The sequence below is a fragment of the Akebia trifoliata genome, unplaced genomic scaffold (assembly GCF_017979445.1).
Source record: "Akebia trifoliata isolate Shusen 1 unplaced genomic scaffold, ASM1797944v1 Contig00476_ERROPOS174545, whole genome shotgun sequence".
In the NCBI taxonomy this organism is placed as follows: Eukaryota; Viridiplantae; Streptophyta; class Magnoliopsida; order Ranunculales; family Lardizabalaceae; genus Akebia; species Akebia trifoliata.
In genome coordinates, this window is record NW_028237024.1 from 25,514 (window position 1) to 97,602 (window position 72,089).

At 38.0% G+C, this 72,089-nt stretch overlaps 1 long non-coding RNA gene and 1 pseudogene across 2 annotated transcripts; both read left to right on the forward strand.

Annotated features, from left to right (window-relative positions):
* The first annotated feature begins 16,505 nt into the window (after nucleotides 1-16,505).
* On the forward strand, nucleotides 16,506-17,453 carry LOC147381455 (uncharacterized). Its single transcript, XR_015174562.1, has 2 exons — nucleotides 16,506-16,894; nucleotides 17,001-17,453. It is a non-coding gene; the product is annotated as an uncharacterized LOC147381455 (long non-coding RNA).
* A 22,563-nt stretch (nucleotides 17,454-40,016) lies between these two features.
* On the forward strand, nucleotides 40,017-55,718 carry LOC147381456 (MAP3K epsilon protein kinase 1-like; annotated as a pseudogene). Its single transcript, XR_015174561.1, has 10 exons — nucleotides 40,017-40,183; nucleotides 44,956-45,023; nucleotides 45,122-45,243; nucleotides 45,344-45,526; nucleotides 48,012-48,115; nucleotides 48,210-48,265; nucleotides 52,094-52,474; nucleotides 52,566-52,699; nucleotides 53,106-53,503; nucleotides 55,296-55,718. The product of XR_015174561.1 is annotated as an MAP3K epsilon protein kinase 1-like (transcript).
* Nucleotides 55,719-72,089: the final 16,371 nt, after the last annotated feature.

The window sequence follows — 72,089 nt, forward strand, 5'->3', positions numbered from 1 at the left end:
TCTCACTCTCCATTAGACTCGAAAAATCCATAGTATATACCCACTCGTCCGTACGGATATTAGCTACGTCACCATGTTTCCGGATTTCATCCCGCAGGCCGGGATCCTTTCCGAAGAAGGTGATTTCCGTGGGGGTACACCTTTTTTTATAAAAAGATACGTGCGCTTTCAAATGGTCGTATCTCATGGCCCGTATTTCAGTTTTTAACGTAATCTAAGCCCAATCGTCCATATCAAAAATTTTAACATTTTCTATGTAGAAAGATTCCTTTTTCGGATTGACGTTCCTTACCGAAAATGGCAAACAACGGGAAGCTCCGTACGGACGATCGTTCCCATCGAAAACTCAAAATTTCTAATATTTTTTCAAACGCCCGTATCTCACTCTCCGCTCGACTCGAAAAATCCGTAGCGCATACCCACTCATCCGTACGTATGTTAGCTACATCACCATATTCCCAGATTTCATACCGCAGGCCGGGATCCTTTTCGAAGAAGGTGATTTCCGTGAGGGTACACCTTTTTAAGAAAAAGACATGTGCGCGTTCAAATGGTCATATCTCATGGCCCATATTTTGGTTTTTAACGTAATCTACACCCAATCGTCAGTATCGAAAATTTTAACATTTTCTGAGTATAAAGATTCCTGTTTCGGATTGGCGTTCCTTACCGAAAATGGCAAACAATGGGAAGCTTCGTACGGGCGACCGTTACCTTCGAAATCTCAAAATTTCTGACGTTTTTTCAAACGCCTGTATCCTACTCTCCGCTAGACTCAAAAAATCCGTAGCGCATACCCACTCGTCCGTACGGATGTTAGCTACATCACCATGATCCCGAATTTCATCCCGCAGGCCGGGATCCTTTTCGAAAAAGGTGATTTCCGTGGGCGTACACCTTTTTCAGAAAAAGACACGTGTGCATTCGAATGGTCGTATCTCATGGCCCATATTTCAATTTTTAATGTAATCTACGCCCAGTCGTGCGTATCGAAAATTTTAACATTTTCTAAGTAGAAAGATTCCTATTTCGGATTGGCGTTCCCTACCAAAAATGGCAACAATGGGAAGTTTCGTACGGGTGACTGTTCCCGTCGAAAACTTGAAATTTCTGAAGTTTTTTCAAATGCCAGTATCTCACTCTCCGCTCGACTCGAAAAATCCGTAGCGAATACCCACTCATCCGTACGAATGTTAGCTACATCACCACCTTTTCGGATTTCATCCCGCAGGCCTGGATCCTTTCCGAAGAAGGTGATTTCCGTTGGGTTCACCTTTTTCAGAAAAAGACATGTGCGTGTTCAAATTTTCGTATCTCATGGCCCGAATTTTGATTTTTAATGTAATCCATGCCCAATGGTCCGTATCAAAAATTTTAACATTTTTCGAGTAGAAAGATTCCTTTTTTGGACTAGCGTTCTTTGCCGAAAATGGCAAACAACGGTAAGCTCCGTACGGGCGACAATTCCCGCCGAAAACTCAAAATTTCTGACATTTTTTAAAATGCCCGTATCTCACTCTCCGCTTGACTCGAAAAATATGTAGTGCATACCCACTTGTTCGTACGAATGTTAGCTACGTCACCATGTTCCCAAATTTCATACCGTAGGCCGGGATCCTTTCCGAAGAAGGTGATTTCCGTGGGGGTACACCTTTTTCAGAAAAAGACACGTGCGCGTTCAAATGGTCGTATCTCATGGCCCGTATTTCGGTTTTTAACGTAATTTATTCCCAATCGCCCGTATCAAAAATTTTAACATTTTTCGAGTAGAAAGATTCATGTTTTGAATTGGCGTTCCTAGCCAAAAATAGCAAACTATAGGAAGCTCCGTTTGGGCGACCGTTCCCGTCGAAAACTCGAAATTTCTGACATTTTTTTAAAAGCCCGTATCTCACTCTCCGCTCGACTCAAAAAATTCGTAGTGCATACCCACTCATCCGTACGGATGTTAGCTACGTTACCATGTTTTCGGATTTCATCCCGTTGGCCGGGATCCTTTCCGAAGAAGGTGATTTCCGTGGGGGTACACCTTTTTCAGAAAAAGACACGTGCGCGTTCAAATTTTCGTATCTCATGGCCCGTATTTTTATTTTTAATGTAATCCATTCCAAATCGTCCGTATCGAAAATTTTAACATTTTTCGAGTAGAAAGCTTCATTTTTCGAATTGGCGTTTTCATAGCCGAAAATGGCAAACTACAGGAAGCTCCGTACGGACAATCGTTCCCGTCGAAAACTTGAAATTTCTGACATTTTTTCAGACGCCCGTATCTCACTCTCCGCTCGACTCGAAAAATCCGTAGTGCATACCCACTCGTCCGTACGGATGTTAGCTACATCACCATGTTCCCGAATTTCATCTCGCAGGCCAGGATCCTTTCCAAAGAAGGTGATTTCCGTGGGGGTACACCTTTTTCAGAAAAAGACACGTGTGATTTCAAATGGTCGTATCTCATGGCCCGTATTTCGGTTTTTAACGAAATCCACGCCCAATCGTCCGTATCGAAAATTTCGACGTTGTTCGCGGAGAAAGATTCCAGTTTCAGATTGGCGTTCCTTGCCAAAACTGACAAACAACGAGACGCTCCGTCGGGACGACCGTTCCCGTCGAAAACTTGAAATTTCAGACGTTTTTTCAGACGCCCGTATCTCACTCTCCGCTCGACTCGAAAAATCCGTAGTGCATACCCACTCGTCCGTACGGATGTTAGCTACGTCACCATGTTCCCGGATTTCGTCCCGCAGGCCAGGATCCTTTCCAAAGAAGGTGATTTCCGTGGGGGTACACCTTTTTCAGAAAAAGACACGTGTGATTTCAAATGGTCGTATCTCATGGCCCGTATTTCGGTTTTTAACGAAATCCACGCCCAATCGTCCGTATCGAAAATTTCGACGTTGTCCGAGGAGAAAGATTCCAGTTTCGGATTGGCGCTCATTGCCGAAAATGACAAACAACGAGATACTCCGTTTAAGAGACCGTTCCCGTCGAAAACTTGAAATTTCTGACATTTTTTCAGACGCCCGTATCTCACTCTCCGCTCGACTCGAAAAATCCGTAGTGCATACCCACTCGTCCGTACGGATGTTAGCTACGTCACCATGTTCCCGGATTTCGTCCCGCAGGCCAGGATCCTTTCCAAAGAAGGTGATTTCCGTGGGGGTACACCTTTTTCAGAAAAAGACACGTGTGATTTCAAATGGTCGTATCTCATGGCCCGTATTTCGGTTTTTAACGAAATCCACGCCCAATCGTCCGTATCGAAAATTTCGACGTTGTTCGCGGAGAAAGATTCCAGTTTCAGATTGGCGTTCCTTGCCAAAACTGACAAACAACGAGACGCTCCGTCGGGGCGACCGTTCCCGTCGAAAACTTGAAATTTCAGACGTTTTTTCAGACTCCCGTATCTCACTCTCCGCTCGACTCGAAAAATCCATAGTGCATACCCACTCGTCTGTACGGATGTTAGCTACGTCACCATGTTCCCGGATTTCGTCCCGCAGGCCAGGATCCTTTCCAAAGAAGGTGATTTCCGTGGGGGTACACCTTTTTCAGAAAAAGACACGTGTGATTTCAAATGGTCGTATCTCATGGCCCGTATTTCGGTTTTTTTCGAAATCCATGCCCAATCGTCCGAATCAAAAATTTCGACGTTGTCCGCGGAGAAAGATTCCAGTTTCAGATTGACGTTCTTTGCCAAAACTGACAAACAACGAGACGCTCCGTCGGGGCAACCGTTCCCGTCGAAAACTTGAAATTTCAGACGTTTTTTCAGACGCCCGTATCTCACTCTCCGCTCGACTCAAAAAATCCGTAGTACATACCCACTCGTCCGTACGGATGTTAGCTACGTCATCATGTTCCCGGATTTCGTCCCGCAGGCCAGGATCCTTTCCAGAGAAGGTGATTTCCGTGGGGGTACACCTTTTTCAGAAAAAGACACGTGTGATTTCAAATGGTCGTATCTCATGGCCCGTATTTCGGTTTTTAACGAAATCCACGCCCAATCGTCCGTATCGAAAATTTCGACGTTGTTCGCGGAGAAAGATTCCAGTTTCAGATTGGCGTTCCTTGCCAAAACTGACAAACAACGAGACGCTCCGTCGGGGCGACCGTTCCCGTCGAAAACTTGAAATTTCAGACGTTTTTTCAGACGCCCGTATCTCACTCTCCGCTCGACTCGAAAAATCCGTAGTGCATACCCACTCGTCCGTACGGATGTTAGCTACATCACCATGTTCCCGGATTTTGTCCCGCAGGCCAGGATCCTTTCCAAAGAAGGTGATTTCCGTGGGGGTACACCTTTTTCAGAAAAAGACACGTGTGATTTCAAATGGTCGTATCTCATGGCCCGTATTTCGGTTTTTAACGAAATCCACGCCCAATCGTCCGTATCAAAAATTTTGACGTTGTCCGCGGAGAAAGATTCCAGTTTCAGATTGGCGTTCCTTGCAAAAACTGACAAACAACTAGACGCTCCGTCGGGGCGACCGTTCCCGTCGAAAACTTGAAATTTCAGACGTTTTTTCAGACGCCCGTATCTCACTCTCCGCTCGACTCGAAAAATCCGTAGTGCATACCCACTCGTCCGTACGGATGTTAGCTACATCACCATGTTCCCGGATTTTGTCCCGCAGGCCAGGATCCTTTCCAAAGAAGGTGATTTCCGTGGGGGTACACCTTTTTCAGAAAAAGACACGTGTGATTTCAAATGGTCGTATCTCATGGCCCGTATTTCGGTTTTTAATGAAATCCACGCCCAATCGTCCGTATCGAAAATTTCGACGTTGTTCGCGGAGAAAGATTCTCGTTTCAGATTGGCGTTCCTTGCCAAAACTGACAAACAACGAGACGCTCCGTCGGGGAGACCGTTCCCGTCGAAAACTTAAATTTCAGACGTTTTTTCAGACTCCCGTATCTCACTCTCCGCTCGACTCGAAAAATCCATAGTGCATACCCACTCGTCCGTACGGATGTTAGCTACGTCACCATGTTCCCGGATTTCGTCCCGCAGGCCAGGATCCTTTCCAAAGAAGGTGATTTCCGTGGGGGTACACCTTTTTCAAAAAAAGACATGTGTGATTTCAAATGGTCGTATATCATGGCCCGTATTTCGGTTTTTTACGAAATCCACGCCCAATCGTCCGTATCGAAAATTCCGACGTTGTCCGAGGAGAAAGATTCCAATTTTGGATTTGCGCTCATTGCCGAAAATGACAAACAACGAGATACTCCGTTTAAGAGACCGTTCCCGTCGAAAACTTGAAATTTCTGACATTTTTTCAGACGCCCGTATCTCACTCTCCGCTCGACTCGAAAAATCCATAGTGCATACCCACTCGTCCGTACGGATGTTAGCTACGTCACCATGTTCCCGGATTTCGTCCCGCAGGCCAGGATCCTTTCCAAAGAAGGTGATTTCCGTGGGGGTACACCTTTTTCAGAAAAAGACACGTGTGATTTCAAATGGTCGTATCTCATGGCCCGTATTTCGATTTTTAACGAAATCTACGCCCAATCGTCCGTATCAAAAATTTTGACGTTGTTCGCGGAGAAAGATTCCAGTTTCAGATTGGCGTTCCTTGCCAAAACTGACAAACAACGAGACGCTCCGTCGGGGCGACCGTTCCCGTCGAAAACTTGAAATTTCAGACGTTTTTTCAGACTCCCGTATCTCACTCTCCGCTCGACTCGAAAAATCCATAGTGCATACCCACTCGTCTGTACGGATGTTAGCTACGTCACCATGTTCCCGGATTTCGTCCCGCAGGCCAGGATCCTTTCCAAAGAAGGTGATTTCCGTAGGGGTACACCTTTTTCAGAAAAAGACACGTGTGATTTCAAATGGTCGTATCTCATGGCCCGTATTTTGGTTTTTTACGAAATCCACGCCCAATCGTCCGTATCGAAAATTCCGACGTTATCCGAGGAGAAAGATTCCAATTTTGGATTTGCGCTCATTGCCGAAAATGACAAACAACGAGATAATCCGTTTAAGAGACCGTTCCCGTCGAAAACTTGAAATTTCTGAAATTTTTTCAGACGCCCGTATCTCACTCTCCGCTCGACTCGAAAAATCCATAGTGCATACCCACTCGTCCGTACGGATGTTAGCTACGTCACCATGTTCCCGGATTTCTTCCCGCAGGCCGGGATCCTTTTCGAAAAAGGTGATTTCCATGGGGGTACACCTTTTTCAGAAAAAAACACGTGAGCGTTCGAATTGCCGTATCTCATGGCCCATATTTCAGTTTTTAATGTAATCAACGCCCAGTCGTCCGTATCAAAAATTTTAACATTTTCTGAGTAGAAAGATTCCTATTTCGGATTGGCGTTCCTTACCGAAAATGGCAAACAATGGGAAGCTTTGTACGGGCGACCGTTCCCGCCAAAAACTAGAAATTTCTGACGTTTTTTCAAATGCCTGTATCTTACTCTCCGCCCGACTCAAAAAATCCGTAGCATACCCACTCGTCTGTACGGATGTTAGCTACGTCACCATGTTCTCGGATTTCATCCCGCTGGCCGGGATCCTTTCCGAAGAAAGTGATTTCCGTGAGGGTACACCTTTTTCATAAAAAGACACGTGCGCGTTCAAATGGTCTTATCTCATGGCCCGTATTTCAGTTTTTAACGTAATCCATGCCCAATGGTCCATATTGAAAATTTTAACATTTTTCGAGTAGAAAGATTCCTTTTTCGGATTGGCGTGCTTTGTCGAAAACGGCAAACAACGGTAAGCTTCGTACGGGTGACCGTTCCCGTCGAAAACTTAAAATTTCTGACATTTTTTAAAACGCCCGTATCTCACTCTCCGCTAGACTCGAAAAACATGTAGTGCATACCCACTCGTTCGTACGGATGTTAGCTACGTCACCATGTTCCCAGATTTCATCCCACGGGCCGGGATCCTTTCCGAATAAGGTGATTTCCGTGGGGGTACACTTTTTTCAGAAAAAGACACGTGCGCGTTCAAATGGTCGTATCTCATGGCCCGTATTTCGGTTTTTAACGTAATCTATTCCAAATCGTCCGTATTGAAAATTTTAACATTTTTCGAGTAGAAAGATTCCTGTTTCGGATTGGCGTTCCTTACCGAAAATTACAAACAACGGGAAGCTCCGTATGGGCGATCGTTCCCGTCGAAAATTCAAAATTTCTGACGTTTTTTCAAACGCCCGTATCTCACTCTCCGCTAGACTTAAAAAATTCGTAGTGCATACCCACTAATCCGTACAGATGTTAGCTACGTCGCCATGTTCCCGGATTTCATCCCGCAGGCCGGGACCCTTTCCGAAGAAGGTGATTTCCGTGGGGGTACCCCTTTTCCAAAAAAAGACACGTGCGGGTTCAAATGGTCGTATCTCGTGGCCCATATTTCGGTTTTTAACGTAATCTACGCCCAATTGTCCGTATCGAAAATTTTAACATTTTTGAGTGGAAATATGCCTGTTTCGGATTGGCGTTCCATGCAAAAAATGGCAAACAATGGGAAGCTTCGTACGGGCAACCGTTCCCATCGAAAACTCAAAATTTCTGACATTTTTTCAAACGCCTGTATCTCACTCTCCGCTCGACTCAAAAAATCCGTAGCGCATACCCACTCGTCCGTACGGATGTTAGCTACATCACCATGATTTCAGATTTCATCCCGCAGGCCTGGATCCTTTCTGAAGAAAGTAATTTCCGTTGGGTTCACCTTTTTCAGAAAAAGACACGTGCGCATTCAAATGGTCGTATCTCATGCCCGTATTTCGATTTTTAATGTAATCCATGCCCAATCGTCCGTATCGAAAATTTTCTATTTTTCGAGTAGAAAGATTCCTTTTTCAGATTGGCGTTCTTTGCCGAAAATGACAAACAACGGGAATCTCCGTACGGGCGACCGTTCCCATCGAAAACTTAAAATTTCTGACATTTTTCCAAATGCCCGTATCTTACTCTCTGCTAGACTTGAAAAATCTGTAGCATATACCCACTCGTCTGTACGGATGTTAGCTACGTCACCATGTTCCCGGATTTAATCCCATAGGCCGGGATCCTTTTCGAAAAAGGTGATTTCCGTAGGGGTACACCTTTTTCAAAAAAAGACACGTGCGCGTTCAAATGGTCATATCTCATGGCCCGTATTTCAATTTTTAACGTAATCCATACCTAATCGTCCGTATCGAAAATTTTAACATTTTTCGTATAGAAAGATTCCTGTTTCGGATTGGCATTCCTTACCCAAAATGGCAAATAAGTGGAAGCTCCGTACGGGTGGCCGTTCCCGTCGAAAACTAAAAATTTTTGATGTTTTTTCAAACGCCCATATCTCACTCTCTGCTAAACTCGAAAAATCCGTAGCACATACCCACTCGTCTGTACGGATGTTAGCTACGTCACCATCTTCCCGGATTTCATCCCGCAGGCCGGGATCCTTTCTAAAGAAGGTGATTTCCGTGGGGGTACACCATTTTCAAAAAAAGACACGTGCGCGTTCAAACGGTCGTATCTCATGGCCCGTATTTCAGTTATTAACGTAATCTATGCCCAATCGTCCGTATCAAAAATTTTAACATTTTCCAAGTAGAAAGATTCCTGTTTCGGATTGGCGTTCCTTACCGAAAGTGGCAAACAACGGGAATCTCCGTACGGGCGACCGTTTCCATCGAAAACTCAAAATTTTTGACGTTTTTTCAAACGCCCGTACCTCACTCTCCGCTCTACTCGAAAAATCTGTAGTGCATACCCACTCGTTCGTACGGATGTTAGCTACGTCACCATATTCCTGGATTTCATCCCGCAGGCCAGGATCCTTTCCGAAGAAGGTGATTTCCATGGGGGTACACCTTTTTTAGAAAAAGACACGTGCGCGTTCAAATGGTCATATCTCATGGCTTGTATATCAGTTTTTAATGTAATCAAAGCCCAATCGTCCGTATCAAAAATTTTAACATTTTTCGAGTAGAAAGATTCCTATTTCGGATTGGTGTTCCTTGTCGAAAATGGTAAACAACGGGAAGCTCCGTACAGGCGACCGTTCCTGTCGAAAACTTGAAATTTCTGACATTTTCTCAAACGCCCGTATCTCACTCTCCACTAGACTTGAAAAATCCGTAGGGCATACCCACTCGTCCGTACGGATGTTAGCTATGTCACCATGTTCCCCGATTTCATCCCGCAGGCCGGGATCCTTTCCGAAGAAGGTGATTTCCGTAGGGGTACACCTTTTTCAGAAAAATACATATGCGCGTTCAAATGGTCGTATCTCATGGCCCGCATTTCAGTTTTTAACGTAATCTATGCCCAATCATCCGTATTGAAAATTTTAACATTTTTCGAGTAGACAGATTCCTATTTCGGATTGGCGTTCCTTGCTGAAAATGGTAAACAATGGGAAGCTCCGTACAGGCGACCGTTCCCGTCGAAAGCTCAAAATTTCTGACATTTTTTCAAATGCCCGTATCTGACTCTCCGCTCGACTCGAAAAATCTGTAGCGCATACCCACTCGTTCGTACGGATGTTAGCTACATCACCACATTCCCGGATTTCATCCCGCAGGCTGGGATCCTTTCCGAAGAAGGTGATTTCCGTGGGGGTACACCTTTTTTAGAAAAAGACACGTGCGCGTTTAAATGGTCGTATCGCGTGGCCCATATTTTGGTTTCTAACGTAATCAACGCCCAATCGTCCGTTTCAAAAATTTTAACATTTTTTGAATAGAAAAATTCCTGTTTCGGATTGGCGATCCTTGACAAAAATGGTAAACAACGGGAAGCTCCGTACAGGCGACCGTTCCTGTCGAAAACTTGAAATTTTGACATTTTTTCAAACGCCCGTATCTCACTCTCCGCTAGACTTGAAAAATCCGTAGGGCATACCCACTCGTCTGTACGGATGTTAGCTATGTCACCATTTTCCCAGATTTCATCCCGCAGGCTGGGATCCTTTCCGAAGAAGGTGATTTCCGTGGGGGTACACCTTTTTCAGAAAAATACATATGCGCGTTCAAATGGTCGTATCTCATGGCCCGCATTTCAGTTTTTAACGTAATCTACGCCCAATCATCCGTATTGAAAATTTTAACATTTTCCGAGTAGACAGATTCCTGTTTCGGATTGGCGTTCCTTGCCGAAAATGGTAAACAATGGGAAACTCCGTACAGGCGACCGCTCCCGTCGAAAGCTCAAAATTTCTGACGTTTTTTCAAACGCCCGTATCTGACTCTCCGCTCGACTAAAAAATCCGTAGCGCATATCCACTCGTTCGTATGGATGTTAGCTATATCACCACATTCCCGGATTTCATCCCGCAGGCTGGGATCCTTTCCGAAGAAGGTGATTTCCGTGGGGGTACACCTTTTTTAAAAAAAGACACGTGCGCGTTTAAATGGTCGTATCGCGTGGCCCATATTTTGGTTTTTAACATAATCCATGCCCAATCGTCCGTTTCGAAAATTTTAACATTTTCCGAATAGAAAAATTCATGTTTCGGATTGGCGTTCCATGCCAAAAATGGTAAACAATGGGAAGGTTCGTACAAGTGACCGTTCCCGTCGAAAACTTGAAATTTCTGACATTTATTTAAACGCCAGTATCTCACTCTCCGCTAGACTCGAAAAATCCGTAGGGCATACCCACTCGTCCGTACGGATGTTAGCTATGTCACCATGTTCCCAGATTTCATCCCGCAGGCCGAGATCCTTTCCGAAGAAGGTGATTTCCGTGGGGGTACACCTTTTTCAGAAAAATACATATGCGCGTTCAAATGGTCGTATCTCATGGCCCGCATTTCAGTTTTTAACGTAATCCATGCCCAATCGTCCGTATTGAAAATTTTAACATTTTCCGAGTAGATAGATTCCTATTTCGGATTGGCATTCCTTGTCGAAAATGGTAAACAATGGGAAGCTCCGTACAGGCGATCGTTCCCATCGAAAACTCAAAATTTTGACATTTTTTCAAATGCCAGTATCTGACTCTCCGCTCGACTCGAAAAATCCGTAGCGCATACCCACTCGTTCTTACGGATGTTAGCTACGTCACCACATTCTCAAATTTCATCCCGCAGGCCGGGATCCTTTCCGAAGAAGGTGATTTTCGTGGGGGTACACCTTTTTTAGAAAAAAACACGTGCGCGTTTAAAAGGTCGTATCACGTAGCCCATATTTTGGTTTTTAACGTAATCCATGCCCAATCATCCGTATCAAAAATTTTAACATTTTTCGAATAGAGAAATTCCTGTTTCGGATTGGCATTCCTTGCCGAAAATGGTAAACAATGGGAAGGTCCGTACAAGAGACCGTTCCCGTCGAAAACTTGAAATTTCTGACATTTTTTCAAATGCCAGTATCTCACTCTCCGCTAGACTCAAAAAATCCATAGCGCATACCCACTCGTTCGTACGGATGTTAGCTACGTCACCATATTCCCGGATTTCATCCCGCAGCCCGAGATCCTTTCCGAAGAAGGTGATTTCTGTGGGGGTACACCTTTTTCAGAAAAAATACATATGCGCGTTCAAATGGTCGTATCTCATGGCCCGCATTTCAGTTTTTAACGTAATCCATGCCCAATCGTCCGTATTGAAAATTTTAACATTTTCCGAGTAGAAAGATTCCTGTTTCGGATTGGCGTTCCATACCGAAAATGGCAAACAACGGGAAGCTCCATACGGACGATCGTTCCCGTCAAAAACTCGAAATTTCTAACGTTTTTTCAAACGCCCGTATCTCACTCTCTGCTCAACGTGAAAAATCCGTAGTGCATACCCACTCGTCCATACGAATGTTAGCTACGTCACCATATTCCTGGATTTCATCCCACAGGTCGGGATCCTTTCCGAAGAAGGTGATTTCCGTTGGGGTACACCTTTTTCAAAAAAAGATACGTGCGTGTTCAAATGGTTGTATCTCATGACCCGTATTTCGGTTTTTAACGTAATCCACGCCCAATCGTTTGTATCAAAAATTTTAACATTTTCTGAGTAGAAAGATTCTTGTTTCGGATTGGCGTTCCTTGCCGAAAATGGCAAACAACGGGAAGCTCCATACGGGCGACCGTTCCCGTTGAAAACTTGATATTTCTGACGTTTTTTCAAACTCCCGTATCTCACTCTCCGCTAGACTCGAAAAATCGTAGCGCATACCCACTCGTCTGTACGGATGTTAGCTACGTCACCATTTTTCTGGGTTTCATCCCGCAGGCCGGGATCCTTTTCGAAGAAGGTGATTTCTGTGGGGGTACACCTTTTTCAGAAAAAAACACATGCACGTTCAAATGGTCGTATCTCTTCGCCCGTATTTCGATTTTTAACATAATCCATGCCCAATCATCTGTATCAAAAATTTTAACATTTTCCAAGCAGAAAGATTCCTGTCTCGGATTGGTGTTCCTTACCGAAAATGGCAAACAACGGGAAGCTCCGTACGGGAGACCGTTCCCGTCGAAAACTCGAAATTTCTGACGTTTTTTCAAATGCCTGTATCTCACTCTCTGCTCGACTCGAAAAATTCGTCGCACATACCCACTCGTCCGTACAGATGTTAGCTACGTCACCATGTTCCTGGATTTCATCCCGTAGACCAGGATCCTTTCGGAGAAGGTGATTTCCGTGGGGGTACACCTTTTTCAGAAAAAGACACGTGCACGTTCAAATGGTCGTATCTCATGGCCCGTATTTTGGTTTTTAACATAATCCACGTTCAATCGTCCATATCGAAAATTTTAACATTTTCGAGTAGAAAGATTCCTGTTTCGGATTGGCGTTCCTTGCCGAAAATGGCAAACTACGGGAAGCTCCGTACGGGCCACCGTTCCCGTCGAAAACTCGAAATTTCTGACATTTTTTCAAATGCCCGTATCTCACTCTTCGCTAAACTCGAAAAATCCGTAGTACAAATCCACTCGCCCATACGGATGTTAGCTACATCACCATGTTTCCGGATTTCATTCCGTAGGCCAGGATCCTTTCCGAAGAAGGTGATTTCCGTGGGTGTACACCTTTTTCAGAAAAAGATACGTGCGCGTTCAAATGGTCGTATCTCATGGTCCGTATTTCGGTTTTTAACGTAATCCACGTTCAATCGTCCGTATCGGAAAATTTTACATTTTCTGAGTAAAAAGATTCCTGTTTTGGATTGGCGTTCCTTGCCGAAAATGGCAAACTACGGGAAGCTCCGTAAGGGCCACCGTTCCCATCGAAAACTTAAAATTTCTGACGTTTTTTCAAACACCCGTATCTCACTCTCCGCTAAACTTGAAAAATCCGTAGCGCATATCCACTCATCCATATGGATGTTAGCTAAATCACCATGTTTCCGGATTTAATCCCGCAGGCCGGGATCCTTTCCGAAGAAGGTGATTTCCGTGGGGGTACACCTTTTTCAAAAAAGACACGTGCGCGTTCAAATGGTCTTATCTCATGGCCCGTATTTTGGTTTTTAACGTAATCCACGTTCAATCGTCCGTATCAAAAATTTTAACATTTTCTGATTAGAAAGATTCCTATTTCGGATTGGCGTTCCTTGCCAAAAATGGCAATCTACGGGAAGCTCCGTACGGGCGACCGTTCCCGTCGAAAACTTGAAATTTCTGACATTTTTTCAAACGCCCGTATCTCACTCTCCGCTAGACTCGAAAAATTCGTAGCGCATACCCACTCGTCCATACGGAGGTTCGCTACGTCACCATATTCCCAGATTTCATCCCACAGGTCGGGATCCTTTCCGAAGAAGGTGATTTCCGTGGGGGTACACCTTTTTCAGAAAAAGACACGTGCTCGTTCAAATGATCATATCTCATGGCCCGTATTTCGGTTTTTAACGTAATCCACGCCCAATCTTTCGTATCAAAAATTTTAACATTTTCTGAGTAGAAAGATTCCTATTTCGGATTGGCGTTCCTTGCCGAAAATGGCAAATAACGGGAAGCTCCGTACGGCGACCGTTCCCGTTGAAAACTTGATATTTCTGACGTTTTTTCAAACGCCCGTATCTCACTCTCCGCTAGACTCGAAAAATCCGTAGCGCATACCCACTCGTCTGTACGGATGTTAGCTACGTCACCATTTTTCTAGGTTTCATCCCGCAGGCCGGGATCCTTTTCGAAGAAGGTGATTTCCGTGGGGGTACACCTTTTTTAGAAAAAGACACTTGCACGTTCAAATGGTCGTATCTCTTCGCCCGTATTTCGGTTTTTAACATAATCCATGTTCAATCGTCCGTATCGAAAATTTTAACATTTTTCGAGTAGAAAGATTCCTATTTCGGATTGGCGTTCCTTGCCGAAAATGGCAAACTACGGGAAGCTCCGTACGGGCGACCGTTCCCGTCGAAAACTCAAAATTTCTGACCTTTTTTCAAATGCCCGTATCTCACTCTTCGCTAAACTCGAAAAATCCGTAGTGCATATCCACTCGTCCGTACGGATGTTAGCTACATCACCATATTTTCGGATTTCATCCCGCAGGCCGGGATCCTTTCCGAAGAAGGTGATTTCCGTGGGGGTACACCTTTTTTTATAAAAAGATACGTGCACGTTCAAATGGTCGTATCTCATGGCCCGTATTTCGGTTTTTAACGTAATCTAAGCCCAATCGTCCGTATCAAAAATTTTAACATTTTCCGTGTAGAAAGATTCCTGTTTCGGATTGGCGTTCCTTGCCAAAAATAGCAAACAACGGGAAGCTCCGTATGGGCCACCGTTCCCGTCGAAAACTCAAAATTTCTGACATTTTCTCAAACGCCCGTATCTCACTCTTCACTAGACTCGAAAAATCCGTAGCACATACCCACTCGTCCGTACGGATGTTAGCTACGTCACCATGTTCCCAGATTTCATCCCGCAGGCCGAGATCCTTTCCGAAGAAGGTGATTTCTGTGGGGGTACACCTTTTTCAAAAAAGACACGTGCGCGTTCAAATGGTCGTATCTCATGGCCCGTATTTTGATTTTTAACGTAATCCACGTTCAATCGTCCGTATCAAAAATTTTAACATTTTCTGATTAGAAAGATTCCTATTTCGGATTGGCGTTCCTTGCCAAAAATGGCAATCTATGGGAAGCTCCGTACGGACGACCGTTCCAGTCGAAAACTCGAAATTTCTGATATTTTTTCAAACGCCCGTATCTCACTCTCCGCTCGACTCGAAAAATTTGTATCGCATACCCACTCATCCGTACGGATGTTAGCTACGTCACCATATTCCCCGATTTCATCCCGCAGGCCGGGATCCTTTCCGAAGAAGGTGATTTCTGTGGGGGTACACATTTTTCAGAAAAAGACACGTGCGCGTTCAAATGGTCGTATCTCATGGCCCGTATTTCGGTTTTTAACGTAATCCACGCCCAATCTTTCGTATAAAAAATTTTAACATTTTCTGAGTAGAAAGATTCCTGTTTCGGATTGGCGTTCCTTGCCGAAAATGGCAAACAACAGGAAGCTCCGTACGGGCGACCGTTCCCGTCGAAAACTTGATATTTCTGACGTTTTTTCAAACGCCCGTATCTCACTCTCCGCTAGACTCGAAAAATCCGTAGCGCATACCCACTCGTCTGTACGGATGTTAGCTACGTCACCATTTTTCTGGGTTTCATCCCGCAGGCCGGGATCCTTTCAGAAGAAGGTGATTTCCGTGGGGGTACACCTTTTTCAGAAAAAGACACTTGCACGTTCAAATAGTCGTATTTCTTCGCTCGTATTTCGGTTTTTAACGTAATCGACGCCTAATCGTCCGTATCGAAAATTTGAACATTTTTCGAGCAGAAAGATTCCTGTCTCGGATTGGTGTTCCTTACCGAAAATGGCAAACAACGGGAAGCTCCGTACGGGAGACCGTTCCCGTCGAAAACTCAAAATTTCTGACGTTTTTTCAAATGCCTGTATCTCACTCTCCGCTCGACTCGAAAAATCCGTCGCACATACCCACTCGTCCGTACAGATGTTAGCTACGTCACCATATTCCTGGATTTCATCCCGGAGGCCGGGATCCTTTCTGAAGAAGATGATTTCCGTGGGGGTACACCTTTTTCAAAAAAAGACACGTGCGCATTCAAATGTCGTATCTCATGGCCCGTATTTCAATTAATTTATATAGATAGATAGATAGAGAGATTTTTTATAGGTATATGATTAGTGTTAATGAAATTGGGTTCAAGGGGGATAGCCATTTTTTGTGTGTTATAGGTTCATTGGTTTCCCTGAGATGGTAGAACTGAATTTTAAATTCCAAACTAATCAAAGATCCAAAGGCCCAATACTACATCTCCCATGGAGCACAATGTCAATAGTGTTTTTAGACTTCTATTTTTCTTTCAAAATATTAATAATAGGATGATTTTAGCCATCCAACCATTTTGTCTTCTTCTAGACTATTTCTCATCATTCAAATTAACATGATATATTATATGATTTGGACCATTAGACCATGTCAACTATTGGAGTAGCCATGTTGGCTATCTCATATGTTGGACCCAATGAATGGTGGGAAGGCCACCACTATGCTGTTGGGGTTTACCAGACATACCTAGAATTACCTCTATATTTGGTGACCACTTCAAGCTATTATTTAAATCTTAAATAATAAAAGTAATAGCCATGTGTTTCATTTGCTTAGGCTCTATCTTCAAACTAGCTCATAGCAGACTATCCAGGAAGGTCAGGGTGGGATGATAATGCGGCCACATTTGAAATGAATATTGTGGAAAATAACTTGCATGGAGACACAGAAGCAACTTTATTACAACAGAAGATTTCAATTTTCTGTCCTTGAATGACATAAACAGTTTTTGTCTCGGCATGAGATAAACATTTTTAGAATACCTGTTTGGTTGTGCATTGCCTATGATCCTAATCAGCCGACTACTTTCATTGGAGGAACATTGGCGATTCTTGACAACACTTTCTCATGGGCATAGTAGGCATTTTTTTCCACTTTTCCTTTGTTATAGTTATGAAGTTTTTGACATTCATGTTTGATTTTGTTCAGGGAGTGCTTGACTCTTAGTCCCAATCTTGTGCAGTGCCTATAACATTAATCATAATTGACCTCCACATGGCTCTTGGTTCCCAAAATGGGATGGAGCATAGTGCGAGTAAAGATGGTTCCATAGAATGGTTGACATTTCCAAATTACATCTCACAAAGCCTTGAGGTTATCGATTTTCTGGCTTCGAGGTACAATATGTGCCCTGCACTTACAACGCCAAGTGGAGATTTCTTTCTACCTCCTCCGGTGCGTCTTTGTTGTCCTAGTGAACGAAGTGGTGGCTCCCTATACTGTTAGTATGCAATAACAAATCCTTAAACTCATTTCCCTATACTGGTATGTCTGCAAGCTTATACCATGCTAATTTTTGGGCTGGTTGTGTGTGATATGTTTTTATTCAACATTTAAGTAGGGGAAAGTAGGAGAAAACAATCTAAACAAAAGCCCCTTCCGTCATTACAAGTTAATTAGTTCATCCTTCGTGTTCTTTGACTTTTATGTGTTTTTATGCTAGCTCTTGCTTGCTCTTTCTTTGAGTGTTGCTTGCCTGATTTATGTATGTCTTAAAAACCTATCGTTCAATTTGGTGGCACCACCGTAGGTATATGAGTAGCCTTGGTAATAAAAGGGTTGAACTCTTTGGTGTGGGAGCAAGAGGTAGTGACCCTGTAGTTGAGGACAACGTTCAAATGATATTATGTGAGATTTGATTTCTGTCCTATGTTCTTGTCATATGTCTTTGATTTATCTCTCATATTGTTTTTTCAAACATTGAGGCATTTCACTAGCCAAAGCCTAAGGATTAAGGTTTGGTCCTTGCACGTGGGTGTTTTTAAATGGATAAACAATGTAAAATACTAATAAACAAATATCAAAAATTTAATCCTCATTCCCAAAGACTTATCCGAATGAGAGAATGTTTATATCTGCTTTCAATATCTCCATCCATGGTCTTTTGGGTCTTTTGGATTGGAATCATGAATATTTTTTCTAACTGGGACTGTAATTGGCCTTCATTGAACAAGTCGAAACCATCTTAGTCTTCTTTCTCTACTTATACATTTTCTTTAATGCATTCGTTTCTATTTTTTTTTTTTATCTTCATTAGTATGTCCTCATATCCTTCTCAACATCCTCATCTCGGTTACGATTAATTTTTTTTAATATGATGCTTTTGAACTACCCAACATTTAGTTCCATGAAGCATAGTTAGTCTTATTGTTGTTCCATAAAAAAAAATTCTTTTAAATTGATTAATATGCATTTGTCACATAGACTTCTAGAAGCACACCTCTACTTTAACCATCCAAATATGTTTTTATGGGAATAACATTTTGTTTACAATTCGTTGAGAACCTAGGTCTGTTCATTTATTTTCACACTTTAAACGTATCACTTTTACATAAAAAAGGCATTCCTACGGGGACACACGATAAGATAAGGATTAGATTTTATCATTGATTCCTTGCCCTTTTATGATTAAAAATTAACTCACATAAAATGTCCAATGTCTCAAATTAATTAAAATTTAGTAGACTAAAAATCGTGGGGTGATGTTATTGTTTAGTAGATATTAATAATTGGTATGTGATGTGGTTAGTTGGTAGATATTAGTGCTTCGTTATTAGTGTATAATAATTGTTTTAAAATTATGGTTAGAGGTAGACTGTTTATAATAGGAGGTAAATTTTACAAAGGGTTTATGCCTTGAGGCATGCTTTATTATGCAATGAGTCTTACATCTCAATAGCTTCAACATAACAAAAAATCGTGGGTCAATTTTTTTTAATTTTCTTATTTAATTTTACACAAATACCCTCCCAATGTCTCTTATTTACATAATCCTACTAAATAGAAGTATTTTTTTCTATTCAAGAGCTCTCTTAAAATTCCTCTTTAAAATCTTAAAATTTTTCTATACCAAAATTTCTTTTTAGAGGCTTCAATATTCATTGAATTCGAATCCATTGATTCCTACAACTTTCTTATGAAGATTGTGATTAAATAGAACCAAGAAATCAAGTTTAGTTGTTAGTACATAGTCGTTAATAGTTAGTGTGTAATGTGGTTAGTTGGTAGATGAGGGCTTCATTATTAGTGTGTAATGGTTTTAAAATTATGGTTAGAGGTAGATTGTTTATGGTAAGAGGTAATTTTTACAAAGGGTTTATGCCTTGAGGCTTATGCCTAATGTTTCACGCTTCATTATGCAATGAGCCTTACACAATAGGTTCAACATAACCCAAAATCGTGGGTCAATTTTTTTTAATTTTCTTATTTTATTTTACACAAATACCCTCTCAATGTCTCTTATTTACATAATCATACTAAAAAGAAGTGTTTTTTGTGTTCAAGAGATATCTCAAAATCTCATTTTAAAACCTTAAAATCTATCTATACCAAAATTTCTTCTTAGAGGCTTTAATATTTATCGAACTCGAATCCATTGTTTCCTACAACTTCTCACGAAGATTGTCATCAAATATAACCAAGAAATCAAGGTATGTAATTTTTCTATGTATATTCTTGAATTTTTTACCTATATTTTTTTTCAAAAATTCATATTTCTCTCTTGTTCTAGTGTTTTATTCTTGTATTTTTTGATTTATTCTACCTATTTTTTTGTTTGTTGTTTATTTGATGTTTTTAATGTTTAATTTTTATCTAATGCTTTAAAGGTTTTACTTGTTTTTCTATTTTTAATGATACATCCAACATTTTTAATGTTTAAAAAATTGTTTGGAGGTGCATAAGCCTTACTTTTTGTATTTGATTAAGTGGTGCAAGAATCCAATTCTTTTGCTTTGAAGGTTTTACTTGTTTTTCTATTTTTAATGATACATCCAACATTTTTAATGTTTAAAAAATCGTTTGGAGGTGCATAAGCCTTACTTTTTGATTAGGTGGTGCAAGAATCCAATTCTTTTGTTTTAATTATTCTCTAGTTTATAATAGGATCTAAAATACTATTCCTAGGCCAAGAGTAGTTGTTTATTTGATGTTTGATACTCTATGAGTGATGATACATTCTACATTTTTAATGTTTAATTTTTATTTGATGCTTTGAAGGTTTTACTTGTTTTTTATATTTTTAATGATACGTCCTACATTTTTAATGTTTAAAAGATTGTTTGGAGGTGTATAAGCTTTACTTTTTGTAATTGGTTAGGTGGTGTAAGAATCCAATTCTTTTGGGATTGGTTTAGTGTTGCCAAATTAGATTTTGTAGAAATTATTTTATTAGTGCAAAAATTTAGACTTTTTGATCTGTTTTAGTGAGTTTAGATTTCGACTATTTTGTGTGACACGAAAATTAGATTTTGTGTCACGGGTAATTATATATATATATATAGAGAGAGAGAGAGAGAGAGAGATAGAGAGGTAAGTATAATAAGGTCTAAAATACTATTTCTAGGCCTGGAGTAGTTGTTTATTTGATGTTTAATACTATTTTTATTTGATGCTTCGAAGGTTTTACTTGTTTTTATATTTTTTAATGATACATCCTACATTTTTACTGTTTAAAAAATCGTTTGGAGGTGTATAAGCCTTACTTTTTGTAATTGGTTAGGTGGTGCAAGAATCAATTTTTTTTGGGATTGGTTTAGTGTTGCCAAATTAAATTTTGTAGCAACTATTTTATTAGCGCAAAAATTTAGATTTTTGGATATATTTTAGTGAGTTAAGATTTTGTAACTGTTTTGTGTGACACGAAATTTAGATTTCGTTTTTTGTCACGGGTAATTATATTTATATATATAGTCATTAATAGTTAGTGCGAAATGTACTTAGTTGGTAGATATAAGTGTTTCATTTGATTTGTAATTAATAGTTTTATTAGATGTTATTGCTTAGTAGATAGTTGTTAATGTGTAATATGGTTAGTTGGTAGATATTAGTGTTTTGTTATTAGTGTGTAATAATGGTTTTAAAATTATGGTTATAAGGGTTTATGCCTTGAGGCGTACGCCTCATGCCTCACGCTTCATTATGCAATGAGCCTTACACCTCAATAGGTTTAACATAACCCAAAATCATGGGTCAATTTTTTTTATTTTCTTGTTTAATTTTACACAAATACCCTCCCAATGTCTCTTATTTACATAACCGTACTAAATAGAAGTGTATTTTGTTTGTTTATATGTGTTCCCAATTTTCACACTTTAGACGTATCACTTTTACATAAAAATGGCATTCCTATAGGGAGGACACACGATAAGATAAGGATTAAATTTTATCATTGATTCCTTGCCCTTTTAGGATTAAAAATTTACTCACATAAAATGTCCAATGTCTCAAATTAATTAAAACTCAGTAGATTAAAAATTGTGGGGTGATGTTATTGTTTAGTAGATATTAATAGTTGGTATGTGATGTGGTTAGTTGGTAGATATTAGTGTTTCGTTATTAGTGTGTAATAATTGTTTTAAAATTATGGTGAGAGGTAGATTGTTTATAATAGGAGGTAATTTTTACAAAGGGTTTTATGCCTTGAGGCATGCTTTATTATGCAATGAGTCTTACATCTCAATAGCTTCAACATAACCAAAAATCGTGGGTCAATTTTTTTTTATTTTCTTATTTAATTTTACACAAATACCCTTCCAATGTCTCTTATTTACATAATCCTACTAAATAGAAGTATTTTTTTCTATTCAAGAGATCTCTTAAAATCCCTCTTTAAAACCTTAAAATTTTCCTATACCAAAATTTCTTTTTAGAGGCTTCAATATTCATCAAATTCGAATCCATTGGTTCCTACAACTTTCTTATGAAGATTGTGATCAAATAGAACTAAGTAATCAAGTTATTAGTTTTCAGTAGATAGTCATTAATAGTTAGTGTGTAATGTGGTTAGTTGGTAGATGAGGGCTTCATTATTAGTGTGAAATAATGGTTTTAAAATTATGGTTAGAGGTAGATTGTTTATGGTAAGAGGTAATTTTTACAAAGGGTTTATGCCTTGAGGCTTATGCGTAATGCCTCACGCGTCATTATGCAATGAGCCTTACACAATAGGTTCAACATAACCCAAAATCGTGGGTCAATTTTTTTTTTTTCTTATTTTATTTTACACAAATACCCTCCCAATGTCTCTTATTTACATAATCATACTAAAAAGAAGTGTTTTTTGTATTCAAGAGATCTCTCAAAATCTCACTTTAAAACCTTAAAATCTATTTATACCAAAATTTCTTCTTAGAGGCTTTAATATTTATCGAATTCGAATCCATTGTTTCCTACAACTTTCTCACAAATATTGTCATCAAATATAACCAAGAAATCAAGGATCTACTAAGGTTTTGAGGTATGTAATTTTTCTATGTATATTCTTGAATTTTTTACCTATATTTTTTTTCAAAAACTTATATTTCTCTTTTTTTTTGTGTTTGATTATTTTATTGTTTAGTTTTATTCTACCTTTTTTTTTGTTTGTTGTTTATTTGATGTTGATACTTTATAAGGGATGATACATCCTACATTTTTAATGTTTAATTTTTATTTAATGCTTTGAAGGTTTTACTTGTTTTTCTATTTTTAATGATACATCCAACATTTTTAATGTTTAGAAAATCGTTTGGAGGTGCATAAGCCTTACAAAATTAAGTGGTGCAAGAATCCAATTCTTTTGCTTTGAAGGTTTTACTTGTTTTTCTATTTTTAATGATACATCCAACATGTATAATGTTTAAAAAAATCGTTTGGAGGTGCATAAGCCTTACTTTTTGATTAGGTGGTGCAAGAATCCAATTCTTTTGAGATTGGTTTAGTGTTACAAAATTAGATTTTGTAGAAATTATTTTACTAGTGCAAAAATTTTGACTTTTGGATCTGTTTTAGTGAGTTTAGAGGTAAGTATTTAGTGGTTATTGTGCATTATTAGTATTATGTAGTCAATAGTTAGTACGAAATGTAGTTAGTTGGTAAATGTAAGTGTTTCGTTTGGTTATTAATTAATAGTTGTTTTTACAATTTAGTTATTAGATGTTATAATTAGTTATTAGATGTTATTGTTTAGTAGATAGTCGTTAATAGTTAGTGTGTAATGTGGTTAGTTGGTAGATATTAGTACTTCGTTATTAGTGTGTAATAATGATTTTAAAATTATGGTTAGGGGTAGATTGTTTATAATAAGTAGTTTTTACAAAGGATTTATGCCTTGAGGCTTACGCCTTTTGAATTTTTTTACTTATTTTTTTTTTATATAGAAAAACTCTTTTTTTTTTTTCTTTTTTGTGTTTGATTCTTTTATTTTTTGTTTTAATTATTCTCTAGTTTATAATAGGATCTAAAATACTATTCCTAGGCCTAGAGTATTTGTTTATTTGATGTTTGATACTCTATGAGTGATGATACATTCTACATGTTTAATGTTTAATTTTTATTTGATGCTTTGAAGGTTTTACTTGTTTTTATATTTTTAATGATACATCCTACATTTTTTACGCTTAAAAAGTCATTTGGAGGTGTATAAGCCTTGCTTTTTGTAATTGGTTAGGTGGTGTAAGAATCCAATTCTTTTGGGATTGGTTTAGTGTTGTCAAATTAGATTTTGTAGAAACTGTTTTATTAGTGCAAAAATTTAAACTTTTTGATCTGTTTTAGCGAGTTTAGATTTCGACTATTTTGTGTGACACGAAAATTAGATTTCGTGTCACGGGTAATTTTATATATATATATATAGAGAGAGAGAGAGAGAGAGAGAGAGAGATAAGTATAATAAGGTCTAAAATACTATTTCTAGGCCTGGAGTAGTTGTTTATTTGATGTTTGATACTCTATGAGTGGTGATACATCCTACATTTTTAATGTTTAATTTTTATTTGATGCTTTGAAGGTTTTACTTGTTTTTATATTTTTAATGTTAAAAAATCGTTTGGAGGTGTATAAGCCTTAATTTTTGTAATTGGTTAGGTGTTGCCAAATTAAATTTTGCAGAAACTATTTTACTAATGCAAAAATTTAGATTTCGTTTTGTGTGTCACGGGTAATTATATTTATATATATAGTCATTAATATTTAAATAAGTGTTTCATTTGATTTGTAGTTAATAGTTTTATTAGATGTTATTGTTTAGTAGATAGTTGTTAATGTGTAATATGGTTAGTTGGTAGATATTAGTGTTTCGTTATTTGTGTGTAATAATGGTTTTAAAAGTATAGTTGGAGGTAAATTGTTTATAGTAAGAGGTACTTTTTACAAAGGGTTTAGGCCTTGAGGCATACGCCTCATGCCTCACGCTTCTTGTTTAATTTTACACAAATACCCTCTCAATGTCTCTTATTTACATAACCGTACTAAATAAAAGTGTATTTTATATTCAAGAGATCTCTCAAAATCTCTCTTTAAAACCTTAAAATTTTCCTATACAAAAATTTCTTCTTAGAGGCTTCAATATTCATCGAATTCGAATCCATTGGTTCTTACAATTTTCTCACGAAGATTGTGAACCAAATATAATCAATAAATCAAGTATTCAAGAAGGTTTTGAGGTATTTAATTTTTCTCTGTATATTCTTGAATTTTTTACCTACTTTTTTTTGTTTAAAAACTCTTTTTTTTTTCTTTTTTTCTTTTTTTTTTTTGTTTTATATTCTACCTATTTTTTTGTTTTAATTCTTCTCTAGTTTATAATAGGGTCTAAAATACTATTCCTATGCCTGGAGTAGTGGTTTATTTGATGTTTGTTACTCTATGAGTGATGATTCATCCTACATCTTGATGCTTTGAAGGTTTTACTTGTTTTTATATTTTTAATGATATGTCCTACATTTTTAATGTTTAAAAAATCGTTTGGAGGTACATAAGCTTTATTTTTTGTAATTGGTTAGGTGGTGCATGAATCTATTTCTTTTAGGATTGGTTTAGTGTTGCCAAATAAGTTTTGTAGAAACTATTTTACTAGTGCCAAAATTTAGACTTTCGGATCTATTTTAGGGATTTTAGATTTTGTGACTATTTTGTGAGACACGAAAATTAGATTTCGTGTCACTGGTAATTATATATATCTAGAGGTAAATATTTAGTGGTTAGTAGTGTCTATTATTATTATTATGTAGTAGATAGTCGTTAATAATTAGTGCGAAATGTAGTTTAGTGTTTAGGTTTTAGATTTTAGGGTTTTAAAGTTTGGGGTTTTGGGTTTAGGTTTGAGTTTTAGGGTTTAGGGTTTAGGGTTTATGTTTGAGTGTTTGGGTTTTAGGGTTTAGGTTTTAGGGTTTGGGGTTTGGGGTTTAGGTCTATGTTTTTACCCTTGTATGTTCCTGACCCTTCACCACGCTCAAACTGCGAGATACTCTGTTGACTCGGAAGGAATTGGCCAAAAAATTGTTCATTCTAGTTTTGAGGTTGGCTTATGGAATCGCCTTTGCAAAAGCGAAACGTTACACCTTCTGTATCTTGATGAATATATGCTATTTGAGCAGTATGCATCGTTTTAGGTGTCTTGTCAGGAAAATGCCATTGATGCATTTCTTGGCTAAACTTGTCAATTGCATTGTTGTATGCAAATGTATAGCCAGGAATCTTGCTGGGATTTATGCTTTGGACTATAAGTTGCTGTCCAAGTTTTCCTGTAGGAATTTCTTGTAACAAACTTGTCTGTGGTTCGGTATGAAACATCACGAGAGTCTGAAATTGGATAGCTAGTTGATTCCTTTGCGGATGTAGTAAATTTTCATATCCTGCCGTATCAATAACTAACTTGAATTGATCTAGACTATCTAGGTTGCTTGTGGTATAACCTGGGTTCTAACACTTGGTTTGTTATCTATAGGGCATTCAGGATTATCCTGGGCTCCTACAACTTCTTTAATGGCTCGTATTAAAATAAGATCTAATTTTTTGTCTAAGAACATAAGATTTATTCCTTGCTTTCCTTCTAAAGCTTCAATCTTAGAAATTATCCTTTTTTCTAGTTTGGGTAGATCTGGTTGTGTCAAGTTATCTAGGATGTCTTGTTCTATTTTGGCTATTAATCATCTTTCTATATTATTCCCTCCATCTTCTATCCTAGAATTAGTGGAATAATGTTGGGCCTCTAATGTCTTCTTGTTGATATAGTAAAGAATTAAGTTCTTTGAATGATTTTATTGTCATTCCAAAAATCCATTTAAGTCTATTAGAAATGTGATTTCTTTGTTGACTTAGCATTTTAATATTTACTAATTCATTTTTCCTTATGAATTCTAATTCTATGCATAACTCTGGGTTATACCATACTCCTGCATTTTCTATGGTCTCAAACTTTTCTGTTCTTAAGAACCATTGATAGATTCTTGGGATTGAACCTAATCTCAGTGTATTAGACATATCTAACATTTCGTTTTGCTGTCTATAGAATTTATGGTATTCATGTTTTTTAAAAAATTTCGATCCGGTCCGGACTCGCCTTGCTTGCCGAAAATGGCAAAAAACAGGAAGATATACCCGGGCGACCGTTCCCGTCGAAAATTCAAAATTTTTGATGTTTTTATAAATGCCCATATCTCACTCTCCGCTCAACTAGTGGATTCGTAGCACATACCCACTCGTCCGTACGGATGTTAGTTACGTCCCCATGTTCCCGGATTTCGTCCCGCAGGCCGAGATCCTTTTCGAAAAACGTGATTTCCGTGGGGGTAAACCTTTTTCGGGGTAAGACACATGCGCGTTCAAATGGTCGTATCTCATCGTCCGTCTTTCGATTTTTAACGTAATCTATGCCCAATCGTCCGTATAAAAAATTTATACATTACCCGAGTAGAAAGTTTCCTGGTCCGGACTCGTCTTCCTTGCCGAAAATGGCAAAAAATGGGAAGCTCCACCCGGGCGACCGTTCTCGTCGAAAACTCAAACTTTCTGACGTTTTTTTAAACACCCGTATCTCACTCTCTGCTCAACTGGTGGATTCGTAGCACATACCTATTCGTCCGTGCAGATGTTAGCTATGTCCCCATGCTCCCGGATTTCATCCCGCAAGCTGGGATCCTTTTCAAAAAATGTGATTTCCATGGGGTACACTTTTTTCAAGACAGGACACGTGTGCATTCAAATTGTCGTATCTAATCGGCCGTCATTTGGTTTTTAACGTAATCCATGCCCAATCGTTCGTATAAAAAATTCCTATGTTTCCTGAGCAGAAAGATTCCCGGTCCGGACTCGTGTTCCTTACCGAAAATGGCAAAAAATGGGAAGCTCTGACCGAGCGACCGTTCCCGTTGAAAACTCGAAATTTCTGACGTTTTTTTAAACGCCCGTATCTCACTCTTCGCTCAATTGGTGGATTCGTAGCACATACCCACTCGTCCATACGGATGTTAGCTACATTCCCATGTTCCCGGATTTCTTCTCGCAGGCCAGGATCCTTTCCGAAAATTGTGATTTCCGTGGAGGTACACCTTTTTCGAGGTAGGACACGTGCGTGTTCAAATGGTCGTATCTTATCGCTCGTCTTTCAGTTTTAACGTAATCCATGCTCAATCGTCTGTATCGAAAATGCCTACGTTTTCCGAGGAGAAAGATTCCCGGTCCAGACTCGTCTTCCTTGCCAAAAATGGAAAAAAATGGGAAGCTCCGCCCGGGTGACCATTCCCGTCGAAAATTTGAAATTTCTGACATTTTTTAAAACGCCCGTATCTCACTCTCCGCTCAACTGGTGGATTCGTAGCATATATCCACTCGTCCGTACGAATGTTAGCTACGTCCCCATGTTCCCAGATTTCATCCTGCAGGCTGGAATCCTTTTCGAAAAAATGTGATTTCCATGGGGGAATACCTTTTTCGATGCAGGACACGTGCGCATTCAAATAGTCGTATCTCATCGCCCGTTTTTAGTTATTAACGTAATTCATGCCCAATCATCCATATCGAAAATGCCTACGTTTCCTGAGTAGAAAGATTCCCGGTCCGGACTCGTCTTCCTTGCCGAAAATGGCAAACAACGGGAAGTTCCGCCCAAGTGACCGTTCCAGTCGAAAACTCAAAATTTCTGACGTTTTTTTAAACACCCATATCTCACACTCCACTAAACTCAAAAAATTTGTAGCACATACCCACTCGTCCGTACGGATGTTAGCTACGTCATCACGTTCCCAGATTTTGTCCTGCAGGCCGGGATCCTTTCCGAAAAACGTGATTTTCGTCGGGATACACCTTTTTTCGAGGCAGGACACATGCGCGTTCAAATGGTCGTATCTCATCGCCCGTTTTTTGGTTTTTAACGTAATCTATACCCAATCGTCCGTATTGAAAATTCCTACATTTCTTGAAAGAAAGATTCCCGGTCTGAACTCATCTTCCTTACCAAAAATGGCAAACAACAGGAAGCTCCGCCCGAGCGACCGTCCCCGTCGAAAAGTCAAAATTTTTGACATTTTTTTAAACGCCCGTATCTCACTCTCCGCTCAACTCGAAAAATTCGTGGCACATACCCACTCATCCGTACGGATGTTAGCTACGTCACTATATTCCCGGATTTCGTCCTGCAGGCCGGGATCCTTTCCGAAAAACGTGATTTCCGTGGGGGTACACCTTGTTCGGGACAGGACACATGCGCGTTCAAATGATTGTATCTCATCGTTCGTCTTTCAGTTTTTAACGTAATCCACGTCCAATCGTCCGTATCGAAAATGCCTATGTTTCCCGAGGAGAAAGATTCCTGGTCCGGACTCGTCTTTCTATGCTGAAAATGGCAAACAATGGGAAGCTCCGCCCGAGTGACTGTCCTCGTCGAAAACTCGAAATTTCTGACATTTTTTTAAACTCCCGTATCTCACTTTCTGCTCAACTCGAAAAATTCGTATCATATACCCACTCGTCCGTACGGATGTTAGCTATGTCACCATGTTCCCGGATTTATTCCCGCAGGCAGGGATCCTTTCCAAAAAACGTGATTTCCGTGGGGGTACACCTTGTTTGATGCAGGACACGTGCGCGTTCAAATGATCGTATCTCATCTCCCGTCTTTCGGTTTTTAACGTAATCCATGTCTAATCGTCCGTATCGAAAATTCCTACGTTTCCTGAGTAGAAAGATTACTGGTTCGGACTCGTCTTCCTTGCCAAAAATGGTAAACAATGGGAAGCTCCGCCCGAGCGACCGTCCCCGTCGAAAAGTCAAAATTTCTGACATTTTTTTAAACGCTCGTATTTCACTCTTCGCTCAACTCGAAAAATTCGTGGCATATACCCACTCATCCGTACGAATGTTAGCTACGTCACTATGTTCCCGGATTTTTTCCCGCAGGCCGGGATCCTTTCCGAAAAACGTGATTTTCTTGGAGGTACACCTTGTTCGGGACAGGACACGTGCGCGTTCAAATGATCGTATCTCATCACTCGTCTTTCAGTTTTTAACATAATCCACGTCCAATCGTCCGTATCGAAAATGTCTATGTTTTCCGAGAGAAAGATTCTCAGTCCGGACTCGTCTTTCTTGTCGAAAATGGCAAACAACGGGAAGCTCCGCCCGGGCTACCGTGCCCGTCGAAAATTCAAAATTTCTGACGTTTTTTTAAACGCCCATATCTCACTCTCCGCTCAACTGGTGGATTCGTGGCACATACCCACTCGTCCGTACGGATCTTAGATACATCACCATGTTCTCGGATTTTGCCCCGCAGGCGGGGATCCTTTCCGAAAAACATGATTTCTGTGGAGGTACACCTTTTTCAAGGCAGGACACGTGCACGTTCAAATGGTCTTATTTCATCGCCCATCTTTCGGTTTTTAACGTAATCCACGTCCAATCGTCTGTATCGAAAATGCCTACGTTTTCCGAGTAGAAAGATTACTGGTTCGGACTCGTCTTCCTTGTCGAAAATGGCAAACAACGGGAAGCTCCGCCCGGGCGACCATTCCCGTCGAAAACTTAAAATTTCTGACATTTTTTTAAACGCCCCTATCTCACTCTCCGTTCAACTCGAAAAATTCATAGCACATACCCACTCGTCCGTACGAATGTTAGCTACGTCACCATGTTTCCGAATTTCGTACTGTAGGCCGGGATCCTTTCCGAAAAACGTGATTTCCGTGGGGGTACACCTTTTTTGGGCAGGCCACGTGCGCGTTCAAATGGTCATATCTCAACGCCCGTCTTACGATTTTTAACGTAATCTACGCCAAATTGTCCGTATCGAAAATACCTACGTTTCCCGAGGAGAAAGATTCCTGGTTCGGACTCGTCTTTCTATGCCGAAAATGGCAAACAACAGGAAGCTCCGCCCGAGTGACTGTCCTCGTCGAAAACTCAAAATTTCTTACATTTTTTTAAACGCCTGTATCTCACTCTCCGCTCAACTCGAAAAATTCGTACCACATACCCACTTGTCCGTACGGATGTTAGCTATGTCACCATGTTCTCGGATTTCATCCCGCAGGCAGGGATCCTTTCCAAAAAACGTGATTTCCGTGGGGGTATACCTTTTTCGATGCAGGACACGTGCGCGTCTAAATGATCGTATCTCATCGCCCGTCTTTCGGTTTTTAACGTAATTCACGTCCAATCGCCCGTATCGAAAATGCCTACGTTTCCCAAGAAGAAAGATTCCTGGTTCAAACTCATCTTCCTTGCCGATAATGGCAAACAACAAGAAGCTCCGCCCGGGCGACCATTCCCGTCAAAAACTTAAAATTTCTGACATTTTTTTAAACGCCCGTATCTCACTCTCCGCTAAACTCAAAAAATTCGTACCACATACCCACTCATCTGTACGGATGTTAGCTATGTCACCGTGTTCCCAGATTTTGTCCCGCAGGTCGGGATCCTTTCCGAAAAACGTGATTTCCATCGGGGTTCACATTTTTTTGGGGCAGGACACATGCGCGTTCAAATGGTCGTATCTCATCGCCCATCTTTCAGTTTTTAACGTAATCTAAGCCCAATCGTCCGTATCGAAAATGCCTACATTTCTCGAGCAAAAAGATTCCCTATTCGAACTCGTCTTCCTTGCCGAAAATGGTAAACAACAGGAAGTTCCGCCTGGGCGACCTTTCCCGTCGAAAACTTAAAATTTCTGACGATTTTTTAAACGTCCGTATCTCACTCTTTGCTCAACTCAAAAAATTCGTAGTACATACCCACTCATCCGTACGGATGTTAGCTACGTCACCATGTTCCAGATTTCATCCCGCAGGCCGGTATCCTTTTCGAAAAACATGATTTCCGTGGGGGTACACCTTTTTTGAGACAGGTTACGTGTGCGTTCAAATGGTCGTATCTCATCACCCATTTGTCAGTTTTTAACGTAATCCATACCCAATCGTTCGTATCGAAAATGCCTACGTTTCCTGAGTAGAAAGATTCTCGATCCGGACTTGTCTTCCTTGTCAAAAATGAAAAACAACGGGAAGCTCCGCACGGGCGACCGTCCCCGTCGAAAAGTCAAAATTTCTGACGTTTTTTTAAACGCCCGTATCTCACTCTCCGCTCAACTCGAAAAATTCGTGGCACGTACCCACTCCTCCATACGGATGTTAGCTACATCACCATGTTCCCAGATTTCGTCCCGCAGGTAAGGATCCTTTCCGAAAAATGTGATTTCCGTGGGGGTACACCTTTTTCGATGCAGGACACGTGCGCATCCAAATGATCGTATCTCATCGCCCGTCTTTCGATTTTTAACGTAATCCACGTCCAATCGTCCGTATCGAAAATTCTTACATTTCTCGAGTAGAAAGATTATCGGTTCGGACTTGTCTTCCTTGCCAATAATGGCAAACAACGGGAAGCTCCGCCCGTGCAACCTTTCCCGTCGAAAAGTCAAAATTTCCGACGTTTTTTTAAATACCCGTATCTCACTCTCCCCTCAACTGGTGGATTCGTGGCACATACCTACTCGTCCGTACGGATGTTAGCTACATCAACATGTTCCCGGATTTCACCTCGCAGGCCGGGATCCTTTCCGAAAAATGTGATTTCCGTGGAGGTACACCTTTTTCGGGACAAGACACATGCGCATTCAAATGGTCGTCTCTAATCGCCCGTCTTTCGGTTTTCAACGTAATCTATGCCCAGTCGTCCGTACCGAAAATGCCTACGTTCCCCGAGGAGAAAGATTTCCGGTCTGGAGTCGTCTTCCTTGCCGAAAATGGCAAAAAATGGGTAGCTCCACCCGAGCGACCGTCCCCGTCGAAAACTCGAAATTTCTGACGTTTTTTTAAACGCCCGTATCTCACTCTCCGCTCAGCTGGTGGATTCGTAGCACATACCCACTCGTCCGTACGGATGTTAGCTATGTCACCATGTTCCAGGATTTCGTCCCGCAGGTCGGGATCCTTTCCGAAAAACGTGATTTCCGTGGATATATGTCACACATTTTAATCAAAGAAATTCAATTTTGGAATCGTCACATGCATTAAAATCAATGAGTAGACTCACATGCTATTGATAAAAAAAATTCGATTTTTTGAATCGCCACGTGCACTAAATTAGTGAATTGACCCCAAATAATTTTAATCAAAGAAACTATTTTTTTTTTTTGAATTGCCACATGTACTAAAATCAGTGAGTTAACCCACAAATTATTAATTAAAGACATCTTGATTTTTTGAATTGCTACATGTACTAAAATCAGTTAGTCGACTCACATGTTTTTAATCAAAGAAATTCGATTTTTGAATTGTCATGTGCACTAAATTAGTGAGTCGACTCACTTGTCAACTTCATAGAAAATTTCGATTTGAAATTTCCAATGCACATAAAAATCATTGAGTCGACTTGCATGCCCAATTTCATAAAAAATGAAACTTCAATGCACACAAAAATTAGTGTGTCGACTCGTTGATTTTTATTGGGAAAATAGGTTTTAATTTTTATTTTTTTATTTTTGGGTTGATTAATATTAATATTAAGGAGTTGGCCCAATAACATCAAAAATCAATAAATCAACCCGATAAATTTTAATACCCAATGAACCGGACCACTAACTTGATATTAACGAGTTGGCCCAATCAATCTATCAATAAAAATGGACGTATCCACTAATATTTTAGAAATTTAAAGGTTGTTATTAGTGCCACGTATACCCCAAAAATCAGTGAATTAATTCATATGCGCAAAAATAAAAATAAAAAACGAAATTAGGAAAAATAAAAAAATAAAAAAAAAAGATTGAGGCATAAGCAATATTCTCCTAACCTATCAATATGCAAAAGAATGAATAAACATAGAAAGGAATATGTAGAAAAATTGAATTTATTGAGAATTCTTGGATGATCATTACAAATGCCCCAATAGTGGTATTTATAGACCAACTATCCTATTACAAGAATAATCTAGAACTTCAAGAATATTCTAGAATAATAAACCAACTATCCTATTGTAGAACATTACAAGAATATTCTAGAAAGTTAAGAGTAATCAAGAATAATCAAGAAGAATATCCTATTTTCTTGATTTTATGAGATCAGATTTCTGGATTCTTCTACACTCCCCCTCAAGTTGGTGCATAGATGTCAATCATGCCCAACTTGCTTATCAAATGTTCAAAGTTAGGTCTAGCAAGCCCCTTAGTCAAGATGTCGGCTGTTTGCTGACTAGAAGGCACAAACGGCAAGCAAACAGTTCCAACTTCAATTTTTTCCTTAATGAAATGTCGATCAATCTCAATGTGCTTCGTCCTATCATGCTAGACAGGATTGTGAGCAATACTTATTGCAGCCTTATTGTCGCAGTACAGCTTCAGAGGAAGTTCCACAGTCATCTTGAGTTCTTCGAGGATTCTGTATATCCACAATACCTCATACATCCCTTGAGCCATTGCTCTAAACTCAGCCTCTGCGCTACTTCTGGCAACAACATTTTGCTTCTTGCTTCGCCAGGTAACCAAGTTTCCCCACAAAAAGGTGCAATACCCTGAAGTAGATCTCCTATCATTCACTGAACCTGCCCAATCTGCATCAGTAAATACCTCAACACTCCTTTGATTTGTCTTTTTGAAAAACAGACATTTTCCAGGAGTAGACTTTAAATATCTCAAAATTCGGTAGACCGCCTCGAGGTGTTCTTCATAAGGTGCGTGCATAAATTGACTAACAACACTGACAGAGAAGGCAATATCCGGTCGAGTATGAGATAAATAGATTAGTTTTCCAACCAATCTCTGGTATCTACCAGTATCAACAGGAACACTTCCCTCTTCCCAAAGCTTTACATTGGGATCCATGGGAGTCTCAGCCGGTCTGCAACCACTTAACCCGGTTTCCTTCAAAAGATCAAGAATATACTTTCGTTGAGAGACAACAATTCCTTTCCTTGAACGAGCAACTTCCATGCCAAGGAAATATCTTAGTGCTCCCAAATCCTTGATTTCGAATTCTAAAGCAAGGCTCTTCTTCAATCTCTCTATTTCGATCACATCATCACCTATGAGAATAATATCATCAACATAAACTATTAGCACAGCAACCTTTCCTTCATGAGAAAACTTGAAAAACAAGGTATGATCAGCTTGTCCTTGAGAATATCCTTGTTTTTTGACAGACTGTGTGAACTTCTCAAACCAAGCCCTTGGAGACTGTTTGAGACCATACAGGGACTTTTTTAGTTTGCATATTCTTGAGCCAAACTTCTCCTCAAAGCCCGGTGGACTATCCATGTACACTTCTTCCTCCAAGTCACCATTGAGGAAGGCATTCTTCACATCTAGTTGTTGCAAGGGCCAGTCCAGATTAGCAGCAATAGATAAAAGTACTCTCACCGTGTTTAATTTTGCAACAGGAGCAAAAGTCTCAGAATAATCAATGCCATATGTCTGGGTGAATCCCTTTGCCACCAACCTAGCCTTGTATCTTTCCACTGAACCATCAGAGTTGTACTTCACAGTGAAGACCCATTTACAACCCACAGTGGTCTTCCCAGCTGGCAATGCCTCAACACTCCAAGTATTGTTCTTCTCAAGAGCTTTCATCTCTTCAAGTACTGCTTCCTTCCACTTTGGAACCTTTAGAGCCTCCTGTACACTATTAGGAATTTCTACACTGGACAATTGAGAGGTAAAAGCAGCAAGAGATGATGACAATTTCGAGTATGATACAAATTTAGACAGTGGATGACTAGTATAAGATCTAACCCCTTTACGAAGAGTTATAGGAATGTCTAAATCAGAAGGCTTAGACTGACTGTTGGAAAGAGAAAGAATTACCTGTAACAGACTCAGATTGTTGATTCGTCCTTGGTTCAGAATCATGGTTGTGCTGTAGAGTCAATTCGTCTTTCCTTTTCTTATGATTCTTCTTCAAGTAAACAATCCCTTTCCAAGTTCGGTCACCATCCTTGAATCTATTATCATGTTGTGACATTATAGTAGGTTGTTCCTTATTTTCGGTTTCCAAAATTTGTTGTTCAGAATTCTGATTTTTAAATTGTTTTTCAAATGTAGGTCTAGACTCAGGGAAAATCACTCATAATAGGAGGATTTTCAAGGAATGAATCTTGGCCATTTACTGTAGGTGCAGAGATACTAGACTCAGATTCTTGCAAGAGAAACACATCATCTGAGAGAAAAACATTGCCCGAGTTAAATGAATCTTCCTTAAAAATCTCCCCCTGAAGATGAATATCCTTAAAATATGGTTGTTTTTCAAAAAATGTAACATCCATTGTGACAAAACATTTTTTCGATATCGGGTCAAAACATTTATAGCCTTTCTGAGTTGGGGAGTAACCAATGAAGACACATTTTATAGCTCTGGGCTCAAGTTTTCCAATTTTCGATGTTCATGAACAAAAATCGTACAACCAAATATTTTTAAAGGTAGATCAGCAGAAAGTCTAGTAGTTGGAAAATAATTTGTGAAAACTTGGAAAGGAGTTCGAAATTGTAAAACTTTGGAGGGCATTCTGTTTATTAAGTACGCAGCAGTTAAAACAGCCTCTCCCCATAGATACTTGGGAACTTTAGTTGTAAAAAGTAATGCATGAGCCACCTCCAACAGATGTTTATTTTTTCTTTCTGCAACACCATTCTGTTGGGGTGTATCGATGCAAGAACTGTGATGAATTATTCCTTTTTCAAGAAAAAAATTTTCGAAGGTCGTGTTAAAATACTATTTTCCATTATCACTCCTGAAAACTTGTATGTTAGTTTAAAATTAAGTCTACACCATATTGTAAAAATTTTTAAAAACGCGTTCGGCCTCTGATTTTTCTTTCAATAAATACACCCAGCAGAGTCGAGTATGATCATCCGTAAATGTGATGAACCATCTCTTGCTAGAAGGTGTACTTATCTTATTAGGACCCCAAACATCACTGTGAATAATAGTGAAAGGTTTTGATGGTTTATATGGTTGTGAAGGAAAAGATGTACGGTGGTGTTTTGCAAATTCACATATTTCACAATGAAACATAGATGGATCTTTATTGCCAAACAACTTAGGAAATAAATGTTTTTAAATATTTGAAACTTGGATGACCTAATCTTAAATGCCATAACATAATATTATTATTGAAAACAGAAATAGATTCAAAGCAGGAACTTATTTGTTGAGATTGTCGCCTCGATTCAGATCCATCATCAAGGAAGTAGAGTCCTCCACTCTGTTTAGCACTGCCAATCATCCTCCTCGAGGTCAAATCCTGGAACACACAATGAGTTGGGAAAAAATTAGTTTGACAATTTTGATCACGGGCTAGCTTGCTGACAGACAAAAGATTACAGGAAAGTTTGGGAACGTGAAGAACATCGTGAAGAGTGAGTGATGGAGATACTATAATAGAACATTTTCCTGCAATGGCTGAAAGAGAGCCATCTGCAATCTTAATTTTTTGATTACCTGCACAAGGATTATACGAAGAAAAAAGATTTGACAATCCTGTCATATGATCGGTTGCACCTGAATCGATGATCCAGGTGCGATCAGGGTTGACACCAATGAGAGTTGTTTTCAGGTAATTACCTTTTTTGAGCCAAAGAACAAGTAGGATTTTTCTGAGACTCGAGAATCTTGTACAGTTGGTCTATCTGCTCCTTGGTGAAAGGAAACGAATTTGAAGAAGACTGCTGCTCTTGATCCGAGACACTGGCCTGAAGTGCACACCCCGCTCCACTAGACTTCTTCTTCCAGTTTTGAGGCTTGCCATGAATTTTCCAACAGGTTTCCCGTGTGTGCCACGGACGTTTGCAGTGATCGCACCACGGCCGTTCAGAACGCTTACCATCCTTCTTCACCTCCTCCTGAAAATCTCGAGTTACAAGGGCAGAACTTTCTACTTCCGAGTTAGTAGTACTAGGAACCGATTTGTTGTTAAGCATCACACTCTGTCGTGCTTCTTCTCTCCGAACATCTGAGAAGACCTCACGAATTGTTGGCAGAGGAGTTTTCCCTAAAATTTGGCCCCGCACCTCGTCTAATTCTTTGTTAAGTCCTGCTAAGAACATAAATACACGATCATTCTCCTGTCGTTTCATGAACCGAACATTATCATTCGCACACTCCCAGACATCATCATAACAGAGGTCTAACTCCTGCCACAATGTCATCAACTCGTTGTAGTAGGAGGTTACATCTCGATCACCCTGTTTCGCGTGCCAAAGTTTGGATTTTAAACCAAAAATCTGCGAAGAATTTTCTAGATCGGAATACGTATCCCTGACTGCTTCCCAAACATCTTTGGCCGTCGGCAGGAACATGAAGGGCTTGCCAATTGCGGGTTCCATTGAGTTCACTAACCACGCAATAATCAAAGAATTTTCTGATTTCCAGGTCTTGAGAGTCGAATCTACATCGCCAGGTTTTGTCACTTCTCCTGTCAGATATCCAAGCTTCCCCTTGCCTTCCAAAATCAAACGAACGATTTGCGACCATTCCGTGTAGTTTTTTCCATTTAGACGGTGGATATTTAATTGGAACGAATTCGTGGACCCTTCTGAACCACTAAATGAGATGGAGGAGTTCAGGTTCGGACTTGTGGTGCTTTCCCCTGACACCACTGAGTCCTTACTAGTCGCACCGGTTAAAGCCGTCTTCCACGGATTTTGACCCGCCATAGGTAATCCCTAGATCAGAACCTAGTGCTCTGATACCATGTAGAAAAATTGAATTTATTGAGAATTCTTGGATGATCATTACAAATGCCCCAATAGTGGTATTTATAGACCAACTATCCTATTACAAGAATAATCTAGAACTTCAAGAATATTCTAGAATAATAAACCAACTATCCTATTGTAGAACATTACAAGAATATTCTAGAAAGTTAAGAGTAATCAAGAATAATCAAGAAGAATATCCTATTTTCTTGATTCTATGAGATCAGATTTCCGGATTCTTCTATAGAATACATAAAAATTATCTTAATCTTATTGACATAAAAAAAAATGAAATCGTATTGATATGCAAAGTAAAAAAATATCCTCATAATCCTACCGATATAAAAATGCCAAAATACATGAAAATGACCTCTAATTCTATTGATATGCAAGAACGAACAAAAATATGAAAAAAAAAACATAAAGAAAAACTCCAACTAATCTCATTGATATGCAAGTATAAGAAACACACCAAAAAAATAATAATAATAATTTTAATCTTACTAGTGTGCACAAGCAAACAAGAAAAATAAAAAAATAAAAACTTATTTACCTACTGATTTCGAGAGTGATGGGTTGGTTCCTTCAGGTACGATCCCAATAGCTTGTGAGTACTCGTTGAGGAAGACGAAGGCAGCAAAGAGGACGGCAATGAACCTTGTGGTAGTAGCAAACTAATAAGGAGTGTGGCTGTGTCGTTGGTTTGTAGGAGATACGAAAACAGAGAGGCTAGGAGATGTATAGGATGTTATAGGGGTGGGGTTACTGTAGGACAGAACGTGAGAGAGAGAGAGAGAGAGAAGAGGGCTTAGAGAGGTTGGCTGGAAAAACGTTAGGGTAGCAATGGAGATGAGTGTTGCAGCAAAGTTGGAGAAGAAGGAAGAGGCTAGGGTTTGATGTAACAAACAATATAGAAGAAGAAGAAGGTTGAGTGTGATGTAGGCAATGAAGATGATGGTTATGGAGGCAGTATAGGGGCCTGCTATAAAACGTGAAGGAGAAGTTGCAGTGGAAGAGGTTTAATGGTAGAGACGTTGGCTGTTGGAGAGGAGTTTAATGGCAGAAACGTTGGTTATTAGAGATGAAAGAGAGTGGTTGGAAAAATGTTGGGGCAGCAATGAACAGAGAAGAAAAGGGGTTGGTTTATGGTTGGTGTAAAAAAATCAGAAAACGAGAGGAGGTGCATTACAGTTTTTTTTTTTTTTTTTTTTTTGGGGGGGGGGGGGGGGGGGAAGAAGATGATCACATTTTTTTTTAATCTCTTTGGAAGGTAGTCAAAAACGTCTTTCCTTTTTCTTCAATGGTTGCTGATTTTTTTAATGGTGAAGAAAGTGAGATTTTAGGGAGACTTGAGAAGAAGATGTGGATGTTTTAATGGTGAAGAGGAAGAAGGTTACAGGTCTAATCGAAGAAGAAGATGGAGCAATTTTTTTTTTTTTTATAATGGAAGGCAGCCCAAAACATGTGTCCCTTAATGGTTGCTTGATCTTTTCTTTTATGGTGGTTCCACAATAGAATGCGAGAGAGGGACAGAGGGGAGAGATGAGAGAGAGGACGTGTGGTTATGGAGAGGTTGGGGATGTTGGAGGGAAAAGGAGTTGGGCACTAAAGAGAAAAACATGGTTCTTCCAACGTTTTTTTTTTTATTTTTCTTTTGGATTAGTTTTTTTGATGTGTGGATTCTTTAATTGACCAAGTTTTTTTATTTTTGTACACATTGGAATGCATGAACAACTTAGTTAGGAGCTTAAATAAAATTTAAACAAGTAAAATCCTAAAAAAAATAATAGCTAAAAAAATAAAAAGGAAAAAATTACTTTAAAAAAATTGTTAAATTTTAAATTAATTTATTAAAAAAATATTAATTTCTATTAACCCTCTTAATCTTAGTAAAGAAAATTGAGATTATGCGAGAGATGTCTGTCAGCCGTTTCAAATGGACGGAGCTTGACCGTAACGGTAATTAACACGTCAAATAAACAGCTGTACGATTTTGAAATCCCGCTTCTTCTCTATAAAACCGAGACGTCACCCACCACATCAGAGCGCACGCTCTCTCTCTCTCTCCTTCTCATTTGTTGGCAGAGAAGAAACCCTTGAGTCTCAACGTCTCTCTCTCTCTCTCATTTGTTGGCAGAGAAGAAACCCTTGAGTCTCAACGGGAGACACCAGCGTCTCCTCAAAGGATTTCGTCTCAAAACCTCTAGGTATTCATCTTTTCGTCTCTCTTCCTCTCTCTATGATTCTCTCTTTGATTCTTAATTGTTTTCTTTTTCATCAATATTCCTTAGCCAAAGAGAAACCTATCTAGGTCAAATTACATGGTAGCTATCACCTCTGTAAAATCTCATCCAGAGACGACGACACTGAGAAGAATCAAATCGGATTCAATGAACTAAAATTTTCTGGAATTACGGACCTGCGAAGATTAGGGATATTCTTGACCATTTGACTTCCAAATTGGAGTATTTGTCAATCGAGAAGAATAGGCCTGGGTTTACTTTCTCTCTGAACTCTCTAATCTGGGTTGGATCAAGAAGTCACTCTAGGTTTGATTTAGAATCACTGCTTTCATCTGGCTGGAGCTACAGAGAGGGTTTGATTCTTCCACTTACATCTTTGTTTGAATAAATTAATGAACTATGGTGTAAAACTTTAAATTTTGATTTGCTTGGTGTGGTACTAAAAAAAAAAAAGAGAAAACCAACAGTAGGACTACAATTAGGCTAGTTTTCTATCAATCTCCCACACATTTTTTTGTTGCTGCATCTATCTCAGGTCATTGAATTTGTGTTTCTTATGTATCCTACTGTGTTTTGTTTTTATTTTATATTTTGTTTTTGAATCGGATAGAAATCTTCAATTTACTGTATATAACCCTAACTGTAATGCAAACTTAGTGTAGCTCATTCTTATTCCTATTCTAACCTTTATCTCCACTTTCTCCTTAGAAGAACCCTTATTCAAAATCTGATTTTTTTTCAGAACCATAATTAGAAATTAGGATTTTCACTAACCCACATTTGATTTTCTATTTTTAACCCATTTACCTAAAATTGAACTAATTGGATTGGAAATTCCCACGATGTTCTTCTCTATTATAAGTCTCTACCTAACGCATACATTTACAATAGAGAAGAGAGTTGTTGGTCAGTTGGGACTCTTGTTCAGTTTAAGTTGCAGAGAAGATTGATTTGAGTTTTCAGGATAGGGCTAGGGCATTAGAAGTCACATTCCTCTCTCTCTCTCTCTGATTTTATAATTTGAGTGATTGGGGAAGGTTATTGGGACTGACAGCATGCTACCTATTGTTTGCTCCAACCTTGATGTAGAACAATGGTGCATCTCTCTTAGGCCATTGAATTTGAAAAAATCTACATGTTGCTAACCAGATTGAGCCATATTTATACAACACATGCACACCAACTAGTTTTTGTGTAAAGTATTTTTATGTAGGTTAACAAGTAATTTGTTTTCCTATTTCACAATTGTCTTAAAAACTTAAATGTTTCAAACCAAATAGGACAATATAATAGTAAATATATAACACATACGTAAGTCCACTTAAAACTTAAGTATCATAATTTAATTAGAAAAATCACATTCATTTATAATATATTGTAGTATACCTCTTCAATTATCTACTCTATTTTTTCTGCATTCATTTCATTCGTCATATGGTTCCTAATCATACATACATTTTTGTTTACTTATTGTTTTTGAAATACAATTTTCTTGATTCTTTTTGAAATTATAAAATTAATTTGAAATCTTCTTATGTGACTTGCATTTTAGGAACCCTATATGTATTGATCATCCCTTCATCGTAATTATGTTATGAGAATTTAGAGCAGTTGAGCCTATAGTATGGGTTAGATATCTTTGAATCTCAATAGGTAGTCTCTTTACTACTCTTCAACTAGAGGGTGATCCAATTGGTTAGTCTTTGATGATCATGATCTTAGACCAATTTTTCTTAACCATGTTTTGTGGAACAAATTTAACATATTCCGCTGAATACAATTAAACTTAAAATTTTAAATATTAAAAATTTCCTCTGTCTATTACTAGCAAGGATTAGATTGTGGCCATGTTGCAGTTTTTATCACTATGTGATCTTACATGTATCCTTTGATTGAGCTTCCTTAGTTATTTCCTTATGGGTTGAGATGTAGTAAAAATGACTGTTTATAATTAGTGTGAAAGCCGCCATTGGTATGTGCCCTTGGAAAAGGCTGCCTAATTGTCAACTTTGGGTTGAAAAATGATGATACCTGAAGTTCAGAAGTGTGACAGCCACCACATTGCAAAGGGACTAAAAAAGCTTATCCCCTGAAAATCTCAATGCAAAATCATAAAAAAGAGGATGAGAGACAAAAGTGAAAAGAAATGAAGCCCAAAAAGAAAAGAAAAAAAGTGATACATTAGTGTGAAAGCCGCCATTGGTATGTGCCATTGGAAAAGGCTGCCTAATAGTAAACCCTGGGTTGAAAAATGATGATACCCTGAAGTTCAAAAGTGTGAAAGCATAAAGGCTAAAAAGCTCATCCTCTGAAAATCTTAATGCAAAATCATAAAAAGGGGGATAAGAAAAAAAAAAAAAAAACACACGAGTGGTGGAGTAGTGGTTGAGCGACTTGGGTTTGCTCCCCAAAGTCGGGAGATTGAGTCTCCCCACTCGCGATTTTATTCGATAAAATAAAGATGAATCACTCGTGGTGGAGCAGTGGTTGAGCGAACTGGGTTTGCTCCCCAGGGTCGTGAGATTGAGTCTCCCCCATTGGCGATTTTACTTTATAAATTAAAACAAACCACCCGAGTGGTGGAGCAGTGGTTGAGCGGCCTGGGTTTGCTCCCCAGGGTCGTGAGATTGAGTCTTCCTACCCGTGATTTATTCGATACACATGTTTGTGGTGGCATGGTGTATCTAAAAGGATTACTCCTACTATCAATGGGGTTGGCTGTTGCGTCAAAAAAAGAAATAAAAAAGTACATCTCCCTTGGGCAATGGCTAGGTTTGACATTTCACTAGGTTGCATTTAGTTTCCATAGTGATCGAACTGCATGTTGGCCTAAAATCTGAACCTAGTCTAGAATAGTCCAGTTCATTATTTCACTCAGTGACAACAAATGTTGAATATTCTTCTAATAGATGAGTAGTAAAAGTGTCTGTCTCAATTATTCATTGACTATAAGACATTCACTGTTGACTTTACTGTCTCTTTTGCCTCTGTTTACTATCCATACTCATAAGGGGTTTAAGTATTGCATATCATTTGTGTGGGTTTCATTGATAAGGGGGAAGATGTTATATTGAATTAGTCATTAAAAGAAAGTCCGTTTGGCTTAGTTTGTCCTGCTTTGGTTTGAAATATTTTTTGGTGACGATCCAAATACTTCCATATCAACTTAGGTCCCCCTTCGAACTTTTTCCTAGTACTCTTCTACTATAATAATGTCACTCGGTTCTTTCTTGCAATGTTGTTCACATTGATTATTTCACTTTGGATTTTTATTTTAAATATTACTTATGTTTTTTTTTTCTTACTCCAATGTAGTTTTACCTATTGAGGTCTCAATTATTTACTATACTGAACATCTTGTTATATGTTATTCCCAATTGTTTTTCTCTCTTCTTCTAAGGGTATGTACTGCAGCTGAATTCTTTTTGTTTTTGGTGTTCTATCTGTGTTTCAATTTTCCCTAGAGCCCAATTTCATTTGCTAACTACTAATGCTATACCTATCAAACAAAAAAATAATCTTTGTTTTTGTTTAACTAGGTCTTCTTAACTGTTAAATTTTAAAGTGAATTTTCTAGAAATCTTATTTTTATTTTCTTATTTTATTTTGTGGGATGTAGTGAGGATATTTATGTAATTTTGTATGGGCACCACTTCTCGTGTTGTTCATACCATGTCACTTTGTCATGTGGATCGGCATGTGCATGGTGGAGCATGAAGTAATATTAGGGGCGGAGTATAATGTTGCATCTCTTATCGCACAAGAATGTGTGGCAAATTCGTTTTCCATGTTGAACCCTCTTGAACAAGCAGTCTCACATGCTATAAATTTCCTCCACCACCTATATGTACATGTAGGGAATCCCATTCACCACCAAGTCCTTGAAATAGCCCTTGAGAAAAGAGAAAGTGAGTAAGAAACCATCAACACTCCAAATTTCATACCTTGTGCAAGTGGAGATCTCATTTCCAACTTGTAAAATTTCCTTAAATTAAATTAATATTTTTCCTTTTCATCCTTTTAATTGTTCTTCTTCTTGGTTGTGAGTCTTGGGCTAGAACTATTTGAGAAGCAGAGTTCTAGAATTTTGGATTTCATCTTTCTTCACATTAACTACATAGCCATTGAGTTGTTGAAGAATTACAATTGACTAAGGTACTTCTAGGTTTTTAGGAATGCTCAATTACCAACCTTCACGGTTTTGTATTTTAGATGTGACGTTGTCCACAAATGGTGGAACCAAAAAGTTGTGTTACTATTTATCCATTGGTCGTTTGTCTTTAATGTTGAACTTTCTTCTAATAAATGAAGGTATGATGTGGTAAAACCATACATGAAATAGTGCCTTCTTTTGGTATTCATGAACTACAATGAATTGTCTAAAATATGTTTCATGGTTAGAGCTATTTTTAAATAAGCATAACTATTTTAATTGAATTGTAAAAATATTATGCCTCTTTTGTATCAGAACGCAAACCGTCCACCCACCCATCGACCAACACACACATACAAACAAAGACCCCCCCCCCCCAACCCAACACACACTCACACAAACACATCCTCTTTTAGGAAAATGACTCTCATAAGATCTTCTCCCTTAAATTTGTTGGATACTCTATGCTTCTTTTGGGGACATTTGGTCTACCACTTGATGGTTAAAAGTGCAACTTCATATCAGCCAAGAAGTTGTTCACAATAGCTATTATTCAACTACTAAGAACATATTTAACTTGTAGATTAACCAAACATTGGCTGAAGTAAACTTTCAGATCCTGATCCACATGGCTGCACTCACCATTGAAAGGTATATATGTCTTATAACTTTGTTCTTTCTATTAATTTGTAATTTTTGTTTTCACCTCTCTAAACTCTTTGATGATTAATATTTGGGTCTTGTGGCAGAAGCTTAGATGATGGTTAGTATCATATCCTATCCTATCCTGCTAGTATCCATCCAGAGAGGAATCGAGTGATCGATTTTGTATCAGGTTCTAAGCCTGTGGTTCCTAATCGATGTGGAAATGGTGAGATGCAACTCCTTCCCTTGTTTCATTACTCCTACCTATCAGAGTCAGATAGATAGGTTGGTTTCTAATTTCTTTTATTTACTTCCTTATTGATCAGAGTCAGACTGCTATATTTGGTACATCATGGTCAAGGAGTCGAGTAGCTTTTAGAAGAACAGAAAGTGAGGAATGGTGGTGTGATGAGGAATCTGATGGGCATTTGGATAAGTTCATTTGGAGGGAGGACTCAGAATTTCATGAGGTTGGAGGATGATCTTTAAAGAAAACAGGGAGATTACAGGTATCTGCAATAAAATAATAGACCTATTTCTTTGTTGTTTTATCAAATACTTAATAATTAGTTTCTACCTTGAGAATTATTAGTCTATGATCAATGAATTGAAAATTGAATTATGAATGCATCTCATATATTTAAAGCCATTTACTATAACCTATTTAGTCTTATAACATACAAAAAAAGGAAGCTATGTTACCTAGATCTGTATTTTACTATGATGTTGTGCTAGCTAACTTTTCCAGTTGAACTAAAAGTCCTAAAGGAAATGATTAAAAAATCCGAATAGGGAGAAACTCAAGGGAGTAAATCAGAAAAAGCTAGTCTTGAAAGAATAGACATTTTGATTTGGTGGGAGAAAAAGTCATGATCACTTACAAAAGGACTAATTACAATTCTAAATAAATGTGTGTATATATATATATAGTTGGGTTCCGTGTACACATATATCTACAATGTGTTTTGTCCTATGTGGCTAAAAGTTTCGGATTGAGCTGATTTTTGGTGAGGATGATCTCTATGATGAGGAGATCATCCTCACCCAAAATCAGCTCAATCCAAAAATTTTAATCTCGTCAAAAGTGATTTACAAAAAATGGACAGTCCACAATTCTTCAACTCATAAATACGGGGTTAAAAGTTTTAGAATTAGCTGATTTTTGGTGGGGATGATCTTCTCGTCATAGAGATCATCCTCACCAAAAATCAGTTCAATCCAAAACTTTTAGCCCACATAAGGCAAAACACATTGTAGATATATGAGTAGATATGTGTGTACATGGATCATAATCCTATCTATCTATCTATCTATATATGTTTTTTTTGCTTATCGTAGGTATCCCCCCACCCTTCGGGTGAGACTAATCCCGTGGTCACATGCACCACTCCCTCGGAAAGTCATACATGCAACTAGTTGAGTTGAGGGTGAACGGGACCCTGAAGGGGGTGGCCCCAAGGAATTCATTGCTTCGTGCGGTTTTGAATACTTGACCTACCCTTCTTGAGGAGTTTGTCTAGGCTAGATTTTCCACTAGGCCAACCCTTGGGGTTAGAATAAATGTAAATTGGTTTGAGGAGAAATGGTGCATATATAACAAATAACATGCATCAAAAGGATCGGATGGTGAGAAAGGGAAGAATGCTTCATGTAGGGTCACTCTCTCAAAGATAGCAACAATATACAATCATTTATAAAAATCAAGCATAGACATGAGTGAGATCCATGACACTTGAAAACTTGGAAAGAATAACATCAAAATTGAATAAGAATCACAAAAAGGATAGGATTTGCGAACTTTACATTACTTTAAATTTCATATTCACTTTCTTGAATGGCTTTGAACAATATTTTTGAGTTTTGGGATCGAAAATGAAATAATTGAGTTTACCTTTTCAATAAGTTTGAAATTTGGTAGATGTGATCGATATTATTTTTGTCTAGGTCTCCAACTAAAGGATTAAATTTCATATTCACTTTCTTGAATGACTTTTAACAACATTTTTTAGTTTTGGGATTGAAAATGAAATAATTGAGTTTACTTTTTCAAAAAGTTTGAAATTTGGAAGATGTATTTTTTTGTGGACCTTTTAAAGAAAAGATTCATTTGTTATATGTAGTGAGGTTATTATCTTTGATTTGTACTTTGATGGTAGTGAAGATTACAGAGTGAGGTGCATAGAACGAGATTCGATTGTGATATTTTGATGGTTTTGATTAAGTGTTATATGATGACAGCCCTTAGGGCTAAATATTTCAGATTCTATTTGTTTAATGTTCTTATAAATCTATTATTGAATTCTAGGATTGGAAATGGAATGATTTTGAGTTTCTAGTTAAATAAATCCCATTGAAGTTAGATGATGCAACCGATATTGTTTGTCAAAATATTATTCCAAAGGACTGGGATTAAAATTTGGTGAAATATTTTTGTGCTTGGTGAAGAGTAATTTCATGTGGCCTTTTAGAAAAAGGATTTCTGTGATAAATGGAATAAGTTATGGTTGTTATCTATGTCTTGATGTGATGATAGTGATATTATGGAGTCAGATCAAATTGTGGTGTCTTGATGGTTTAGATTGTATAAATTAAATGAATACTATTGTAGTCCTTGCATTGATGATGGTGAGATCATTTGTGGTGTCTCTGGTAAATAGATTTCTATGGCCTATGTTACTTGGAGTGAATATGGTTATAATCTATAAGGCTAAGATTAAATTGTGGTGCTCAAAGGGTTCAGATTGTGTGATATTACTAGTGAAAGTCCCTATATCCTTAACAAATACACAATCTCAACAGTTAAAATGCAAAATCCAACAATCGGGTGTGATTTATCCTCAAGATTCATGTTTTATCTTGACCATTGGATTTGTTTATTTTAAAGAAAAGGGATTGTGTTTGTGGTTTTGATTTTGGTTTCTTTAATTGTATATGGCATTTTATTTTGTAGTTTTTCCTGTGTTTGTAACTTAATTCTTTTTTGCTTGTGTTTAGGAGGTGTTGCCGACCCTTTTGTGATGTTGTGTAGGGCTTTGCTATGAAAAGTCGAAGTAACAATTTCGACATTTGTCATTCCCACAGTACTTCTTGTGCACTAGGTATTTTTTCCACTCAAGTTGTTCATCACTAATATTAAGAACTCAAGTTGATATTCCTCTCTAATCATATTTTTTCGTGACTTTATGGATTCAGTCGTCGTCGCCGTCTTCGTCTTCTCCTTCTCCTTGCAATCTTCGAATCAAACTCAAGTGAGGGTTTTATCTTTTTAGGTTTTATATTTTTTCTAAGTTAAAAAAATTGTTCAAAGAGAGATCTATCATTCTATTTTCCACCTTTGAGAGAGAGAGAGAGAACACAAACCCTAACACCATGGATGGATCCTGGAGAAATCGTGGGTCTTTGATCTTGTGTGCAGTCATTCTCTATGGTAAATCTTGTTGTTTTCTCAAATCTTATAGATCTATCTTGATTAGTAATGGTTTTGAGTATCAATTTCCTCATATTCGATCTATTTATATTTCTTCCTTGTTTTTCTTTGATGATAAAAGTTCTTCTTAGGTCAAATGATTGTGATAATAGGATTTTGATCTTTTGTGAGTAGATTATAATAGGTTTAGACCATTTTTGAACTGTGTTAATATAGAGTTCATAGGAGCTCTCTTTGTGTTAAATTAGAACAGAGATCCATTATATAAAAATTTGATTATTTTAAGGTTTCTTTTGAACTCCCTTTCTCTTGTAATTTATATTGTTTTGGAATAATGTAGGTTGGATGGATTTGTACTATATGAATCCATACAGTTAATATATGATATTCTTAGGTTGAAAGGTTATTTGATAAATGGATTGTACTGTATGGCAACATAGGTTGGAAATTTAGTTTAGTGGAACAGAGAGTGCATTTGATGAGTTTTGGGAGAGGTTTTGGAGAGATTGTAATAGAAAGATTGATGGATTTGGTGTTCTTGAGTTTGGGTTGGGGATTGATTTGAGTTCCATTTCATGACTTCAAAGCCAAGCTCTTATTGCAATTAAAAAATTCTGAAGAACCAAACATGTTTGTATGACTTTTTCTGTTTCAGGTTATATGTTCGGTTCTCCAAATTATAAATCAAATAATCAAAGGTAACACATTTCCGGGAAAATGCTTGTCTTGTAGGCCTGGTAAGTACACCGTCTATCACTTAGGCTTGTCTTGTAGGCCTAGTAATACTGGAACTTCATCTTTTCCTACATGTGGCATTGCTTTGTTGGAGTTGGATGGCTACTAACAAAAATGGATTCATTTGATCGGTTGATCCAAAACATCCAAACTTTTTTATTTTTAAGAACTCTTTTGAGATTCCAAAAGAACGTGAAGGCCACATAAGTTCTAAAATTAGATCCATTTTTAGATAAGACCTTCTTGATAGGACCCTACCTCTACCTATTCACCTTGTGCACTGTGCTCGTGGGTTTGGACTTTTGAGGAGGTCATTCAGATGTATGGTTATCCTCATCCACCTCATCCTCAGTAACTGGACTTTTCTTTTTCTTTTTCTTCAGTGCATTTTGGAATTGGAACATGCTTATAAATGTTTTCGTTGTAAATTAATTACAGATTCCTCTTGTGATGAGCTTTGCGGTACCTGATCGTCCCTGTGAAGTTCGTATGCAAGCAGCTTGTTTCTTGCAACAGCTTTGTCAGTTGAGGTTTATATTTTTTTTTCCCTATGTATTTCCTGGTCTTGTAGCTTGTGTCTCCATAAATTAGCTATGTTGGAAATTATGGAAGCTTCTTCTTCTGTCCAGCTCCTTAACACTGCAAATGTTCATTGCTTGCTAGGAAATACTTGTTGTGGTTGATTTTCTAGAGGTTGATTATGCAAAATACAGGTTTGTACTGCACTCGTACCATATTATGTGCAATTTTATGTTGAAAAATACATGGAAAGTTGATACACTTGATCTCCAAGATGATGATGCTATGATTTGCATGTGGCACATACTGGCGATCCGAGCCCTGTCGTTCAAATTTTCTTAGAAGGTTTCCTTTTTTGGGAATAGATGCATTTAGGCTTTATAGACCTTTTCTTGATTGTCTGTGTATTGGATGATTGGGATTGCCTTCAAAATATGATTGTCTTTGGTGGGAGTTATTGGACCAATGGTAGGTCTCGAGTTATATTCTACTAGTAATAGGATATCTACTGATAAGCCTCCAAAACAAATGGAACTTGCATCAAATGGATTCCCTAATACACTAGTTTCTCAGCAAGATCAAGTTCGACCTCTTCTTAGCTTGTTAGACAAGGAACCTCCTTCTCATCATTTCGCTGGTCATCTTGACTATGTGCGCCACTTCTCTGGATTGGAGAGGCATGAAAGTATACTGCCTCTGCTACATGCATCTGAAGAAAGGAAAATAAATGGTGAACTAAATTTCTTGATGGCAGAATTTGCAGGTGATCAGTTTTGTGTCTCTCTTCTCTGGCCACTTTGTAGTGTTGTTACAAAAATGTTAATACAAAGCTATATATATATATATATATATATATATATATATATATATATACAACTTCAAGTTTGTACATTTTAACTTCATCACTTTGCTGATAAGATGATATTGAAGCCATTGTTTAAAAAGCATCCCTTGAGGTGCCTTTGCAATGAATTGAGGTGAGACAAATGGGTTGTGTCTAGAGGCTCAAATCTCGACTGAAATATGTTACGCTTTTGCCTCAACAGGTTGATATGTAAGCCTCTAGGCACGTTGATGCTTAAGCCTTGACTCTATACTATAAAATGGGTAGTTGTTTTCTTTATCTTTTTCTTTTCCCATCTTACCCTCCACAACCATGTTTAAAATGAAAATTTAGATCAAATTATAACAAGTAAATTTTTTTTTATAAGTAAATTATAAAGAGTAATAGAAAGTTATATGTATTTTTTTTTCAGTTAAACAGAAATAACTTGTCAGGGATGCCATGTTATCATTGGGACTTGGGAGAACCCACCTTAGAGAAGAACATGGGATGGCATTTTATAGAAGAGTTCAGTTAAGAGGGTGAGGTGGCATAGTGTGGAGTGAAGATGAATGTATAGTGTGTCAAATGTGTAGAGAGAAAACTGTGGTTTGAGAGCATCAGTTTTATCATCATCAGCAAAGCCTTAAATCAAAAGTTTGAGCACCATCTATAATATATATATATATATATATATATATATATATATATATATATATATATATATATTCGTGAGTTGATAGTATAGGCAAAATCTGGACAATGAGCCAACTTGGTGAGTTTGCTTGATACGTTGTATAGATTATACATTTATTCTTTTAACTGTTTACTGCTGATGATGTCTACATATAAGATTGTCTATCATCGAGTTAAATCATGAAATATAAGATTGCTAATTTTCTTGTTTGCTTTTTATTTATATGGTTTGTTCATTTTTAAATTTTATTTATGGTTTTTATGCAATTTTTTTGTTTATATTTTATTTCCCTTGAAAGATCAAAGCATTGCTTCCCTTCATAATGGAAAACCACCTCAGATACACCTCGTGCAATTAAAACATTGAATGACATGATACGTTCTAACCTTAAAATCTTAACCTGTTGTTGGGGGATGAGGATAACTCCCTTCAGATCTAAGTCTAACCATGGTACTATTAATATACTGGTAACATAATATTCTTGATGAGTATTTTAGAAATGCTCTTCCTTTTTAAGGTGTTTAGAGGAGTGTTTTTTGAAGACTAAGATGGGATAGGGTATGTAATCTGGAGTAAGCTGTGTTGGGCTTGTTCTTTTTTCGTAGGATCTTTTTTGCTGTTTTTCTGTTTTTGGGCTGGATATCTCATCCTCCCTTTTGGACATTCTCTTTTTCTTCTAATAAATTCTGTTCACCTATCAAGAAAAGAAATGTTCTTCTTTTTTTGGATCATTTTTCTTATATGCTATTCCTTGGTTGTTCAAGGTGTTGTATAAAAGAGAAATTATCCTTTAAAATCAGGTGGGCTTTTTGTTGCCACATCATATATTCATTTGATAGAATGTTGCTAAACCAATCATTCATGCTTTTGCAAAGGTTTTGGGACGTGGAAGAGAAAATGGAAATCTTGACTCTATGCCTAGAATTTTGCATAAGATAGCAAATAAGAAGATGGGATTACTGATATCTCTTGAGAGAGCTGCTTCAACATCGGGTGTTGCATCTCAGACAGCTTCGGGTGTGCTATCTGGTTTAGGTGTCCTAAATGCTAGACCAGGAGGTGCGACATCTTCCGGGTTACTTTCCCATATCAACATTCAACGCTGATGTGGCTAGGGATTATCCTGAAAGGTGGCAGAACTTTTGCTTGAATTTGCCCACGTAGACACAACTGTCAAGTCTTTCATGTGTACCCAAAGTTTGCTTAGTCGTCTTTTTCAGATGTTCCATAGGGTTGAACCTCCTATACTTTTGAAGGTTTGTATGGAAATTCACTGATATTATAAAGGTTCAGCGTCTCTATATAATTCTGACTCCATATGATGTTGCTGCTTCTGTTTTCTTACAGTTGTTGAAGTGTATCAATCATTTGTCGACCGACCCAATTGCCTAGAAAATCTTCAGCGAGCAGATGCTATCAAACATTTGATCCCAAACCTCGAACTCCAAGAAGGGGCTCTTTTATCTCAAATACATCATGAAGTGAGTCTTCTTGATTTGCGCTTTGTTCCTAGCCCAAAGATGATCAGGGAATAAATATACTACCTGCAACATTTCCAGTTTGTGTTTGTATGTGTGCTTTTCAAAGCTATTTTTTTAATATATAAAGTTAAAATATTTTGAAAAACCTGACTTATTGGAAATAGGTAAGCTATCCTGAAACATACCATTGGCATTTATTGTTCTTTAATTGAATTATGAATGTTGAATTGGAATGAGAGACTATAATATAAAAGAAGTTTGGCTAAGATGCCAAGGTGGAAAAAGGCATATGCAATATCATCACTTCATTTTTGAGAGGTTGTTTTGACTTAAGCTGAGAAAAGTTTGTGTCAATGACCCACCCATTTTAGGATGTTGTCTGACTAAATAAATTCTATTGTTGAAGGTTCTCAATGCACTCTTCAACCTATGCAAGATGAACAAAGGAGACGAGCAAGCTGCTGAAAACGGGATTATTCCACACTTGATGCATTTCATCATGTCAGATTCACCCTTGAAACAATACGCTTTACCTCTACTCTGCGATATGGTCCATGCATCCCGTAATTCAAGGGAGCATCTAAGGGCCCATGGTGGGCTGGATGTGTACTTGAAGTTACTGGATGATGAGCTGTGGTCAGTGACTACATTAGATTCTATTGCAGTTTGCTTGGCACATGATAATGAAAGCAGGAAAGTAGAACAAGCGTTACTGAAGAAGGAAGCAGTTCACAAATTGGTGAAGTTAGGCTGTCCAGAACAACATTTTGTTCACATATTGGAGCCATTCTTTAAAATTATCATGTAAGTTACCTACCTATCATTTCTCTTTTTTTTTTTTTTCTTTTTCTCTCGTCTCTATCTGTTGAGCATGTCTCATTTTTCATTTAAAAATATTCAATTGAGTTGACTGTCGGAATGGTTTACCAACAGCATAGTGGAACATGCAATGCAGAAGCAGAGAAAGGGTGTGGGAGTAACCACTTTTCTCTTTTCTGATAAGTAAAATTTATCAATTGCAAATAACAGCAAGAGGAATACAAAGTCAGGTGGTTGAGAAGACCGGCCTATCAAAAAACCAAAAAAACAAAAACAAAAACAAAAAAAGAAGTCAAAAGCCAAACCTCAACCCTTGTCGACTAGCATAACACCCTCTCCCCTCTTCGAACACACATTTAAGAAATCCTCGAAGAAGATTCCACTAAACTCAAGAAAGAGCTTATAAAGATAAGTTTTCCTTCCTCTGAAAAACACATCCGTCCCTCTCCTTCCACAAGCTCCAATATACAGCAAATCTTCTGCGTGGGGGCCAACCACTCAATCTCCTGTGCTAACTATGACCTGATTTTTTGATTCTATGTACTATCAATTGTCCTCTTTTGGAGTATTTGCTTCCCAAAATGAAATATATCAGATGGTAATCATCTGATTGTGTCAACTTTTGACTGGAAATATCCTAATTCCTAGGTGGGATGCATCAAATTTTGCACCCAGTGTTTTTATGTTGTAGGTTAGCCATTTTTTATGGCATACCTATGGGAAGGTCTTCTCTGTTTTGTCTTATAATTATTCGTTAATTGAATTAGTGGATATTATTAATCTTGAAATGCAGAATCTTCCCGAATAAATATGACACTAGCAGTCAATGGTTTGACACCTTTGCTCATTGCAAGACTCGACCATCAAGATGCTACAGCTTGCCTTAATCTGCTTAAACTAATAAAGGTGAGTTACCAGATTTTTTCTGTGTTGCAATTTTGTAATGTTGTATGTCACATATGTCTTATAATATTATTCGTGGCATATAAGATTCATTCGTTATAGTATAGAATCAATGGCAGAAATGCTACTGAATATGCGTGTCAATGACTTTTCAAACATTATGTGGATAAGAATGAGTTGATCTATATTATTAAAAGCGATGGTTCTCCAAAATGTCAAGAGCCCGCAGATGGTTGGAATTGTTGGTAGTAATTGCTGATGGATTTAGTGTTTCGGTATTTGGTGGAGAAGAGTTATTCTAAATAGGGAGCTGCATCCTGTGTAGAGGCTTCTTGCAACTAAGCCTTTAGATAAGATAAACTGGCAAATTTCCTTGGTTGGTTTGGGAGCAAAATTTATATTGCTGATAGTGAAAATGTGATTACTGTTTTATACAAATTTCTATTTCACCTTATATTATTGACTCAGAATCACATCCTGGTCATGAGCCCAAGAAGTTTGTGATCATCAGCAGGATGTTTAATGTTGAAATCCCATCACATGACTGACCAATGGAGGCTTAAAGCCTCCTACTGAAGTTTGTGTTTGGTTCATATTCATGATCAATGAGGCCACTAATTATGGTGGCTTTGAGCTTCCGTATATATAAATTTTCAAGCATGTGTTGTCTCACAGATTCTGACCCCATGGATCTTGGAGTGTCATTGATGCAAAGAACCAAATACTCTACTGCTTGCACCAGAAACATTTTTAATAACATGAATTGCATGCCTAGCTTCAGACCTGAAACAACATTAGTTGGCTTGCGAGCAGTGAGTTACCATATTTCCCCTCATTCCTTGAGCTTTCTCACTTTTTATTACAATAATGTCAGGCTGTCTACGAGCACCATACCGGCCAAAGCAACTCATTGTGGAGAATGATCTGCCTCATAAGCTTCAGAATCTGATTGAGGAGCGCAGAGACGGGCAGCGTTCTGGAGGCCAAGTCTTGGTGAAATAGATGGCTACTGCACTGCTTAAAGCGCTTCATATCAACACTGTTCTGTAAATTCACCTCTGCTTCTGCCTCCCTGTATATTTGTTTTATTGGAGAAGAATGTAATTAGATTTAACTATTCATTTTTTTTGTTTTGTTTATGCTCTCTCTCAATGTATACGGAACAAGATTGGGCTAAGCTGTCCAATTTTATCTGGAGTGTTGGGTCGGCTGTTCTCCCACTTTTTCAAATCTTGACTCGGTTGTGTATGATATACAATCTTATTTCTCTAAATGCAACTTTTCCTCAGATTGCTAATTTCTGACTCTTTGATATTTACCTCGACAAACGCTTTATTCTCACACACCACACATTGAAAATGAGTGCCGGAAAGAGAGGAATAACTGCATTGGAGGATTCAACCTTTTGCAATTTGTTGGTTCATTTGGAAGGAGTAGGGCTTGCTGTCGGGGTGTGTTGTCTTCTTGTAAGGATGGTCAAATTGACTGTGTTCAGAAGGTAAATCATCTACTATTTTAGACAGACATCAATTCTTTTTTGTTTTAACTTTAATTGAATCAATAGCTCGGTACTCTCTTTTGGATTGGTAAAGATTAGTAGGCCTGCCGCATAAGTATCCATATGAAAGAATATTGTAGTGGTGCTTATCTTTTTGATAATTTTTTTTTTTTTTTTTCTGGTTTTAAGTGAGGTTTAAACTTTGATTTTGGTTAGTTTGGGAATGGAAGTGTCCATTAATGTGGAAATACAGTGAATTTTTTTTAATAATTATAAGAACATTATTTGTTTGTAAGATGTGGAAAGCAAACTCAATGGAATAGGGGGCCCGTGACACACCGGACCTAGTCCTAGCCCTGTTTTGTCCTCAACATGATCATTGTAAAAAAGGGTCCATTTTGACAATATTATTTGTATAAAATGTCGATGCACATTTTAATAGAGACATGACATAATATGTACTTGGAACTGGAAAAATGTTGTGGAAGCAGCAATTATCACTAAGATTGTGTTTTTATTTGAAGGTAGTGTGGTTTTGATGTAAGAAAATTAAGCTTCTAAGTCTCAAACCCCGATGGCTATTTATAGGTTCTAGAAAAATTAGTGATAAACTGACACCCCAAAATCTGATGCTCTTTGTATGTTCCCTAACGTGGTAGTGCATAGAACCATATATTTTTTCCTTGTGTATCTCGAAGAAAAAGATCTATGGTCTATGCACTCTATCCATTTTGTTTTCACCTAAACAGGATCCGACCCGACCCAATTTATTGATTCGGTTATAAAATTCAATTTATCTAGAAAACCATATCTATCATAAATGATACTAAATAAGAAAATTTGAATTTAATATTTTGGGCTTATGCATATTAAGGATTTGCAAGTTGAATAAGCACATAGTAACCGCTAACCCATCTATATCTATCAAAAAAAATTAAATAAGAACTACTCATTTCTACTAGATTGGAGAGTTAGCACAATTGTAGGACAAATGAGATCAATTTGAGAAAAAATAACACCACAACCCTCTAGTGTTGATGGCCTAGAATTGATTGAAGAGGCTGTTTGCACCATTTGGATTCAATTACAATAGATCTTACTTACTGATTTGAGTGAATTGCTTATAGGCACTGTTATTGACAATCGTCATTCTATTTAACTCAGGTTATGAATTTTGTATAACTTATTTCCAATATAAATCTTTTACTTGATTGGTTATGCTATTTATCTTTACAATGTCTAGGAAAAATGGTTGCAAAGTTAATTTATTAATTAATAGAATGTTCATTATGTATTTTATTTGATATTATTCACAAAATATTTTTCATTTTTATTTTTTGAAGTTGATGGGTTCATTGTTTTTAACATGAAATTTCATAAACAAAGTAGCTTGGCCTCACCATTGTAATCTATGCATCAATCTAGTCCCACTAGGGATGAGAATTTTGCCCTACCCCGACCTGCCCCTATAGGGTCGATTTTTCCCACTTTTAAACGGTTTCGGGAAGGTATTGTAGTAGAAATGAAAAATCGATTCTATTTTGGGGTGGAGATGGTTTTGATATACCCCACCCTGATTATATATATATATATTAGATCTACTATTAAGAAGTACCACTAACTTCTTTATAGATTCATCATGTATGAATCTCAAGAATTTGAAGTTAAAATTTATTCCATTCTCTTGCCTACTCCTTTCACACACCTCTCCCACTCTCCCTTTGTCAATTAATGTGGTATACAAAGTGGAGTTTTAGAGACATTTATAAATAGAAGTGGTATTCATTCTGAGTTGTGTGAAAAAAATGGATGTAGAATTTAACGGTCATACGGTTCCAAAGGTTTTATGAGTCCCTAGGTTACTTTTTATTCTTTTGCTAACTTGTATGAGTTTTTTTACATTGATGGACTATAATACTACTAAGTGTTCTGTTTTATTCATTCTAATTAGGACATTCAACTTAGAAAATGTTTTACAATCCCATACATAGGCAAAGCATAGTGATGTGAAGTCATGGAGAGTATCAAAAGCTTCATCCTAAAAAACTTGGTAGTTTTCTGGTGTTCCAAGCGAAAAGTACTGAAGGTATGTATTTGGGTTTTGTATCAAAATATGTGATTTGGTGGAATCAAATGGTTCTTAATACCGTATGCATTTGATTAGGTTAAAAATTATTTGACCTAGAAGCCAAAGAGGTATTTTTGGGATAGAAACAACGGTCCTATTCCTAATGTTGAAGATGTGGTCATTAATCATTTTGCCTAAATGAAAAGGGAAAAAAAACCAAACAATTTAAAGATGACATATTTTATAATATAAAAAAAAAAAAAACAAAGAGCTTTTGGTTAGAGGTTGAACATCAAAGCATTTAAAGGATGACATTATTATAATTTGGTTTGTTAAGTCTTGCAACTTTATTGCAGTAGAGAAAAATATTATTATCCTTAGAAAGTAGAATTTAGGGAAATTGTGTCTAATTTGTTTCCTATATTTTCTTGAATATTTGAAGAGTAGAATCAGGTTTAGTCCTTACTGCAAATTTGAATTCTCTGTGGAGAACAAAGAAGCTAAAACAAACCCCTTTTGGAGCTATCAGAGAAGCTCCCCACACCATTAGGAAGGTAACAAGGAAGGACCATGCAAGAAATGTCCGAACTTTTGCCTCAATACAACGAGGCCACAAGTTTTCTATTGAAATTAGAACCAAGAAAGCTTCAAAGGGATTCCTTCAACAGATAGAGTACAAAAAATGCCTTTCGATTGATCAAGCAAATTAAAAATTGGTATGTATCCAATCCTCTTCTTGCTCATTTTTTTGTCATTGATTTTTTTATATATTTATTTATTGTTGGGAAAAATGACTTTTCATTTCAAGCATGGAGAAATTGCATAGGTCGTATTGATTATCAACTTAATCTTCATCTTTGCTGCATTGGTAAGTCTTGTCTTAAACAACAAACAATGGGTCCAATTTACTTATTTTGCCTTACCAACTAAGCTAAGATCTTTCTCATTGAACACTCTTTGCAATATTTTGGTTTTCTCTGCATGCTCTATCATTAGGACTTACTTTTCATTCTTTTGTTTGACTTGTATGAATTTTTTTACATTGATGGACTATAGTACTACTAAGTTTTCTATTTTATTCATTCTAATTAGGATATTCAACTTAGAAAATGCTTTACAATCCCATACATAAGCAAAGCCAAAGGATGTGAAGTCATGGAGATTATCAAAAGTTCCATACTTAAAAAATTTGGTAGTCCTTAGTGTTCTAAGCCGAAAGTACATAAGGTATGCATTTGGGTTTTGTATCAAAATGTGTAATTTGGTGGAATCGAAAGGTTCACTACGTCATAAGAGGCAAATAGCGACATCTTAAAACTATGGATTGTGATATGGGTTGGGTCTAGTGCTAATCGTGCATAAAATCTTACCTGAACCCAACCCATCCATTTGGGTCTATTTATGGGTTAGGTCGAGCCAGTCCAAAAAATTTCATATATGTTTTATGCGTAAAAAAAATTATAATAAGTCAATGGGTCGTGCCACTCAATTTACCAAATTCCAAAGCCCTATTCGATAATTAAATGAGCCTAATTATACTATCCAACCCAATGTTACCTAGTTCATGGGTTCGCTCAATTTCGCATTGGATTTCACAGTTCACGACTCTAGAGCAAACCCAGTTAGTAGGATTAGATAGAGATGAGGGAATTTGAAGTTGAAAAGAAGAGTAGGGGTAGGGCTTAAACCCATAACTTGGTTGGTTTGACAAATTGCAAAACAACTTTGAGGTCTTGAGTTCAAGTCCAACTTACCCACACAAAAAAGAGAAGGCTGAAAAATAGAGATGTTGAAGATGGTAGGTTTTGGAAAGAAAAAACTCAAACTTTTTAAATTTTAGATTGAAGATTAAGGGCATTTGGTCATTTTATGTTAATCTCTAATAAAGACCATGGTCAAAGGGGGCATGCCATCTATTTGGAAGTTTTAAGGAAGCATTTCAAATATTATCAACGTGGAGAGAAGGAATGTGTTAGGCAGTCTATTTCTTCTACCTTAGGTGGTAACCTTAGATTTGATCATTTTTCTTTTTTAGAAAATTTAGGGGGAGAAAATGGTGAAAATGAAAAATGTACTCTCAAATTTTGAAGAATTTTATTTCGAGCCTAAATCATATAGGTCACCTCATTATGAGAGGGATCGTGTTATCTCTTAGGGCTAAAGCACTTAAATTTTTATGGAGGTGGATCTCTAAAAAAATCTGAAAGTGCAAAAGTGAAAAGATGAGATTAGGAGAAAGAAATAGAGAGGGGAGAGAGGATGAAATTATTTCCTACTCCCACCTTGAAATTTGAACTCGTCTATTTTTTTCTTGAGTTCTTGATGAAAATATTTATGTTAAACCAATTTTTTTTTCTTTCGAGAAGAGAATGAAAAAGATAATGTACAAAGATTAATAAGAGAGATGAGTGATTTAAAATTTTAGAAAGATGAAAATGATGAAACTTGAGAGAGAATTCAATCATGAGAGATTTGTAAAAGAATGATGGATTTTTATAGGATATTAAGGTGACTTTTAAGAGTAAGCTAGAGTGAAAGTAGGAAATTATGGAAAATGACATAAGTTTTGTGAATAGAATGCTTGAAATTTGATATTAAGAAAAGGTAGAAGTGGAAAAAGGATACGAGTGGATCTTTTTGACCTATATGGGTGGATCTCTCAACCCATTCTTAGGTTGAGTGTGACCTAAATGGGATAGTTGATGGAAAGAATGGCTAAGGTATGGTGGTTAGATGGTTGATTTAGAGAGGGTGGAGGATATGGTGCCACATGACAAAAGGGTATGAGAGTGTAGATTAAGTGAGTTGATTGAGGAGATGGGGTGTGAGGAGTATAGGTATTGATTGTGGAGTGTTTTGAGAAGAGTGTGATAGGGGTTAGGTGGTAATATGTGACATGATGTGAGAATAGTGATGGAGGTGATTAAAATGATTTCTTTTGAGAGGTTGGTTGTGAGGATGACATGTGTCCCTTTTAGTGGTCATGAATTTTTTGTGTTGATTAGTTACGATTATAGATATGAGTGTGGTCTTGGGCTTGGGTAGATGTTTGATTTAAGATGGATTTTTTTATATGTTGGACTTAAGATTGGGTTGTGGTTTAAGTTAGGTTGCATTGAAATTAGCTTAAGAGTTTGATTTAATATATAACTCATTATGCTCTCCTCCTACAAAATGAAAACAACTTGGTCGTTGCACTCCCCACGCACCTTTTCAAAGGCAATAGTAACCCTCTTCGAAAGGAAAACATCTACTTCTAGTAGGACTAGGAGACAAAGCTTCTTCTGACAAGTCAGGTCCCTAAAAGAGGGTTGGCACATAATGCGTAGCTAAGCACTCTTAAAATACTTCTGGTAGCAAAAATCTTAATCAAAGATTATATATATATACCCATGACACAAAATCTCATTTTCCTGTCACACAAAACAATTGCAAAATCTAAACTCACAAAAAACAGATCTAAAAGCCTGAATTTTTGCACTACTAAAACAATTTATACAAAATCTAATTTGGCAACACTAAACCAATCCCAAAAGAATTGGTTTCTTACACCACCTAACCAATTACAAAAAGTAAGGCTTATGCACCTCCAAACGATTTTTTTAAAATAAATCTGGTTTATGCACCTCCAAAGCAATCCCAAAATCTATGTTTATGACATAGTCCATGCCCAATCATCCGTATCGAAAATGCCTACGTTTCTCAAGTAGAAAAATTCCCAGTCCGAAATCGTCTACCTTGCCGAAAATGGAAAATAACGGGAAGCTCTGCTCAGGCGACCGTTCCCGTCGAAAACTCGAAATTTCTGACATTTTTTTAAATGTATGTATCTCACTTTCCGCTCAACTCGAACAATTCGTAGCACATACCCACTCATCCGTACGGATGTTAGCTACGTCACCATGTTCCCGGATTTCGTCCCACAGGTCGGGATCCTTTAGGGAAAACGTGATTTCCGTGGGGGTACACCTTTTTTGGGGCGGGACATGTGCTCGTTCAAATGGTCGTATCTCATCGCCCGTCTTTTGATTTTTAACGTAATCCATGCCCAATCGTACATATTGAAAATGCCTACATTTTTCGAGTAGAAAGATTCTCGGTCCGGACTCGTTTTCCTTGCCGATAATAGCAAACAACGGGAAGCTCTGCCCGGGCGACCGTTCCCGTCGAAAACTCAAAATTTCGGATGATTTTTTAAACGTCCGTATCTCACTCTCCGCTCAACTCGAAAAATTCGTAGCACATACCCACTCGTCTGTACAGATGTTAGCTACGTCTCAATGTTCCCGGATTTCATCCTGCAGGCGGGGATCCTTTTCGAAAAATGTGATTTCCGTGGGGGTACACCTTTTTCGTGGCGGGAAACGTGCGCGTTTAAATGATCGTATCTTATCGCCCGTCTTTCGGTTTTTAACGTAATTCATGCCCAATCGTCCAGATAAAAAATGCCTACGTTTCTCGAGAGAAAGATTTCCGGTCTGGACTCATTTTCCTTTTCGAAAATGGCAAACAACGGGAAGCTCCGCCCGGGTGACCATTCCCGTCAAAAACTTGAAATTTCTGACATTTTTTTAAACGCCCGTATCTCACTCTCCGCTCAACTCAAAAAATTTGTAGCATATACCCACTCATCCTTACGGATGTTAGCTACGTCACCATGTTCCCAGATTTTGTCCCGCAGGGAGGGATCCTTTTTGAAAAACGTGATTTCGGTGGGGGTACACCTTTTTCACTACGAAACACGTGCGCGTTCAAATGATCATATCTGATCGCCCGTCTTTTGGTTTTTAACGTAATTCATGCCCAATCGTCCGTATCAAAAATGCCTACATTTCTAGAGTAGAAAGATTCCCAGTCCGGACTCGTCTTCCTTGCCGAAAATGACAAATAACAGGAAACTTCATCCGGGCAACCGTTCCCGTCGAAAACTCGAAATTTCTGACATTTTTTTAAACACCCGTATCTCTCTCCGCTCAACTAGAGAAATTCGTAGCACATACCCACTCGTCCATACGGATGTTAGCTACGTCACCATATTCCCGAATTTCGTCCCACAGGCCGGGATCCTTTCCAAAAAACGTGATTACTGTGGGGGTACACCTTTTTCGGGATGGGACACGCACAGGTTCAAATGGTCGTATCACATCGCCCATCTTTCGGTTTTTAACGTAATCCATGCCCAATCGTCCGTATCAAAAATGCTTACCTTTCCCGAGTAGAAAGATTCCTGATCCGGACTCATCTTCCTTACCGAAAATGGCAGAAAACGGGTAGCTCCGCTCAAGTGACCGTTCCCGTCGAAAATTCGAAATTTCTGACGTTTTTTTAAACGCCCGTATCTCACTCTCCGCTCAACTCCAAAAATTCGTAGCACATACCCACTTGTCCGTACGGATGTTAGCTACGTCACTAGGTTCCCGAATTTTGTCCCGCAGGCCGGGATCCTTTCTAAAAAATGTGATTTCCGTGGGGGTACACCTTTTTCAGGACGGGACACATCCGCATTCAAATAGTCGTATCTCATCGCCCGTCTTTCGATTTTTAACGTAATCTATGCCCAATCTTCCGTATCAAAAATGCCTACTTTTTTCAAGTAAAAAGATTCTCAAGTTGGACTCGTCTTCCTTACCGAAAATGGCAAACAACGGGAAGCTCCGCCCGGGAGACCGTTCCCGTCGAAAACTCAAAATTTCTGACGTTTTTTTAAACGCTCGTATCTCACTCTCCGCTCAACTCAAAAAATTCTTAGCACATACCTACTCATCTGTACGGATGTTAGCTACGTCATCAGGTTCCTGGATTTTATCCAGCAGGCCGGGATCCTTTCCGAAAAATTTGATTTCCGTGGGGGTACACCTTTTTCGGGGCGGGACACGTGCGCGTTCAAATGATCGTATCTCATCGTCCGTCTTTTGATTTTTAACGTAATCTATACTCAATCGTCCGTATCGAAAATACCTACGTTTCCCGAGTAGAAAGATTCTCGGTCTGGACTCGTCTTCCTTGCCGAAAATGAAAAACAATGGGAAGTTCTGCCTGAGAGACCGTTTTGTCGAAAACTCAAAATTTCTGACATTTTTTTAAATGCCCGTATCTCACTCTCCACTCAATTCAAAAAATTCGTAGCACATACCCACTCGTCCGTACAGATGTTAGCTACGTCACCATATTCTCGGATTTCATCCAGCAGGTCGGGATCCTTTCCGAAAAATGTGATTTCCGTGGGGGAATACCTTTTTCGCTGCGGGACACGTGCGCGTTTAAATGATCATATCTCATCGTCCGTCTTTCAATTTTTAACGTAATCCATGTCCAATCGTTCGTATCGAAAATGATTACGTTTTTCGAGAGAAAGATTCCCGTTCTGAACTCGTCTTTCTTACCAAAAATGGCAAATAACGGGAAGCTCCGCCCGAGAGACCGTTCCCGTCGAAAAGTTGAAATTTCTGACGTTTTTTTAAATGCCCGTATCTCACCCTCCGCTCAACTTGAAAAATTTGTAGCACATACCCACTCGTCCGTACGGATGTTAGCTACGTTACCATGTTCCCGGATTTCCTCCTGCAGGTCGTGAACCTTTCCGAAAAACGTGATTTTCGTGGGGGTACACCTTTTTTACTACGGGACACGTGCACGTTCAAATTATCGTATCTCATCACCCGTCTTTCTGTTTTTAACGTAATCCATGCCCAATTGTCCGTATCAAAAATGCCTACGTTTCCCAAGAGAAAGATTCTCGGTCTGGACTCGTCTTCCTTGCCGAAAATGGCAAACAACGGGAAGTTCTGCCCAGGAGACCATTCCGTCGACAATTCAAAATTTCTGGCATTTTTTTAAACGCCCGTATGTCACTCTCCGCTCAACTCAAAAAATTCATAGCACATACTGAAAGCGTCCTCGATCCGCGGGGTGCGCGGATCCGCTTTTGACCCTTGAGGTTTGGGAGTCGCCACCTAGTTATTACGGTCTAGGAACCGATCAATGACTCTAAACGGATAAAAACTAATCTAAAACCAAGAAAACTGAATTCGGGGATCATGTTACGGGATTGGAAGGTGTCAGGCACCAATCCCGCCCGGCCAAAGCCGATCTCTACTAAATTCCCAAGTAAATTACATTGCTAAAACCTAGATAAAAATAAATAAAAAAAAAATTACCTTTCCGATGCAAGGACTTTATTCCCTCAGATCTGACAAAAACAGCTCCTTGTACCGTGCTCCCTCGCTTCGTTCTGTTTCCGGATTTGACTTTGGATCTCCGAGGCAAGGTATCTCCTTGTTTTTGAATCTAAACTCTTCAAGTTCGTTGAGGATTTGGGGGTGTTTTTAGAAGGCTTTTGGGTGTTTTCTAGACTAAAATTGAAGGAGGGATGTTAGCTAAGGAGTTGGGGCTCCAAAACTAGGGTTTATGGGGGGCTAGGGGAGCTTCTAGACCTACTTCTCTTAGGGTTTATGATTTGATACGAAAATAGGGTGTGAGCACCTCTATTTATAGATGTTTTTAGGGGTTGATTTGGATAGAGTTAGTGTTTAATTAGAGATCTTTTAATTAGAGTTGTGTTTTAGTTAGACTTATTTTAGATAGAATTGTGTTTTAATTAAAATTGTTTTAGGTAGAATTGTGTTTTAATTAAAATTGTTTTAGGTAGAATTGTTTTTAAGTTAGAACTTTATTAGATAGAGTTATTATTTAATTAGATCTCTATTATGACTTTTGATCTTATTTGATTGATTTTTAATGTTTTGACTTTAGTCTTAATTGATTGACTTTCAATATCTTGACTTTAGTCTTGCTTAATTGACTTTAATTTTTTGGAGAAGGCCCCTCCATTATTTCTTTAATTCTTTGGACCCCCAAATGGAGGGGTCCTTAAAGAAATATCCCACGAACCCTCAACAATTTTGCCTGAGAGTCCGATTAATCGATTTTTAGGTTCAAAATTTTAAATTAATTTCATTAATGTTTCACTTTAATTATTTAATGTTTTATTTATTAATTTCGGAAATTTTTATCATGAAAATTGTGAAATTATCGTTTTGCCCCCAGAGAGGACTTTTCACGTTTTAGGTCAGTTTTTAATGTTCTAGGATGTTTTAGAATCAGTTTTTCGTAAGGAATTCAATGAGAATGTTGGTTTGTGTCATTTATGAAAATTTTTATGTGAAATGGTCGTGAACTTTATGAGGGGCATTTTCGTAATTTTGTCGAATTCTATGAAAATTGACGAAATGATTTATTTGGTTTCGATTTGTTGTTTTATGTGTTTGAATGAGTTTTCCTAAGCGTAACGTAGGCTCTAGGATTGTTTTGAGGTTAGGGGTATTTTGGTAATTTGATAGTTTTTAGTGATTTTTATCGTGAAGCTTCTTTTTGGTTTGCAAGATGATGATTTCTATGTTTCTGGGGTCGTATTTACCTAGCGTAGCGTGGTTTTTAAGGTTTTGTTAGTTTGAGATACCTCATCCGGATTTCTGAAACACATCTGGTAACAAAATAAAGCAATGGAATACACATCCATCATTCGGAATCATTGCGATCGGGTTGACGAGTTGATTAATCAGGCGAGTGCAAAAATGGGGTGTCTACAGATGCCCCTCTTTGGCAGAGGGTTGAAGCAAACTAGATAGCAAATCTATTTTGGTAGATAGTGCGATATCCGAATGCCAAAGCTAGTAACAGTTCATTTTGCAGCCTGATTTAGCAATTCGTCAGGGTGTTCGGATCCTTGAGCGTAAAACTCTTCCCGAACTAAAAGGTTGTTAGGTCCTCGAGCTTGAACTCTCACTGACGATGTCAGATCCTCGAATTTTAGAAGATTCTCCCTGACTGATGCAAAAGTGCACGTGTGTGCAATGGTGTGATGCTGTGTGAAACTAAGTAAAAATGTGCCAGGTCCTAGAGATCTTCTCTCACTGACAATAATGATTCAAAATTGAGATGCACTTATGCAACGAAAACAATCATAGCAATGTTTAACAAAGGTAATTGGAGTTATAACATTGTAGGAACTTCGTTAAATCCTATTTGAAATTCTTTTTAGAGTTCGAAAAAGTTTGAGTCTCATTTATCGGACTAGAGCCTATTGTAGCCAAGCTTCTCAGGCTAAGGAACTTAAACAATCCTATTAATATGATTTCAAACAAAGCTGGAGTCTCGTTTCTCGGACTCTGGCTAAGGTTTGCAGGAACTTAAACAATCCTATTAAAATTGAAGTCTCGTTTCTCGGACTCTGGCTAAGGTTTGCAGGAACTTAAACAATCCTATTAAAATTGAAGTCTCGTTTCTCGGACTCGAACTAAGGTTAATAGGCACTTCAAAAAGCCTATGATTCAAAACGTTGGAGTCTCATTTCTCGGACTCGAACTTAGGTTTATAGGCACTTCAAAAAGCCTATATATTATTCAAAAAGTTGGAGTCTCGTTTCTCGGACTCGAACTTAGGTTTGTAAGCACTTCAAAAAGCCTATTCATTCTATGATTCAAAAATTGGAGTCTCGTTTCTCGGACTCGAACTTAGGTTTGTAGGCACTTCAAAAAGCCTATTCATTCTATGATTCAAAAAGTTGGAGTCTCGTTTCTCAGACTCGAACTTAGGTTTGTAGGCACTTCAAAAAGCCTATTCATTCTATGATTCAAAAAGTTGGAGTCTCGTTTCTCGGATTCGAACTTAGGTTTGTAGGCACTTCAAAAAGCCTATTCATTATATGATTCAACAAGTTGGAGTCTCGTTTCTCGGACTCGAACTTAGGTTTGTAGGCACTTCAAAAAGCCTATTCATTCTATGATTCAACAAGTTGGAGTCTCGTTTCTCGGACTCGAACTTAGGTTTATAGGCACTTCAACAAGCCCATTCATTCTATGATTCAAAAAAGTTGGAGTCTCGTTTCTCGGACTCGAACTTACTAAGCCACGTTTCTCGGGCTTAGATTTATAGGAACTTAAACAATCCTATTAATTGATTATATGATTCAAAATCGAGCTCAAAGTTTGAAAGATCAGGCCTTTATTGGCTTATCATGCATCTGGATTCGTAATTATCATTGGGTTTCGCCGGACTTTTAAGCTTTTGTATGATTTTCTTTTTATCATGTGATTAAGAACAAAAATTTTGGAATTAAATGACCTTCAAAAATGCCCCTAGTTTCAAGGTTGGCTTTAATTGGGACTTGACTACGAGACTGATGGAATGGATTACGCTTGAAAAATATGGACTCTGATGTATGATAGATAGAAGAACTGACATTCTCTTAAATTTAAGACTCTTAAGATTATCATATGTGCAATAAAGAATTGATCATTTTCTTTCGAATTTCTTTTGAAAAATGCTTGAGCTAGACTTAAAAAATATTGATAAATATTAGAATAAAAGATCTTCCTCTTCAAAATGGTTGATGATTCTATATCTTCCATTGGCGAACACTTGAACAAGTAAACATACTTTTGAAGATCCTACAATGTTCAAGATGACTTCTGATTTTTTCGACTTCAATATTGTTTTTGTCGGATGTGAGCTCTTGGCTAAAAGACAAATATCGTGACTTGAATGGTTCTGCAGTTTCTGCACAAGCTTCCTTATGAATTTTTCTTCTTGACGGGACCTTTCCTCCCATTTGATGATGCCCTAATTTTTACCTAGATCGCCTGTTTAGGTTTTCAATCTAGCGGGCTTTGTTTTTATTTTTCTAATGATGCCTTGATTTTTGCCTAGGTCGCCTTTTCAGGTTTTCAACCTAGCAGGCTTTCTTTTTTATGGTTATGCCCTAAATTTTGCCTAAGCCGCCTTTTCAGGTTTTCGACTTAACGGGCTTCTCTTTTTTTCTTGATGATTTTGTATAACCAACTCGACAACTTCTCAGTTCCCTGCACCTTAACCGAGTCAATTAGCCTTCAGGAGGACTTAATAGGTGGGCTTAGGATATGGTTTAGAAAGAAAAGATATAAGGCTCAACTTCCCAAAATGCCCCTAGTTTGATATTCTCTCTTTTCTATCAATTATTTTGATTTTTTTTCTAAATGCCCCTAGTTTGGCATTCTTTTCTTTTTATCAATTCTTTTGATTTTTTTTTCTAATGCCCTTAGTTTGGCATTCTTTTCTTTTGAACATTTCAATAGTAGATTTTTCTTTTGGATGACACTTTCCTTAAGAGAATACATTTTTCTTTTAATGACCGGGCCTGAAGTAATTTCTCAGGTTGCCTACGTACCCCAAATACTTCTTTTTTTCCTTTTGGGATCAGGTCAAAACGTAGTTCATACTAAGATTCCCTCCCAAGGTTGATCGGTATGATTTAGAAAGAAGAGGCTATTGCTTTTATTTTTTTACAGGCTGCGAGGGGCTAAAGAAGGTTTTTTTTTTTTGGTAAGATAGGAAAATGATTCGACGAAAGGAGGCCTCCTTTGATGAATGCTGCTCGACTTGGTCAAAGTTTCAAGAATCTGATATTTGGATTGCTCTGTCGAGTAAGGTCTTCTTTTGAGAATGAATATTCTTCAGTCTTCTTCTGAGAAGGAATAATCTTCAGTCTTCTTCTGAGAAGGAATAATCTTCGGTCTTTTTCTGATAAAGAGAAATCTTCTGTCATTTTTTACAAAGTTGAGTGTGATTGACTTCTTTGTATTTGACGTTGACTCGTTCAATCCTTTCCAAACTTCAAAAAAAAAAAAAATTTATATTCTTTCGTGAATGAGAACTCTTCTTTCTTAAGAGAAAAACATGATGAATCCCTTCTTTGCAGATCTTAACACCTTTGTTGATGGTTTCAAATACATCATTCTTGATAATATTTGATTTTGAAATTCACCCTCAACTTTAGGATTTGATCTATTTTGGTGCAATCTATCCATATATTCTCACGAGACCATGCAGGAACGTTGTTGAATTTCTCAAGTAAATTTATTATTCTTCTCATGTTCTGCTAAGGAAAATGTAGTACCCATTTGCACTTCTTGAGTGTACTATTTAATTCAAATATTTATCGAGTTTGATTAATGAGCTCTAAGTCAATCCTCATATTAGATATTATGCTCAAATCATTATTACACGCATGATAATCAGAAGCTTCTATATTTTATTGGAATTGAAAAACATAGATTGACAAACTCGACTAAAACTTGAAAATTGAAGAAAGACTAACGTAACTGAAACAACTAACTGGATTTAAAGACTAACGAAAATTGAATTGAAACTCAAAGAAAACTAGGGACAATTATCTACAAAGAGAGAAGGTCTTTCTGAGTGGATAGACTACTTGGATTTGACATTAGTACTTTGACTAAACGACTCTTTTAAAGGACCCAAAATGACACAGATGAGGGTTTAGAACGTTTAAGGGCACCTATGATTAACCATCGATTCTGAAGGTTTGTCTCTTAACCACATGATTAAAATTTTGATATAAATTGGCCCTCCGGTGGAAAATATTGAATCCAAATGCATCATAAGTCTATAGTGACCAAGAAAGTGAGAAAGGTTAGATGCGGGTCTACCCCTGATTGGGATTGAACCTTTGATCAGATAAATTAATTTGATCTTAAGATCGAATCTTTCTAGATAAAGTGGTCTGGATCTTTAAAAGTGAAACCAATTAGTCCAACTGATTTGATATTGATCAGTTTGATCCATTTGTCAATTGGGTCAACTGGTTTAAGTGATTCATATTAATTGGTACATTTCACCGATTGGGTAGGACCGATATTGCGGGTTTTGTTTGATTATTCTGGATCGGTCTGCCCACCTACCTGTTGGTTGGATTGAATAAAGCAACCCAGGAACACCCATAGTCAATTCGGGTCGTGACCTATAGGAAGGCTTCTAGACTCTAGGTTTACTACGTGCAATGCATTTTTATCTAGCCACCCTTGCCCAAGCACACCTATATACCTTTCGATACGTGGTGACTTAGTTTGATATACCGTATAGGTGATAATCTAAAATCTCAATTCACTTCTCTGAAGCCAAAAATAGTCAGTTCGATCTCCAGTTGAGAGGTGGCGCACAATGCTGAGCAAGGGCCCACTTAAATACCTCTCGTCTAGAATAGACGTAGTCTATCCCCCTCGTACAGTAGGGTACAGCGGGGCAAGATCTTGCTTAGGCACCGATTTTGACCAAGAAGTACAATTGATATACTTAGACTATCTTTTATACCTACGGGTACGAGTCAAGAGTTGTAGCTTTCATAAATGGTTTGGCATCCCACGAGGGGACCGACCACGTACTAGTACTACGTTGGCAATCGGGACATGTGACTGTGTGGCTTACAATAGGTCAAAGGCTCAGGTCGCTCCAGCCTGGGTGCATCAACATACTTCTCAGAATCACCTGATCAGATGGTATTGATGCCCCCAATTTGATATACCCTAAGGTACGTGACTGGAGTTGTGGATTTCATGAATGACGTCGCATCTCCGAAGAGACCGGGCCACGCACTAGTGCCACGTTGGCTAAATGGGACGTGTAAGTGAGTAAAACAGTAAACGTGCATGTGGTGTGTGCAAAACAGGGTGGGGTGTGCCCGGGACCTTTTTCAAATAAATGGGCCCATGGATCCAATCAAACCAATCATACACTTAATCAAAACCAAAATCATTCAAATCATATGAATATTCAATTAAGATCACATTATTCCCATCACATAAACACATTAACATTACGATCAACATCAATCATGTATTTCAAGTAAGATCATGGTAAATTAATCAATAAATATGGCATATGATAATGATCAAACAAACATTGCAATAGGCATAATTTTTATAATTTTTAAGGTCCAATCAATGATCACTTTTGGGTGATCCAAAATAAATCCAGATTCCAATAGGTGTTACATTGATGATAGAATGACAATGGTTGAGATGAGCTCACTCTCAAGAACATTAATTGTGCCAACATTAGATAAATTCAGATTTTCTGTAAATTAGGAAAATACAATCTGAACTTGCATCGATGATATCTAAGGCTCCCGATAACGAAATCGAGTGAACTCAAGTTCTAAATTAATCTACTCGATGAGATCTACATTTTATTAATAGGTGCCTAGACTTAATTCTCACCAGAATGTTCTGTAAAAAAGTTTTAACGTTGCTGTCCCAACTTTCATTCAG